General features: G+C 38.4%; 1 protein-coding gene across 8 annotated transcripts; it reads right to left on the bottom strand.

Moving 5' to 3' along the window:
• Positions 1–17,769: 17,769 nt before the first annotated feature.
• AKAP11 (A-kinase anchoring protein 11) lies at positions 17,770–70,378 on the bottom strand. 8 transcript variants are annotated; one of them, XM_071208266.1, is made up of 13 exons: positions 69,726–69,776; positions 69,556–69,611; positions 57,880–57,989; positions 51,237–51,353; positions 48,595–48,642; positions 47,018–47,152; positions 44,963–45,227; positions 39,821–44,369; positions 34,072–34,227; positions 29,469–29,552; positions 28,655–28,701; positions 25,553–25,713; positions 17,770–21,759 (listed from the first exon to the last, which is right to left on the bottom strand). In XM_071208266.1, the coding sequence occupies exons 3-13, from the start codon at positions 57,937–57,939 to the stop codon at positions 21,619–21,621; spliced, it is 5,763 nt and encodes a 1,920-aa protein (XP_071064367.1). In that variant the 5' UTR covers positions 57,940–57,989; positions 69,556–69,611; positions 69,726–69,776; the 3' UTR covers positions 17,770–21,618. The 8 variants fall into 8 exon arrangements, with proteins under 8 accessions (XP_071064367.1, XP_058132622.1, XP_058132621.1 ...); XM_058276639.1 differs by lacking the exons at positions 69,556–69,611; positions 69,726–69,776 and adding an exon at positions 70,017–70,378; XM_058276638.1 differs by lacking the exons at positions 69,556–69,611; positions 69,726–69,776 and adding an exon at positions 70,162–70,372.
• Positions 70,379–72,089: the final 1,711 nt, after the last annotated feature.

The following is a 72,089-nucleotide window of genomic DNA, read 5'->3' as shown; positions in this document are numbered from 1 at the left end:
GAACCAATGGAAAGAGCTCCCAATGGCCAAAGCTGGAACAACTTGAGCAATGGAATAGAGTAGTATTGGTTTATAAAACAAAGTATGAAATGAATACCCATGAGGCCATACAGATATAAACCAATGATTGAGTAAAGAAGTGAGAGAGAATAGACAAACCTCCCAGGAAGAAGAGTTCCCAACAACTTACGTAGGTACACACAAGGAGCAGAAGTCCTCACTGCCTAATTGTGCACTCCACATAGTGACTTCCTTCCAAAAAGTGCAGTGTGGGAAAAGGGGATAACAAGAGTAACTGAACTGTGGAGAAACCTGACCAACGCTAGCTTAGCCAGGTGTTCAAAGTTAGCATCAACAGCAATAGGTCATGTTGATAGCATGTCCTTTGATAGGATGTGGTGAAAAGGGCACTTTCCCTCTGTGGTCTTCGTCCCCAAAACCCATAACCCCAGTCTAACCATGAGAAAAAACATCAGACAAATCCCTCTGAAATGAGGGTCATGCTGCAAAATACCTTTCCGGTAACCCTCGAAACTGTCAAGGTCATTCAAAACAAGGAAGGTCCTGGAGGACCCCAAGGAGATGTGACAACTAAATGTAATGTGGCATCCTGAATGGGATCCTGGAGCAGAAAAAAAAACAGTAGGTAAAAACTAAGGATATCTGAATAAAGTATGGAGTTTAGTCAGTGCATCAATCTTGGCTCGAATTGTGACAAGCATATCACATTAATGTAAGATGTAATAAAGGAAACTGAGTGAGGGGTAAACATAGAGAGGCCTCTGTACTATACTACGGTCAATAGTGTGGATTCCAGCATGCCCCGCTCCCAGAGGCTGTGGCTCAGCAGGGCTGATGTGAGACCCATTCTTAGGACTTGAATTGCATCCCCCAAAAGACATGTCTGACCCTGGTCCTGTGAATATGAATTCATTTGTAAGTGGGATTTCTAAAGATGTCCATAGTTGAAAAGAAGCCACACTGGATTAGGGTGCTAATCCAATATGACTGGTGTTCTTATAAGTAGGTGAAATTTAGACAAAGTAAGACAGAGAGAGAGAGAGACGGCCATGTGATGGAGGCAGAGAGGCTAACAGACTGTCTCGTGGCCTCCAGCCCTGCAAGCTAGCAAAGTCAAGAAAAATAAAAGGAATAAAAGACACTGCTTCTGGCCTCCCTCAAACTAAAAGAATGTGAGTGAACAAAGGCTATCCACTCACCAGGAAGGGAGCAGTGTCAGGGATGTAACATATGCCTCCTTAAATCCTGATCCAGGGAACAGATGGACCTCAACTGGATGAGCACCTGCTTCCCATGTATAAGATCCCAGGTTCGTTCCTCGGTACCTCCTAAAAACAAAACAAAACAAACCAATAAAAAAAACAACTCTCATTGGGGAGCAGGTGCAGCTCAGTGGTTGAGTGCTTGCTTCCCATGTACAAGGTCCTGGGTTCAATCCACAGTACCTCCTTAAAAAAAAATCCTGTTCCAACTGCACTTAATTATACATGGTCTAATGATAATCCTTAAAACCCAGGATAGTTACCTATGTTTGGTCAAGTAAAATAAACCTGATTTTAGCTAATGAGATGGGCTTCAATATTAAATAGGAGCCTTGGGACTATTACAATAGTTAGGTTGAAGAGGATGAACGTAGAAGGCTATTATAAATCTTACCTATGTCATTAGAATAGGTTGCAATAGACTATCACATCTCTATGATTTTCTCCGTGGGTAGTTAATGCCTTGATCCCTTCATTTATGTCCTACTGTTTGGCGGGCATGCTATTTATTTCCTGAGAATATGACATTTTCATAGTGATGGGATGGTGAGTTATTCCCAGGCCATAACAATAGTCTTAACTTAGAAACTTTCTTGAAGCATCAGAAAAAAGCATTTCTCTGTGTGTGTGTGTGAGATTAACCAGCCATGGTGTCTGCTGAGGAGCCCTGGGAGCAGGGTGAGGAAGGGAACACACGGTGCTTCCAGGCACCAGGCCATCGGCGCTTTCTTGGTGCATCCATCCCGTGCCCCACATGGGGTCCAGCCTGTGCCTCGCTTTCCTTGGGCCGCTGTGGCAAAGGACCACAAACTGGGTTGCACGCGACCACAGAAATTGATGGCCTCATAGTCCTGGAGGTGAGAAGTTCAAAATCGAGGTGTCAGAAGGGCCCTGCTCCCTCTGAAGTCGCAGGGCAGCCAGGACCCAGGCCTCCTCCTGGCTTCTGAAGGTGCTGGCTGACCTTCGCGCCCATGGACCCATGGCGCGGCTCGAGCTCCACCGCCATCTCTTCTGCGTCTGTGTTTCCTCTTCATTTCTAAGGAGGATAACGTTCACCCTGGGTTTACAGCCCGACCTACTCCAGGGCGACCTCATTTTGCCTTGCCTCGTTTCATCTGTAATGACCTTGTTACCCAAAAAGTTCCTCTTGTGAGGGACAAGGACTTCAGCATATCTTTTGAGGGAACACAAGTCAACCCTTGAGACCTTGGGTACCAGGCAACGGTGTCCACTGGCAATGCTTTCATGATGAATTCTCTCTCTGGCTCCAGAGATAAATTTGTAACACTCTTTGTTTTTCACTTAAATGCAGTGAAGCCTCAGTCCCATCAACCCCACAGAGGCGCTCACTGTCATTGCAGACACGCTAGCCGTCCTTCAGAGCGCCCCTGAGCAGGTCTGACTTTGGGAAACAGCCTGGAGTTGAAGATATTTGGTCCAAAGCAGAGAGACATGAAAAGAAAAAAAAAAAAAAACCATTGAAAAAATTTAACCCAATCCATGTTGCCGACCTCAAATGATTAGTTTCCAAGTAGAAAACAAAAATAAAGGCAAGGACAAGATAAAGGCTTTTCCCCCAGACTGCTCTGCTACGTGAGTCATCCCCACCACGTAACCAGGAGATTTCCGCCCACAATACCTCAAAACAAACTCAAACGGCATTGAAATAAATTGTGTTTCCCCATTTTTAATGACACAAAGTTCATCTGAGTCAAGCCAATGACATCATACCGGGAAAAAAAAACAACAATATTTAGTTGCATATATCCATGGTGGGCATTCTCAGAATATGGGATTTGGGATTTACAGTAGTGGTTGAACCACAATGGACTTGGCTAATGGCAACGTCAGGGCTGTAGGGAAGGAACTGATTCAGAATCCCAAATCCTGTGACTGGATAATTTGTTACTGAGGCAAATTATTCCTGATATTTAACAGATATTTTTAAGTAGCCATTAATCCTCACAGCGCTCAGTGCAGATAAATAGTAATATAAATACATGCCTCTTTGTGCAGGCGTGATGAAGGGAACTACAAGGAAGCTAAATGGATCATGGAGCAAGTCAGAGGAGAAACAAAATGTCACATGAGAAGTGTCTTCTAATTCTGAACAAATTGCTACCGAGATAAGAAATGAGCCAAACAGAAATCACTACATGAAATGCTTCTTGTTATACGGGCTTAGACATCTGAGGCTGCCTTTTGGTTTCTAACTCTTTTTAACATCTTTCTTTCCTGGAAATGGTAAATGACCCTGTTTAGGAGGGGTGAGGTAGGGCAAGAAATATTGGTCAAAAGGAAAAGACCCATTTGTTGCATCCTGTTTTCTGTTAGACCACAGTTTCTAGTTCCTTTGGGGCAGTCGTTCAAGACAAATTTACCATCTCCTTGTGTCTTGTCAAAGCACCATCTAGGGTCGGCAACATCAAATGCATCTTTGGCTAACAATTACTGAGCACATGCCAGCCACTCTGCTGGGTCCTGAGGACATAAAAACGAATAAAACACCTTCCCATATAATCCAGGACAGGAAGATGCAAGAAAGCATCTGCGTGCCACTGAAATTGCCACCCCTTATCCTTCAGCAATGCTCTGGAACAATGCTGCCCAATACAAACTAATGTGAGCCACAAATGCCAGGCATGTGTGGAAGTTTAAATTTGCTAATAGCACATTTTTAAAAAGTAAAAAGAAACAGGTTAATAAAGCATATTATATTTAATAATATACTTTATTAACCCAATATAGCTAAAATACTATCATTTCAACATACGATTAATATGAATGAATGATTAATGCATTATTTTACATTTTTTTGTACTAAGTCTTTGAAATGCGGTGTGTACTATATACTTACAGCAGGTCTTGATTTGGACTAGCCACATTTTAAGTGCTCATGTGTGGCCAGACTAGCCCACTGGCCCGGCCTCTCTTCTTTTGCTCTGGGGAGCTCGAAACATTTGTGCAAACAGGAAGGTCTTGTTTCTCTTGCTGCCATAACTAACTACCATGCACTTTAGTGGCTTAAAACCATGCAAGTTTATTATCTTATAGTTCTGAAGGTCAGAAATCTGACATGGGCCTCACTGGGCTAAACTCAGGATGTTGGCCAGCTGCATGCTTCTAGAGGCTCTCGGGAGAACCCATCTCCTTACCTTTTCCAGCTTCTAGAGGCTGCCCTCCTTCCTTGGCTCGTGGGCACTGTCCTTCCATCTTCAAACCTAGCAACATTGCGTCGCCCTGACCCTTTCTCCATAACCACATCTCCTGACCATGGTTGAGAGAGGTTCTCTAATTTTAAGACGATTATGGGCCTATCTGAATAATCCAGTTTGATCGCCTCACTTTGAAGGCCTTAACTTAATCACCTCTGCAAAGTCCCCTTTGTCCTGTAAGGTCACATAGTCACCGACTCTGAGGAGTGGGACTTGGGCGCCTTTGGGAAGCCCTTAATCTGCCTACTACAGGACCAATTTTTTTTTTCACTACTGAGAAGCATAAATGTGTGAAATTGGGAGACTGGAGAATCCATCAAGTTATACTGGAAAGGACAAAATTTCCCTCCCTTGGATAAAAAGGGCAGAACCACTTTCACGAAGTTCTACCCATATCCAAGTATATGAATTTTTTCTCCCTCCTGCCCCTGACAAAGAATATTTCGATGTCTTCTAGATACCAGATATGGACTAGTCCTATAAAACAACCACAAACAAATAGGTAGAGGAAAATAATGGCAAAAGGTAATAGTTCTCTTTAAAAAGTAAATTTTTTAAGATTTTATTTCAAAATCTATTGACCCCATTGGAAGCATACTAAAAGGACACAGCATCCTTGTCAAAATAATGTTACGAATTTTTCAAAATGAAGAACCTGCAGGTGTGTGTCTGCTATATGATAGTCTCAAATTCTTTAAATAATTATAAAGTATTAATAATTATAAATAATAAATTATTAATATTTTAATTGCTAGTTATAAATTACCAACTAATTTATCATTGGAAATCATTGTAAATTATCTACGAATAGCCCAGATGAAGAATAACACATTCTTTTTAAAAACCCTTTATTTGTCAGAAGAATTTAAATCAGTAATACACGGAACCATAGGTCAAGATATAAATATAAGCAAAGACCAATACTTTGGAGATTTTCTTAGAAAAATAGTTTTTAAAGACTTAGCGATTATCAAGCAATGATGCATTTATCTACATAAATAAATGCATATTTTAATACTGATTATTTGCAACAGATTGCAGGTTGTCTGTCACCTAATGTGTGGCCTTGGTCCCCTTTGGTAGCATAATCATAAAACCAAGAAAGAGAAAAGAAAAGAAAGAAAACCCAGGCAGAAAGGAACTTCAGACCAGGCTGCGCAGTGCATTATTTCACAGGTTAAAACGGGCCATGCTGAGAGGTCAAGAGAAGGGCTAAAGTTCTACAAGTAGCAGGCGGCTCCCTGGCGCCAGTACCCAGGTCTCCAAACTCCCAGAGCACTGATTATTCCACCGGTAACACTCTCCCTACCACTCACTCATTCACTCATCCGTCCATCCATTCAGTCAACAAACATTTACTGAGTACCCACTATATTCCAGTCTGTCCACAGAGAACAAAATCAACAACATCCCAGCTCCTACCAAGCTCATGCTCTGGAGGTGACGAGAGAGATAATAAACAAATGAATGCAAATAAAAGAAACCTTTAAAAAAAATTTACCCATTAACCTAAAAAAAAAAAAAAATGAATGCATATGTCAGGTGGTGGAAGGGCATATAAGGAAAATAAAGCATCTGAAGGGGATAAAAAGTGATGGATGGTCATTGCTACTTCCACAGTTGGCCAGAGACAACCATTCCCATGAGGTGAGATTTTGAGCAGAGACCAGATTTGGAGTCAAATGTAGAGACACTTAGAATAAAAGCTACTTATGAGACACAACAAGCAGGGAGTGGATGTGGCTCAAGTGATTAGGTGCCTCCCTCTACATGGGAGGTCCAGTATTAGGTTCCAGTGCCTCTTAAAAAGAATACAAGCAGACACAGAGAACACACAACGAACAGACACAGAGAACACACAACAAACAGAGCAGACAGCGAGCGCAAACAGTGAGGGGTGGAGGAGAAATACATGAACGTCGTAGATATGATAAAATGTTAAAGGAAGGTTCAAAGAGCCTAGGGAGGAGTGACTATTCCACCCGTTTTCAGGGGAGGCAGCTGAAAAGGGGAGAAATAGGAAAGAAATAGGTGGCTTGAAAGCCGAGGGGGCTGCCGAGTGACCGTGCGCAGCCTGCTCCCCTGGGCTGGACGTGGCTGTCCACGGTGCGGTGCGTCCTCTGGGCCAGGTACCGTGCGCAGGAGGGCCTGGGTGTCCAGGACCCAGGACCACAGGCAGCGGTTCTGACCCGAGATGAGAAGTACACCTGAGCATCAGAGGGTTTTTCTTTTGAGTGACCAAAGAATTGAAAACACAGTGCAGTCCGGGCAGATGCAAGTGGAGGAGCGGGTGAGACGGGCCTCGCAGGCGGGGCCGGGGCGGCGCGCGCGCGGAGGGCCCGGGCTGCGCGCCGTGCGCTGTGCTGCTGTGCCACCTGCAGGCCCGGGGCCGCACTGCAGCCTGCGCCCGCCCCCACCGCGGCTGCGGCCTCCGGTGCCGCCCGCGCGCTCTCGCACCCGCCACCCTCGGGGAGGCTGCGGGGCTGCGGCGGGAGAGCGGCGCCTCGGGTCGGCGGCCAGCGGGCAGCGCAGCTCGCCGGCCGGCCCGGAGGGGCTGTGGGCAGCGCTCGGCCGGGGTGGCCTCCCGCTCCTCGGTTCCTGTTCCCGCACGTGGCATCAACCCCTGCTCAGGAAGCGGCACCTCCCCGCCCAGGCCCAGGGCGCACCGGCCCTTCCGCCGCCTCGCCCTTCTTTCTCCCCGAGCGTCCCTCTCTGGCATTTACTTCTCTAGAGGCCTTTGCTTAAGGCCTCCCCTCCTCCTCCCCTCCTCCTCCCCCCCATCCGCCCTCCTGCCCCTCAGCCGCCTCCCCACCCAGTCCCTTTGCAGGGCAGCAGTACTTCCTTGTGACAGCATCGGGGTGAGGGTGGCTCCGCGGGCTGGGATGGGGGGCCGGGTGCGGCAACTGCCCGGCTCCCTGCTGGCTGCCTCCCCCTCTCCCTACCCCAAGTCAGGAGGCTGACCAGCAGGGAGCAGGTCATGGGTACCCTGTTCAGGGGCGCAACTCGGGAAACAGCAGAGCTTTCTGGTGGTGATTATTATTAATGAACTAGCTTCAGCTGTAGTTAAACATTTCTCTTCAAAGTTTGGTGTTTTGGTGTGTTTTTGCCCAAATTTTGGACTTCACTTAATACACCCTACAACCCCCATGAATATATTTTGACATTAATACACATTGTGAAATGCAGCATATATTTAACATAGTATCAAAAGGATGTGTACATTTTGAACAAAAATAATAAATTGAACATATGAGACACACCCCAACTCCTAAATGGAACATTAGGGCACCTTAGAAACCTCTAGTGCATACTTCTCCTTTCTCCAACCTCCACAGGTAATTCATTATCCTATAATTTTATATGAATTATTTCCTAGGACTCACTGAATTATTTCCTAGGACTTAACTTCTTTCACTGTTATGCTTTTGCAATGCTGACGGCATGTTGCTCTAGTTCTTTTTCACTGTTGTATAAAATTCTACTGGAATACATCACAATTTATTTCTCCATTCCAATGGTAATACTTTGGGTGTTTCTAGTGTTTTGTTACTAAGGGCAATTCTATGGCATTCTTGCCCATCTATTGGTGCATACAGATAATATTTTCTCTAGAGTTTTTATCTGGTAAAATATATCATGGGGCATGCACAAGTTCAACTTAATTCGGTCAAGTCCAATCATTTTCCCAAGTAGTTGTACCAGTTTACATTCTTTCACAGGCCTGGCTGCCCGGCAATAGATTTGGATATTCGGGCACAGAGAAGTTTACTGGTTAGTGCGCCAAGGAGCACCTACTAGGAAGCAGGGAAGCAGGATTTATACTTACCACCTTATTTTGTGCTATTTTTTTGCAAGTTCTCCTTTTTTTATCCCAACTTTCTTTTCTTCTTTTGAACATATACAATTTACTGCTCTTCTTTTACTGACCACCCTAGAAATTCACTTTATCTTGCTTATTGAAATATTCAGAAAACCAGATGAATATGTGTATAGTTTTCCCTAGAAATTTTAACAACTATTTTTACTATTCATCTTACTTGAGAGTTGCTGAGTTTTCTAAATTTGTGGATAGTTCTTGTATTAGTCAGCCAAAGGGGTGCCAATGCAAAATACCAGAAGCCTGTTGGCTTTTATAAAGGGTATTTATCTGGGAGAGTAGCTTACAGACACCAGGCCATAAAGCATAAGTTACCTCCTTCACCAAAGTCTATTTTCACATGTTGGAGCAAGACGGCTTCCGGCTTCCTGCGTTCCTCCCTTCCTGGGACTTGCTTCTCTCTCCTGTGTGCTTACTTCCTGGGGCTCCAGCTGAAAGCTTCAGCAATAAACTCCAACATCAAAAACCCCGAACTCTGGCCTTTTATCTGTCCTTTGTCTGCCCCCACCAAGGGGCAGGGACTCAACACCCTAATAATGTGGCCCAAAACCCCAATCATAATTTAATCATGCCCAGGTAAAACCAGATTACAAACATAATCCAATATCTATTTTTGGAATTTATAACCATATCAACTGCTACAGTTCTCTTTCATCATTTCTGGAAAATTTTCAGCAACGATCTTTTCAAATATTAATTCTGCCTCCATTCCTCTTGTACAATTACTAAATATGTGTTAGACCTCCTTTTCCCCAATGTCTTCTTAAACTTTCTATCATTTATCCCATCTTTGTCTGTGCTGCCTTCTGGAAAATTTTTTCCCATTCACTAATTCTCTCTCAGCTATGTCAAAACTGCTGGTAAGTCCAACCACTGAGTTTTTCATTTCAATTATTTTAGGTTTCATTTTTATAAGTTTCTAGTTGGCTTTAAAGTATTTTCTTGTTCTCTGCTCATTGTAACAGATTTATTGATATATAATTTACATACAAAATTCACCTTTTTAAAGTGTACAATTTCGTAGTTTTTACATAACCATCACGACTAATTCCAGAACATTTTCATCACCCCAAAAGAAACCCGGTACCCATTAGCAGTCAGTCATTCCCCTGGCAACCACTAACTTACCTTCTTGTCTCTATGAAATTTGCTTATTCTGGCATTTCAAATGAATGGAATCATACAATGTGTCCTTTTGTCTGGCTTCTTTTGATTAGTGTTTCAAGCCCATCTATGGTGTAGCATGTATCAGTACTTCATTTTATGGCTTAATTATATCCCATTGTACATGTATATCACATTTTGTTTATTCATTCACCAGTTGACAGACCACGGTCGTTTCCACTGCATCTATTGGCTATTATAAATAACACTCTGAACACTTTAAGTACAAGTTTTTGTGGGGCGTCAGTTTTCATTTCTCTTGGGTATATTCCTAGGAGTGGAATTGCTGGGCCATATGGTAACTGTTTCAACTCTGTTTAAGTCAAACTGTTTTCCAAAGCAGCTGCACCGTTTTATATTCCCACAGCAATGAATGAGGGTTCCAATTTCTCCACATGCTTGCCAACACTTGTCTTCTTTATTATAGCTATCCTTTTTGGATGTGCAGTGGGTCTCTGCTCTCATTTCCACTCCCCCTTATGTCTTAAAATATCACCAATTACTTTATATTCTGTGTCTGATAATGCCAACATCTGAGGTCTAGGAGCTAGTTTCCACTATCTTTTCTTATGGTTCTTACTCATGGTTTTGGATCTTTTGTTTCTTTGGAACTTTACCTTTAGGCATAATTGAAGCCTAAAAAGAAGGTGGGATCTTGAAGAGGATTTGTTTGCCTCTGACAGATGTATGACAGCATGAAATACAAACATTAAACTAAATTCTTAGCTTGAGCATTCTGAGAATTTCTGGGCCACCCAGGTAGGGTGAATTTAGATGGCAAGCAGACATGATAGTGGGCTTGAGAATTCTCAGGGGGACATTTTTCCTCCTCAGTTCACCACCAAATTTTTGGACAGAAAATTTTTCTTCCCTCTGCAGGGTCACCTGGGTCAGAGGGATTTCCCCCCCTCCCAACTTCACCCCTCGACTTTAAGTGTAATCCTCAGAGGCCTGGAAGCCTGGCTTCCCTCTCCCCCATCAGCCAATCCAAACTGAAGCTCAAGTTCACTGGTTTCAGCAAATGCCCTCAAAGCTGAAGTGGGCTTAAGTGCCCACCTACAGCCCAACATCCCTACCTTCGTTAGGTCCTTGGCCTATGGATTCCATGGTTTCATAAGAGCCCATCAATTCACCTAGGAAGATTTTATTTACCCAGAATATTTGTTTTCAATGTGAGGGTTGGTCAGAATACCTCAACTCCCACACCAACAAAACTGGAAGTCAGGAAGCTGGCCAATTAATTTACTTTTACTTACTAGACTACTTAATAATGAAATGCGGTTCACCTCTTGGTTTCTTCTATCATCTATATATTACTGAGCCATCTTCCTTTGTCAGGCACAGCATATTTGTATTAAAGTAGTAGTAGTATAATATTATGATTATATCATACTATAATAATATATAATAGAATAATAATATGATGGTATGTTAATAACTACATATATCTGATTCAAAATCATTGAGGAGCAATGTAGATCTTCTCTGCTGGCTATGGAAACATTACAAACTTTGCTAAATATCTTTTAACATCTCGCTTTCTTTCCCCACTTCCCCTGGTAGCTGCCATCTCTCCTTCCTCTCCCTTATCTCCTCCTTCCCTTTCCCTCTTAGTGAGGAGTCAGAGTGGAGAGGAGAAAAAAGATAACTAAGAAATCACTCCAAGGTGTTAAAGCTGAACGGCTGAGATAAGGTATGGGAGAAGCCACAGCAGGACGAGCATGTATTTTAGGTGCAATGGGTGAGAAATGGTACAAGTGTGTGGGAACGGCCACCAGACAAGAGAATGGTCCTAGAGCTCGGAAAGAACGTTTTTTTTCTTTCTGTAACTCTTCCTTCTCACCATGTTCTGAGGAACATGTAAACTAAGCAGTTTGGAGCATCTAGGTCTGTCAGCTCTGACATGCAAAGAAGAATGGAGAAAGGGAAAAGAGGAAAATCACATAGTTAAGATGAGATAAAAGATTTGGGGGTGGTTTCCAGAAGCCAAATCAGAGATCCTTTTTACATACTGTTCTCAAATGATCTACTTTAAAATCTTACATTGTACAGATCGTCCGCTGAACCAACTTGAAGTTTAAAACATCACCACATAGAAATGCATGGGGAAAAAAACCAACAAAACAGAACTATGTGAATATCAGACCAGAGAGCTCTGAAGAGAATGGCAAGATTCATCAACCACCGAACCTAAAAACCCCACAGGTCAGGGTGAGGTTTTTAAAAATGTTTGTCAAATATTTATCACCTAAGGAAAATCCTACTTGTATAAAATATACTTATGGAGAAAAACACTGGAAGGAAATACACCAAATGTAAAGTTTGTGCCTCCATGTGTTGTTTTTCAATTTGGTGACACAGTGTAGCGCAGTGGGGAGAATTTGGAGCCTAACTTGGACCTGGGCACTACCACATTAGCTAAGAAACTTACCCTCTCAGAGCCGGAGTTTTTCCACATGTAAACTAGGAGGGATGATGACAAGATTGTTGTCTGGATTAAATGATAAGAAGGGCATGCCATACAACAGTACAGGAACTACCATTATGATGAACGTTTGTTCTGTTTCGGTCGTCTCTCCATCTTTCTCTTTCATTTTCAATTTTCTCTAATTTTTTAACCATTGCTTTTTACTATTTCCGTAGGAACTCAATTACCTTCTCATAAAAGTAGCATATTCTTCAATAGTTTTCTGCAGGTTTTTTTTACCTGTAAAAAATCTTTTTATTAGAAATCATCAATTTTACATTCACTCTTGAAAAATAGTTTAGCAAGATATGAAATTCTAGCTTTGACTTTTATTTTTAAGCAGTCCTTTTAAGATACGGTTCTATTATCTTTTGGCTTCAGTCATAACCATTAAGCAGACTGCTGGAAATCAAACCATTGTCTTGCTGGTAACCCATCTGTTCTCTGTGGTTGTTTTTAAGTTGATCAGTTTTGCAGTTGTTTTTTAAATATTGTGTATGTGCGTGTATGTATGCGTACATGTGCAATCATGCACATGTGTCATATAAAATGTATACACAGAATTGCACAAAACATATACACCACCACCAGGTCAAGAAACAGAAGATAGATCCCTCTCCACCATAGGTAACCACTAATCTGACTTTTATGCTAATCATTTCCTGTTTTTGACTTTCAAGTTTACATCCAAGTCTAGGTTACAGCTGCCAATCTAAGATTGGAAATGTGCTGTATCACAAAATTCCTGTGTAAGACATTGGTAAGAGCAGCTGTCGCTACATGAGGGCAGCTGATGGCTGGAGAGCAGTAAGAGGGACACTTGTCACTGTGCATTCTTATACCGTTTGTATTTAATACCATGTGTCTACACAACCCATTCAAAAAGATTTTAAAAATTTAAAGAAAATAAGGAGGATAACAAAAGTAAAATACATGAAGAAAAGCAAAATAATGAAAAGCAATTGTCTGGATGGGATATCAGAGAAAATATTAAAACATCTTCTTATAAGCACCAAATAAGATACTGAGGAATCACTGGATTGAAATCTAGTCAATGCCAAGATCTCCAAGAGGTAAACCTAGCACTCAAGATAACTTTTTGTTCTAAGACTGTTTTCCAAACCTGAAGAAAAAGCGGTAATGCCGAATAGTATTTTGGCAGCCTCAGAGGGCTAGAAAGGCAAAAGTCAAACTGCAAGGGATTCTAGCAAACCACCACATTTCGGTTGGAACCCTGAAGGGTTACGCTTCAGAGTGAACCAGAACACACAGGCCCTGGCTGTGCCGTGAGGGGCATGCAGCACAATTTCAAGCCACCTGTGTGGTCCAGAAAACCCAGGTCTGAATTTAAATGGAGATGCTCCAGGAGTAGCTGCTCCGCCAGGCACCTGTCAAAAGCAAATGAAAATCCCCTCTAGAGGAAGATACCTCCATCCTAGGCTACAAGTATTTTTTCCTATGCCATATGGTCAATTCATAATCAAAGATAATCAGGCACACAAAAAAACAATAGATCAGAGATATATACCAACTAAGACTTCAGATATTGCAATTACCAGGCACCAACACTAAAACAACTATACTGACTATATTCGAACAAAAAAGTCAATCTTGAATCATTTGCAGCTAATAGGAAACCACTGAAGGTGACAAAGAGCTCTGAAAAAAAAAGAACCCTGTAAAAAGTCTCAAAGTGGGGGGAAAAATCTAAACTAAAATTAAGGACTTAATGGACAGATTTAAGAGTAGGTTAAATACAACTGAAGAGAGAATTAGTGTACCACTGGACAGGTTAGAAAGAAATCCTTCAAAATGCAACATGGAAGTAAGAAAGCTAAAGTGGCAAGAGACATAGAAGAACACAATGAGAAGGTCTGATATATGTTTAATTGAAGTTCCAGGAGAAGAGAGAAAATATTTGAAAAGACAATGGCAAAGAATTTTATAGATTTAATAAAATACCTCATTTGGCAGATTCTAGAAGTCCACCGACTCCTAAGCAGAATAAACAGAATGAAATCCAGACCTGGACATACATCCTACTCAAAGAATCCAGTGTTAAAAACAACAACAACAACAAAAAATACCAGAGAAAAAGAAAACTCTTATAAAGCACCCAGGGATCTCATACACAGTGAAAACTATCTAAGATATCAAAGTGTTTTTCATACTTACCAAATCCAATGGATGTGTCATGATGATGGGAACGAGTGTTGTTGGGGGGGGAGAGGGGGGGTGGGGGGGTGGGGTTGAATGGGACCTCACATATATATATATATTTTAATGTAATATTATTACAAAGTCAATAAAATTAAAAAAAAAGTGTTTTTCAAAACATGTCACATCTCCTCATGCTCCAAACCAACAGGTCTTTGGTTCTTCAAGTAAGTCATACTCCTCGTCTATTCAGGGACTTTGTACATGCCATTTCCTCTACCAGAAAAGCTCGTCTTCCCCTCCTCCCCCACCTTCCTTGGCTGGATGGTTCCTTCTTACCTCAAACCTAAGTTTCAACTTAAACATAGCATCTTTAGGGAAGCCCTGGGTAGGCCAGGTTCCCCCATTTTAGTCTCCCATAGCCCTTAGACAATAGTTTGCCAATTATGTAATTATTCATTTAATAACTGTCTTCGTCACTAAACAACAAGCTCCATAAAGAGAGTAAGTAATGGTGGGTGCTAATAAATATTGCAGCTTTCAAATTTTCCTTATCTCCTAAGTCGCTGCACCACACATTCTATGCCTGTAGCCTCTTAAGACCCCAATAATAGCCTCGAGGGCTTCTCATTTCCCCCAGCCTGGACTTGTGCAGGATCTAATATTGGACATTACATCCAATATGGGACTGGACCACTTAACCATTTCTGCCTTTTGAGGCCTTTTCAGATCTGACATTCAACACATTGTATCTCACCAGCTGTGTATCAAGTGCACAATGTGCCACTCAGCCTTAAACCCAGAACCTATCCTTCTGGGAGCCACAAATCATTAGAGCTCAAGGGCAGTGAAGTAAGCCATGATTTCTTAGGGTTCGCACTGGCTCACACAGAGGCAAACACAAAAGCAATTTACCTAACCTCCCAGTGATGGCCAGTCTAAGGCTGACTCAAAGACATCGACTCTGGAAAGCGGACTTGGCCCAGTGGTTAGGGCGTCCGTCTACCACATGGGAGGTCGGCAGTTCAAACCCCGGGCCTCCTTGACCCGTGTGGCGCTGGCCCACGCGCAGTGCTGATGCACGCAAGCAGTGCCCTGCCATGCAGGGGTGCCCTTGCGTAGGGGAGTCCCACACGCAAGGAGTGCACCCCGTAATGAGAGCCGTCCAGTGCGAAAGAAAGTTCAGCCTGCCCAGGAATGGCGCCGCACACACAGAGAGCTGACACAGCAAGATGACGCAACAAAGAGAAACACAGATTCCCGTGCCACTGACAAAAGAAGCGGACAAAGAACACGCAGCAAATAGACACAGAGAACACACAACTGGGACGGGGTGCGGGGAAGGGGAGAGAAATAAAAAAAATCTTAAAAAAAAAAAAAAAGACATCGACTTAGATGATGGAAGGCCATTGTTAACACTGCAATCTCCCCGAATCCATGCCTGCCCGCCCCACCACAACCCACACCCCATTATAAACAGAAAAGAGACAAGAGGTTGCTTTCAGATACAGTTTTGGCACGTTCTCTCTTTTTCTGACAGCCTTGATCTAACTATTCAGCATCCAACAATATTTTAAGCCCTTATGCAGTTCCTAAACCTCAGTTCCCACATATTTAGAAGTCCTGGGTTCACAGAAGTTTAGAAGTAAGGGAATACCTAATTTTATATCAAGAAGGCATAACAATATAGTATTTGGAGGAAAGAATTCATGCCCACAGATGTAAAAGGGCAATACATAAACACAGAATCTTCTCCCCTTTGAAGGAAAATGTGAAAGGCATGGTTCTGTCACAAGGACAAGGGGAGGAAATAGACTCAAAAGTTCCTTGTCGGGGAGGAGATGTGGCTCAAGAGGCTGAGCGCCCGCCTCCCAGAGGGGAGGTCCCAGGTTTGGTTCCCTGTTCCTTCTGAAAAAACAAAAATAAACAACAAGCAAAACACATGAGAAAACCAACTCAGGGGAACTGATGTGGTTCAGTTGCTGAGCGCCAGCTTCCCACATACAAGGTCCTGGGTTCAATCCCCAGCCCCAGTACCTAAAAAAAAAAAAAAATTATCCCCTTTAGTTTATTTCAATTACACTTGAATATTATCTCTCGCTGTAGTTACTGTATAATGCACAGTAACGCTCTTGGACACCCTTGATCAAACAAATTCCATGAAAACCTTCATCACAGGCAGCACAAAAAGGCTCTCCATGAACTGGTCCATGGTCATCATGGCACCGGCCCTCCAGGTAGACGCTGACCTGTTAACCAAGTGTTTGGGAGCACACTCTCAGTGTTAGAACGCCAAAATTAGGCAGCCATTTTCTCCATGCAAAACACCTCATTAAAATCCAAATAATATGCCTCTGATATTCTAATATGCCAATAGAATAATGTAAAGGAGGAAATAAGGCTGACAGAATCTGCTCTTAGTAAACCTAAATTGGCACTCCCTCCTTTCTTCCCCATACTTAAAAACTGTACTTTTCACAATTACTATTTGTTTTCTGCTCAGAAGCAAACTCACAAATCTGTAATTGTTAGAATCTTCTTCCACTCTTTGAGCAATCCTAGAGAACTGCTAGAAGGCCAGAGCAAACATTGGTCAGATTTTCTCCGCACATTAATTCTCTCATCTGTTCTGTTAAGTCAGCAATTGCATCTCAAATGCCTTTCGGGCCTCAACCAACAACAGAAACATGCGTGGTGGAACAGGTAATGCCAGAGGCAATAGGAGAACAGCTGCCTGACTAAAGGGGCAATCATTATTCATCTCCTGCCAAACTGCTGCCACAGAGGAGTACCATCAGGGATCTAGAGCTGTTTTTCAAGAGAAGCTAGAAATACACAACATATTGACATGTGAAATCTCTGTATTTTTCAGTGTTGTAATTAAGTTTTTTAAAAAGAACCACATTGGGCTAAAACATATCAGTGGGCAATATTTAGCACACTGAAGTGTAAAATTGTTCAAATGTCATTTGTCACACTTTCCCATTCCTTTTGAGTCATTTTTCCTTTCTGGAGGTTTAGTGTATGGAATCCTGCTTCATTTTTCTCAGCAGTTTTTGAATTGTTTTCTTAGTGACTAGTATGTGCTTACACCCAGCCTTCCCATTTTGGGCATCACTATATCCTAGCATTTTTAAACATTCATGAAAAGTTAGAAAATCATCTCTTACTTTGTGGGCTTAAAATACTTAAGACAAAGTCAAATTCCACCAACAAATAAACAAGCAGCACCTAATAATGCATGACATAAGTATGGACTCTTATATACTATGAAAGGAATGCTAAATCCATGACAGTAGACTTTTACAACCAGGTTCACATTCAAAGCAATCATAATTATTCTACCTTACGTGAAAATCCAAAACAGATTGGGCAACCAGCCTTGTAAGTCACCTATGTCAGCATTTAGAGGCACCTTTAGGTAGATACCACCCAGTGTCTTAGTAATTAAAGACTCCTAAGTTCTCTTGTTCTTGAAAACTGTGATATGAGCACTTCGATCCTTTGCTGTGTCTTCTACCAGACCAGCCCCACCTGTATGCCTTGTTTTAGGGCAGTAGAGAGTAGTTAACAAGATATCATAAAATCGTAAAATAGAAACCAAAACCAGGCATCTCTTAAATTTATTGGAGAATTCATAATTGGGAGAGGAAAAGATCACAGGCTTAAACAATTGTAAGATAAAAGAACAGTTACTTGCAAATTATTACCAAAGTACTTTCTGAAATGTATGTTTTGAGCCACTGGTAAAATAAAGAAAATTTTAGTGCATCCCGAAAGTTCGCATTTTGGTAAGTGAACATATTAAATTACTAAAGAACAAAAATAAAAGTTACAGTTACATAGTACAAGATCTTAATGTAGTAATTCAGCACAAACAGCTACCATTACTCAAAGCTGCTTTTGATACACACCCAATATATTAAACAAGAATGTAGATTACTTTTAACACTGCACAAGTAACAAAAGGTAGCAAATCCAGCAATATTAAAGCCTGATATTAAATAGTATTCAAATAGTAAAACAGAAACAAAACAATTTCTAGACTTACAACTTTACAAAAGGAATGTACATGGATGGTTAAAAAAATAAATAAATAAGTAAAGTGACAAGACTGAGGAACACTGTACCTGCATCTTCAGAGCAGGAATACAGCAAATGAGTGAATGCTTATAGGAGTGTTTTGTGGGTTATTTTGCTAAAAGCAAGAAAAATGCTTTTCACTTTTAGTACATTCAAATTCTCCCTAGAAGCGCTAATTCTCTTGAGCTGGTAACAGGGTTTTAAATAGAAAGTATTTTTCCTACACACTGAGTATGAATACACTATTGAAAAAATATTCTGTGGAAAGTTTCATTTGAAAAGTGTAAAATTTAAAATGATATACCACGTGATGAGAAATTAACAGTATTAATTTTGGAAGAATATTGTTAACAAACATTTGAGTGTGGACTCTCCTGATGACACGCAATTAAACTTTACATTTGGGGAATGTGCACTGATAAGAACCAGGTGGGTGAACTACTGCTCACTTTATTACATGGTGCTCTAAATAAGCAATCCAATGAAGCTATCAGCAACATAAAACCCTTATTTAAGCAAAATTAAGTAAGCTGTAATTGGGAGCGGTTAGCTCACTGGTTGATCACCTGCCTCCCAAGTACGAGGTCCCGGGATCAATGCCCAGTAACATCTGAAAAAAAAAAATTGAAGTTTTTTGAATATTTGAGTATCTGAAGGGCAAGTGGAACATTTTTCAAAGTACAAAGAAGTTATCACATATTCAGTAACTGAATGCTCTCAAAGGTTTTATAAACTGCATTAAATTCTATCAAACCATCTAAGAGGTATGTCATTTTCTTCTGATGTATAAATCAATCATTCCTTTTTTGTATAAATCAGGAAATATTTTCAAAATCAACACAAATCATACCCCAAATATAAATGTAATTTAAGCTTGGTTTAGGAAAAGAATAGGAAGGAATTACCATATTTCAGTCTAAAAACACAGAACTATCTGAAAAACTACTATCAGAGGTCTCATTCATTTTCTTTCCATATGTCATTCAATGGTTCCTAAACTGATAGAGAATTCAGCTCAATGCACAATCACAACTTCAACAGTTCTGAATAAAACAGGATATTTCATAAAGACCCAAATGCACAGAATGGCAATGTTACAACGTTACAAGGTTACAATATTAAATATACTGAGCAGATTCGTAATAAAACAAGGCAATGAGAGCGGTCCTCAACAAACAGAGCTATTCTGAATATTGAGCAACCAAACATCTTTGGAAAATCACATATAAAAAGTGCCTTTAAAGAAAGTAAAGTTTAGACTGTACTTGGTTAAAAGATACTGCTCTAAACTCAAATGTTTTCTCTCTAGAAGAAAACTTAAGACACTCTTCTCATCTGCCAACACTTAATATTTTTTCTCTTCCATTGATTTGATACAAGTGTGGAGTTCCACTATTATTACTATTATTAATTACAATGCATGCTAATACTAATACCTGTTTAGTCATTATATAGTGGTTAAATAAGGGAACTCTGAACCCGGCATGGCTCCAGAAAAATGCAAAGTAAACAAAGATGTCAGGGAAATCCTACCTCAAAATTATTATTACCATAAGAGAAATAAACATAAACATTCCAAAGCAAAGAAAGTTTTCCAAAACTATGTCATTTTAGTTCAAAAGAAATTCAGAATTCAGTTTAACTGTTGGTCAAACCTATACATACACCCAAGTTACTTATACAGTTTCATATTTTATATAAAGATGTAATCTAAAATTATTAAACCACACCATAATTAACGAGAGCAAACATTCCTGTTTCTAAATGTCTAAAAACTCAGTCCAGTGCTGTTGCACCTCAAGCTCTGAAAAGCTAAAGACAAAAACAATTTTAGCTATATGTTTCCTCTATCCTTCCACCTTAAAAATACTTGAAGAAACTTTAGCAAATACTTATATTTAAGCCTTGCTCTATTTCTGTATGCTATTTAAGAAAACCTAAAGTTTACAAGGTAATCTCAAAAAATATTTAAATAACTTTTGGCATGTTCCTTAAAAAGCAAATTTGAGTATTTCACTATAACACACATCTCTTTAGTATAATTATTAATCCAACTTACATAAGTGTCCTTTTCCCCTGTCCCCTGGTAGATGCCAAGTCGTCTACACCTTGCATAGCTTGTGTAGCTTTCAGAACAGTCAGTGCTCAGGTAAAAAGAACATTTAATGGAGGAAAACCAAAGCCCCCACAAAAAGCAATTTACCCTATGATTACAAAATCCACCAGTGGAAGCAGCAAAAATTCATACATGCATATGCACACACACACAAAACCAAGACACACAACCTTGGTCCTCTAATCAAATCAACTTGGAGTTTCTAAGGAAAAGCCATAGGATCATGTCAAGAACTTTATAAAAGAGTGCAGATACTTTCATCTGGAAATTTTTCCAGAAAAAGGTTATCCTCATTAAAGGGGAGTTTTTCAAAATTCCAACATGAAGAAGGTTATTGGCCTTCTCTAAATGCACTAGCTTATTAACATTTATTTCTAAACTTTCAACTTTTGAATTTTAATTTTCATTTATGGGAAAAGCTGAGGACCCAAATGAGTCAAAAAAAGTCTTACTGTAAAATCTTTATAGACATTTTAAACCACCTTTTTTTCCCCAAACATTAACAGTGGGTTTCTAACCAAGGAAACGATAAAATGAAAAAGGGCACAAACCTTTTGGAAAGTCAGGGGACACCTTTACACACACGCACACTCTTGTGTCAGAATGACGGCAAGCATTGGCATATAAGGGCATTTGAGAAAGGCTGTGGAAACTATCACATATGGTGTCTATAGAAATCCAGAATACTAATGTTTCTGCTAAGAAATTTAATTAAACCAAAAGCTGGCCACTGCTGAACTTATGAAGATAAAAATGACTTATAAAAAACAGGGCATAAAGAAAAAAAAATTGTCTTCAATTTCATTTTTGATGTCAGATTAGGTATTAACTGGATACCATTTGTTTGCAAAGGCACATACCTGTTGCTACAACTGTAGCCGGCAAAACTCTATCCCAGGAACCTATTCACAGCTCTCTCAGTGCGGTGGTCTCCAGCAGCATTATTTGGAAGCACAAAGAATGCCATCAGATAATGCCCCTGAAAACCTCATGTTTGGATCTTCCTTCATATACATATTTGTAGCATCTGAACACAAAATACACGTGGATAGAAGAGCATATGGAGCTAATATTTTGACAGAGATTACAAAAGTATGAACTATTTACACTGTGTGAACAAAATACTTAAAACGCCATAATGTTTTCCTCCCAAAACATTTAAATATTAACATTCACTATTCAAATTTGACCCTATGCAACTTTATCTGTTTCTTCCCTCCCCAAACAAATAATAAAAATACTAGTTGGGGTCTGCCCTATGCATTTTCCAAAAGCCAATCAAACAACGACTGGCTTCCCTCCTCGCTGGGAGTCTTGTCCATCACTTCATAGTATTTAAGCACAGCCTGCAGGAGGTTTCCTACTTTCCATCCTTTTTCTTGTAATCGTTTTGAAAGCTAAGAGAAAAAAAAAAAGTTAATTATTAACCAAAAACTGTTTTATAAAAATAGTTTTCAATTTTATTTTGAACATCAAATAAAACTAAGAATCCTGGTGTTTATAATGAAATGTCATTTCCCGTTATAACAAAATCTTTCCTAAACCACCACCCCTTTAACCAAATTAAGCATGTTTCCTTCCTGGCCTCTATAGACAATATCTCCTCCACAGAATGACACTTTGGGATTGCTGAAGACATAACCCACAAACCTCACCCAGCTGGTACTCTGTGTGGGACTGCAGAGGTTACATTTCTACAGGAATTTCTTAACCTAACTACATACATCTGCCACACCCTCAATTAGAACATAAAATAATAAAGAAGACATCAAGCTTAATAAAAGAATTTGGATTTTCCTTCTACAACATATAATGTGGCTTTTTTTTCTGGAATACACATTATCCTCAACAAAAACACAACTTTCTAAATTAAGACATTTTTAAATGGTTTATATATATATATATATATATATATATATGGTTTTTAAAATACATATATATACAGAAGTTTAAGTAAACTCTAACCTCACCAATCAGAAAATGCCCTCATTCATTTTTCCTTTTAAGTTCTGTAAAACTACTTGAACTTTTGTAATATAAACACGCTTAACTATTTTTTAGTCAGTTGTATTGAAATATAATTCATATACCATACCATTAACCCATTTAAAGTGTTCGGTAGTTTTTAGCATATACACAGAGCTGTGCAACTATTACCACATCCATTTTAGAACATTATCATTCCCGGAATAAGATCCTCTCACACTCATTTAGATAATCTTTTTTTCTACTCCCAGCCTCGGTCAACCCCTAACTTTGTTTCTATACATTTGTCCCTTCTGGACATTTCTTATGAATGGAACCACATAATATGCGGTCTTTTCTAGCTGGCTCCTTTCACTTAACATAATGCTTCAAGATTCATCTATTAAACAGCTTGTACCAGTAGTTCATTCCTTTTTATGGCTCAATAATATTCCATGGTACAAGTACAGGACATTTTCTTCATTCATCAATCAATGGACATTTAGATTTAGATTGTTTCCATTTTTTGACTATTAAGAATAATGCTGCTCTAAACACTTGTTACAAGTTCTTATGGGGACATATGTTCTTGTTTCTCTTGGGTATATCCTTAGGCATGGAATACTGGGGTATACGGTAATTCTGTGTTTAACTTTTTTAAGGAACTGCCACATTGTTTTCCAAAGCAGCTACACTATTTTAGATTCTCACAAACAATGTATGGAAGATTACATTTCTCTACATCTTTGCCAAAAGTTCTTTTTTAAACAAATCAATTTTATTGATAAAACATACAATTCATCCGAAGTATACAATCAATGATATTTGGTATAATTAATTACATAGTTGTGTGTTTATCACTTCAATCATTATTCGAGCATTTTCATTATTTCAATAATAATAATAAACAAAAACCATACAAAACACAAAGAAAATTTCTCACCTCTCAATCTCTATTTCTGCTGTTGTACATAACTACTATTTTTGGCTATTCTTGCATAATTTTTTGTTTGTTTACTAAGCAGTTTTATTGAAATATATTCATATACCACATGATCTATCCAAAGTGTGTAATCGATGACTTTTAGTATAATCACAATGCTGTACATTCATCATTGCAAAAATTTTAAAACAATTTCATTATTCCAAAAAGAAAGACTCCATGCCTCTTGGCCTTCCTTCCTCAGCCCTACATAACCACTAATCTAATTTCATCTTTATAAATTGATTTGTATTTATATTTTCTACAAATGGAATCATAAAATATCTAGTACTCTGTGACTGGTCCCCTTTACTTCATATACTGGTTTTTTTGGTCTGACATTAACATTTTGTATTATTAACCTACATTTGTTCAACATTTTTTTGCTATCTATTTATTATAGCCACCCTAGTGAATGTGAAATGGTATTCCACTGGGGTTTTGATTTGCATTTCCCTAATGGCTAATGAGGCTGAGCATATTGCCATGAGCTTATTCGGCCATACGTAAAATCTCTTTGGACAAATAACTACTCAAGTCCTCTGGCCTTTTTTTAATTATCATCTTTTCATTATTAAGTTATGAGTTCTTTATATATTCTGTCTCTTACCAATAATATGATTTGCAAATATTTCCCCCTTCTATAGGGTATCTTTTTACTTTCTTGATGGTGACTTTTGAAGCACAAAAGTTTTTAATTTTGATAAAGTTTAATTTTTTTTTTCATTTTTCATGTGTGAATATGCTTAACTTAAATCCTTCCCTGTCCCTACACAATGCTCTCTCACCTGCTACTTAAGTTAATAATGTTGGTTCTGTTTAATAGTGAAGATGTCAGGATTAAGATTATTTTATCGAGAAAGACACTAATAAAATATTCTTAATAGCATCATTATCACCAAAGATATTCTGTACTTGCCTCTTAACTGCTTCCTAGCTTTCCAGCACCTAGCTAGCCGCTCCGTGGGGCTCTAGCTAGATATGGTGAATGAGGGTCATTATTTAAAATAGGCCACTGGTAGGCACCATCATCCACATTTAAGCAATCCTCACTTCACTCAATCATCAGGCAAAGGTACCCTGGGCAAGGTTACACGGTAAGGAAGGACTCTTTACCCAGTACCATCATTTTCAGCTCTACCAAAGGTCTTCCTTAGCTCTTAACTTACCTATGGCTCAAAGATGACTCTGGAGAATGTCTGCCTCCCTAATATCAGTTCTAATATGTCCCCTGTACCTTTGTTCATCTTGACAATTCATTTGCCAAGTGTCCCTTTCTGTCCTATTTTCTTCCTTTGTCCAAAAACAGAAGCCCAAACTGGAAAAATCAAAAAAGCCTAAGTGAAAATAATCTACATAACACATACTTCTTTCAACAATATCTTCGTAAATTTTGAACCAGAAATCAAGGAAATTCTTAAAAATGTTTCCTTTTATATTATCACTGATTAATCTTCATTGATTGTTCTATACTCCATAATAAGATTCAACCAAAGTTCTCTTGGGGAAAAAATTTTTTCCTTCTTCATTTTTTTTTTCAGATGTTACATTCAAAACATAAGAGGTCCCCATATATTCCCTACCCCGCTCATTTCATGGGGAAAATTTTGAGACAAAAAAGCTCAAGACTGTAAACTGAAGACCTAGACTAATGTAGGACTTGGCCCACAGTAACTACTCAACAAAAGTAGGTTATTTACTGCATCAAATCTTAATATTCTCCCTATTATATACTCAAATGTGGTCCATGTCACTTTATTACTTTTAAACTTTTATTGACTTTTGATTATGCCGGCTTCTCATACTAATGAAACTGCATTAACAGAGAAAGAGATAATACATTTACCAGGTTCAGTTATGAATCCATTAATACAGAAAATAACTATTTTTCCACATGACAAACACATAAAATGCTTATTAATGGCACCAATGTTTGAGACTTTAATATGTGCCAGGCACGAGACAAACCGTTTTTTTTTTTTTAACAGTATCATATTTAATCTTCACAGATGGTTGAAAGGTAGACTCTAGACTCATCTCCACTGTGCAGCTAAGGGAACTGATGTTTTGTCTGGTTAACCTGCCCAAGGTTACACCACTAGTCAATGGCAGGGCTGAGATCTGAACTTTAACTGTGGGGTTCCAGAGCCTAAGCATGTAACTACTCTGCTGAAAACAGGCATCCTCTTAGACCTTGACATACTGCTCCCTGTATCAAAACAACTGATGGGGCAGGTACTTACCAGTATAAATTCCTTCTTTGTTGTGTCATGAAAATAAAGTTCTGCAACTTCAGCCTCAGATGCAACAAGCCACTGGAGAATGATCCTCAGCTGGGGGTCTACTATGCATGGCTCCATGTCAATATTCATAATTAGCAGGGTCTTTCCATCTTGCCCCAAACCTAGTGTTTACATTTAAACAATATGAGGTGAAATTCATCAATTCAACTCAACACTCAGGTTTCTAAGGATGTATAAATGTTTTCCATTTCTTAGGATTCCAATGAATGTTGAGAAAAAAATCCATCTTTGTTATCTATACCATAACGTCAACTAAAACATTTCTTTGAAACGGTGAAATAATGCTAAATCAAAAGAATAATTTCAGTCATTTACTGATAGCAAAAATGTAAAACACTATTTTGAGGTACTGAATTCAAGTACTATCAAAGCCATAATCTATACCAAATATGGTTCACAGGTAAAAGGAGAGAAATTGTAAAATCATCACAATGAAAAAATGAAGGAAATATACAAGTAAAATCCTCCAATATATACATTAAGTGGACTTTAAGAAGGCTTGCTGAACTAAGCAAAGAGAAATAACAGAGCAGCAGCAAAACTTGCATAGCAGCACGAATTACATCCTAAGTGTATATACAAAAACTCCTTGAATCCTCACAACCACCCTGAGGTGGGACCTGCTAATTCCTCTGTTTTACAGGTGAGATCTGAGGCAGATAAGAGACCCAAGGTCTTAAGGCAGGGAAGTAGTTGAGCCAGGATATGAACACAAACATTCTGGCAACAAGCTCTTACCACACATTCTTCAGGCAAAATAGAAAGGGGAAAAAGAAAAGAGACAAAAAAAAAAGACATATGCAACAACCACTTAGCTCCCAGAAAACCAGACTAGGGAATTTCCTGGTATATCCCTACGATATATAAGATATTCCTTCTGAAGCTGGCTTCCTTTTTTAAGGAAATTATGTTGTCAACGTAAGGAAGGATGAATACCTGTAACTATAAAACTAATGATATATGGACCAACGTCGTGTGCTGAACACCCCTGCCTAACAACGGCTGAGCATTAGGCAGTGCTGACTCAGATCCTTCCACGCCAGGGGAGCACAGCACAAGCTGGCAGACATCTGGTCAGTCGGTGCCACTGATGGAAATATTATGGATGGATGTCCCTGATTGTTTTTTACAGTATACAAGGCATTCTAGACACACTAACATTTTTAGGACTTGTGTTGGATCCTAATTTTTAATTTTTAAAAATGTGGTCCACATTATTCTGTGAAAATAAATTTGTCCTTCCCCACCCCGACAATCAAAAATGCGTCCAGTGCACTACAATTAATTTTTTTTTATTACTTCTGCAGAGTTCATGGGGTTGGAAGCTAAGTCATCCCAACGCTTCTCTCCTGCCACTCCTGGTGTTTACTCAGTTCAGGGCTCCTGGTTGCCTGGCATGGCAGGAAAGAACCTTCAAACGGCTCTCTCCTTAAAGAGGTCACTAAACTCTAACGAAAGGGAAGGGACTGACGTCTTGCAACTATAAAAAAAAAAAAAAAAAAAAAGAAGAAACTGAGGTTAGCTGCTTTCCGATTTCCATAATTTTGAATCTTTCCTTAAATGCAAACTACCTATCTCCGAACTGATCAATTCTAATTTCACAAATTTGAAGTTTGGCTTCAACATTCTGTATAATGACAGCTGCTTATAATGACATATCTACATTGTAATTAATCTGCCTTATTTTTTCTGCTCACAAATGAAATCCTGATTTTTTTTTAATGAAATTCATATTTACATTAATTGTATCTTCTTTTCCCTTAGTCATTCCTCAATAATTTTCAAAAGTAGTTAATAATTCAAGGAAAAGAATCACCCACCACATGCATTTATACCATGGATATAGCCTTTGGAATAAGTAACTCACAGGTGTTACTTGGTAAAAGTATATAATTTTTCTAAACATAGTTGCTTTTTTGGTGAACAAAAGTAACATGAATATTACATAACCCTTCAATAACTTTAAAAATATTTCCCTACCCTAATTTTTACTGGATAAGCCCTATATGAAGAGTATCTAGTTAGGCAGAGGCATCAGAATTTTTTTAAAAAACCTTATCGTCTGAGGATTTTAGTTAAAAAAACTGGTACCCTGAGTAACACTGCATGACTTTCTTATTAAACAAGGACATAAAATTGGTGATGAAACTAATTAGAAACTCAAATGTCATAAAGTACCTTTTAAGGAATTTATTTTGGTAATTTCTCAGTTTTCCCATTTCTAAAAAATAATAACAGAAAAGAATCACTGGTTCAAAATCAAATATCTGAAGCAGTGTGAATATTTTTTGTATGTCCTCATCTATGGAAGACATTATGGGTAATTTCCTAATTAAGGACAAATAAGATTTTTGGGAAAAAATGCAACTATCTGAATTCAATGAAAACTTGTCTTCAGTGTGAAAAGTTTCTAGAGTCACTCCACTCAGACATTCTAATATATCTGAATTAAGCTGACAAACCATAGTCTAGAACTCTGTGACCAATGCTATCTGGCAATTACATATTTAAAATTATGTTCATTAAGTTAAGATTTGAATATCTTGTTCAAATGTGTGTATGTGTGCGTGTAGGGTTGGAGATGGAAGAATTGATTTAGGAATTTTTTTTGCTTTTACTTATTAACTCTTGTAAGTTTGAATTTCAAAACTAATTCTAGAAATTACAGGTTTAAATAGGAAAAAGTTACTAAGCTATTATGTAATAAATTATCTTACAATGTGTGTAAGGATTTTAAATTTTATACTTTGAATAATTATGTAGAGATGATTAAAATTCTCTCAAATAATTGAATAATTCCCTTAAAGTATTTAAGTGTTTACATCAATGAGTATTTCATTAGTTCAGCAATCAAATCATACAAACTGCCCAACAAGGGACCTGAAGCTGAATAAAGAAAACTAGTTCAAGAATATCCTGATTTATAATGTTTTACGCAGATAACGTATCTGTGAAAATAAATGAATAAACATCAAAGACTATTTTAGAGAACCTTACACAAAAAACATGCAAGCACCTTGAAAAGTATGAAATGCCAATTACCTTCTACATTGTCCTCATTCTCTTCCTCTTTATCATCTGGTCCATCACTTTCCGAATAAAATAGCAAAAGAAGTTAGAAAAAAAAAAGCTCTAATTAATAATGGTATTAAAACCAATTCTTAAAATGTGGTAAGGAATGAAAGTTACAATATGATGTGTGACATTTAGAAAGGGGAGAAATGACAATAAAAGAGGAAGCTTTGCTTCTCACACTATTTCATGTTAAAATCTGAATTGCAAATGTTGCCTAAGGATAAGCTGGTTCAAAACCAAGAACTCCTACCTTACTATGATGTATAGAGCTAAGTGATTTCATAAATTAAATTCATAGTCAAAATACTCTACCAATTTCAGATAATGCAAAATTTGAATGGCAGAATGTCATGAATAATTAGACATTTATTAATGCTTCTGAGGCTAACATCTACACATATATATTTTTTAACAGAGTAACTTTTCCCCTACACTTTTAATATATATGTGAAATAAGACTATATGTAAAACAAAAAAAGAAAAAAACTGAAATCCTGTAGGAAGCAAGCTCTTTTAATGAAATAATAATTGGTAGAAAGAAAAGTAGCAAGCAGAGCAACACATGCAAACAGTAACACATTTTGCAATTAGGTGTCAGTCATATCTTAGCATGGTTGAATTTTTTCATTAGATGTAAATTCATCAGGCAGAATCATGTGAAATATAGGAGAAAAACAAGTTGATACATATTGGCACTGTAACCCACATTCTTTTAAGAATATGACTTCATGCATTAGTTATGAAAGACTCATCAGTTTTTAAGTTTCTGGACTGGACCAACCTGTCTGATGTTGGATAGGATAAATTGTCCTCATACAAATCTCCTTCTAAACCAAGACTGCTCCAGCTACTGCTGTTACCATTACTGCCAGAGGAAGAAGAGAACAGAGCTGAACTAGAAAATGCATAGTGTAGGAGACCCTGGTTTTCCAGCCTCTGTCCTTGACAACTGCAGATGTTCTGAAGGTGCCCCACGGGAGTGGAGCATCCATGGAGGTAAAGGGAGACCGTCACTGTTAATCTAAATGGTCGTTGACGATCTGAAGTTTTGGGAGTTTTCTTCTTTGTCCTCTATAGACCATGAAAATTACTCTAAACTCTCTTTTACAAATAATACAACAGAATGCCTTTTAGGACAGCAAATGAATACATGAAGAAATAAATTTCACAATGAAAAAATGTCTTATGGCAAATCCTGGAATTGATTTTGTAAAATCCAATACTCCAGTATGAGTAAAGTTTAAAAAAGAAAAAAAATAAGTTAATATTCTCTCAGGTCTTTAGATGGTGCAAACCCAGTGATGGGTTTTTGGGAATATGGAATGGAAACTACCAAAGCATAGTACCAAACAGAACTTGAGAAAAGATATTTTCTACATTTTAAAACACCCTTTTGTGTCAATTACCTTCATCTCACACATGTATAATTCAGTAGGTAGCCAATGACATAGATTTTGTTCAGAACAAAGCTAAAATAACTAAGGCTTAATAAAGAATTTTACTTGTCTCGTTGGTCAGTTACTAATGCCATGCGAATTACTTCTTATGCTGCACCTAATCAAAAGAAGAAAAAAAGCAGAGGCTCTATCTCTAAAACATTAAAAAAAAAAAAGCAATCATATTCTAAAACTGTTATGCAAAGCAAACTAAAAAAAAAAAGCAACTATGTTCAGAAATAAAGTTAAAATTTTCAGACTAAAACCCTCAACATGCATTTTTTAAAGTTCTAGTCATTAAAATAATTAGTAGGCACATCATTAGTTTGCAGTGATAAGCAGCTATAGTTCCCAAAATGAGGCTGTATAAGACTAGGCAATAATAAAAATATTTACACAAATCAAAATTTTGGTTCTAAAAAAGGGAATTAACATAAAACCATTCAACGTGTTCATTTTTAAATGCTGGCAAGGTTACAAAACAACTGATGATTAAAATTCTAAATGACTCCCAAGTAATCTCAAATAAGTTATAAATCCATACTCACTTCAGTACAACGAAATTATCACAAAGAAAACCATAACATATTAAAAAGTAAAAAATTAAAACTGAGCAGTGTCATTTCAAAGTAAGTTCAAACAAATATAGTTTTATTATGAAACCTTGAAAATAACCTGAGTTTTGCCCATGTAGGCTGTTGACAGACAAATCAAAAATGTGAAAATATGGAAATACTGAATGGACAAACAGCTGTGGGCTAAAGATAAAAATTAATGATCTCAAACACTATACTACTCACTTCTATTACCAGGATGATTATTTAAGAAAAAAAAACTACAAAATTTACCCATATCCTAATTTACCCATATCTTAATAATAATAATGATTCCTCCATTTAATTAATAACAATCTACTACCTATTAGATGAGTATGAAAAGAAATTAAGCTAAAAATGTGAAGACTAAAAATTCAAACTCCTATCTAACCCCATTCACCCTTCTTCTTTGCAACTTAAAATGGGTCAAATTTGAAGTCAGTTATTTATTAAAAAGGCCAATTCTAACTAGGGTGATCATGTAATTTTTCAACAAGGATAAGGTTTGAAAATGAAAGAAGTCATTATTAATTATTATACCAGAGCAGCAAAGCCAGGATTATCCTGAACAAGCCAGAATGTGTCACCTTACTTTAACCCAACATTTAATTTCCTCACTTACTAATCTTTCTATTTCACTCTTTTTTTTTTTTTTTTTTAAAGATTTATTTATTTATTTAATTTCCCCCCCTCCCCTGGTTGTCTGTTCTTGGTGTCTATTTGTTGCGTCTTGTTTCTTTGTCTGCTTTTGTTTCTTTTGTCCGCTTCTGTTGTCGTCAGCGGCACAGGAAGTGTGGGCGGCGCCATTCCTGGGCAGGCTGCACTTTCTTTTCACGCTGGGCGGCTTTCCTCACGGGCACACTCCTTGCGCGTGGGGGCTCCCCCACGCGGGGGACACCCTTGCGTGGCAAGGCACTCCTTGCGCGCATCAGCACTGCGCCTGGCCAGCTCCACACGGGTCGAGGAGGCCCGGGGTTTGAACCGCGGACCTCCCATATGGTAGACAGACGCCCTAACCACTGGGCCAAAGTCCGTTTCCCTCTATTTCACTCTTGAACAATGCTCTACCTTCCACATTTTCCCATTTTCTTTCCTTTTTTTTTTTTTTGGTTTTTCCATTTTTCTTATCTCTACAACAGGCACACAGACCAGTGGGAGCCAGTGGTAGGCAGCTATACTAAAATTCTCTATGGGGCTTTCAGTCATATGAAGGCTACAATCGATTTTGACATATATCATAAAAATTCTCTCCAAAAGTCTGCAAGTCTGGCCCATCTCTACTAGACAACTTTAGGGGATTCACACATTGTCAGAAATATTTTAAGAGATTCACAAATTGCCAGAAATATTTTAAAAGATTCACATATACAGACTATTTCTCCTTCTAATCAAATAATACAGTCCTCCTAAACACTTTTGAAAAGATGAAATTGTGTGTCTTTAATTTTGCCCTCTACCAGACTTCCTACTCAAAGTAAAAGTGCACGGTGTATCCAAACCACTGACATCTTTATCTCTTACCTTGATCTCTGTACCAGAGAAGAACAGCACATACTGCAGATGTCATCAAAAGACACAGCATGTAAAAAGCAACACATCATAAAGTGTAGTCTGCAAACTACCTGCACTAAAATCACCAAATATGCATATTCTCAGGCCCCTCCATGGACCTAAGGAATCTTTGTCGCCAGGAAGGGAGGGCCCAGAAATTTCATGTTTAACAAGCATATCACCAACCCTGGATAGGCCCACTAACATTTTCTTTGCATCTGTACCTTAACACCACATAGCATTGTTAGAATAATACCACGTCTTTTTCTGCCAAAATACTATCAAGCCAGGTTTCCCCACACTAAATTTAAATAATTAATTTTCTGAAACTAAAGGCATTATCATGTTAAATGTAATTATTTCAACCAGGTCTGATTCAGTCTTTTGGGACCTTGGTTCTGTTGATGGGAATGCCTCTTCAATGTCTTTTGAGCCTTGTTCTGAGTCATCCACAAATAATGGGTATGCTGTATCACTAAATAAAATAAATGCTAAAGAGAAAGAACAAGATGGGGCATGGTAGATAATATTCTGCAGAGTTGCTCAATTGACTACAAGTCTTCTTAATGCCACTAGCTTCTACCCATAGTTCTTCCATTTTTAATACCAGGATTTCCTAATCAACAATGTCAACCCTTACTGAAATCCTAGAAGTTTCTCTGTGTTTCTCAAAGATGAGTAAATAAATTGTTAATATTCTAGTCTAAATAAAGTTAGGGATAAGGGTCAAATTAGGTATTTGCAATATTGCTCCACTTCCCTCTGCCAGTTTCAAAAATTGCATTTTTGGATGTGGATTTTAAGGAATATTGATGGTTTGCATAAGCATTATAAAAAAGTGACAAAATAGATACCTTATAAAAATATTAGGACTTACTGGTTAATTCAAGTATCAAACAAAACACTGTGAAATGGTAAGTTCTAAGAAGTGAAAAGCCATTTCCTTTCCTTATATGCTACCATTTCTCCTCCTCCACATTCTTACCTCCCCCTCCTGGTAAACCAATGCCAAGCTCCTTTCAACTGAAGCCTCCCAAGGTCCCTTCCACACCAGCCTGAGACTGGAAATGTGCTGAGAATCTTTTCCTCTCCCTAGGCTCAGCTATGGGTGGTATTTATTATTCCCAGTTATTAGTTAATGTGGATAAAGATTTTATGGAATTTTATAGGTCATTCAGCAATGCCTTTAGGGTAATGCTAAATACAAGAGACAATTTTTATCATAATTAATAACATATTCCAGACTGTCATTATGAATAAAGTTAAACAATGAAGATTTTCTGCTGTACATCATATTTGAATAATGGGTTTGATTTATCTATCTTCAATAATTCAAGCATGAGATGATGTAGGTCATAATGTTTCAGAACAGCAGGACAAGTAGAGAACACCCCACTTCCACCCTCAAAGACACTATGTTAACTAATATGAACAAAATTACAAGGCCATTTTGATGTCTCTTATAGATAACTGTCTGTTTTCCACCATCTAAAAGAAAAATAGGATCTCTCTGAAACGTGAAAGAAAATTTTTCCTAAAAAACTCATGAAGACTCTAGGAAAAATTTAAACATATTTCACAATAACTATTGGCACACACAATGAAAATTAGCTCAACTAATTACTGTATTTTAAAAATGTCAAAAACCACTAGAGGCATATTGTGAATAATAAAACACATTTGCCAAAAAATAGCAGATTTTCAAATTCAGACATTTTTAATAATACCCAATGCAAATTTACAGTTCACTTCTGAGGTCTGAGGCCCTAAACCACACAATTACATGCGAATTTTCAGTTACCTTTCACTTAGATGATGAAAACTGCTGCTTTCATCTTGGTGTTCATCCTCAAAACTCAAATTGGACCAGCTGCCAGTGCTGTCCTCACCAATACTGAGAGTCATCTGCTGGCTACCAAAAGATTCAGCTGACTGCAAGTCTTCCTTTTCTCTTGAACTAAAAAAAAATATTCAAACCAAAAGCAACATGGATTCTGAGTATCAATTTGATGAAAAGATGACAAAAACAAGAAATGATAGACCAATCACTAAATATCCCTTATTTGAGAATGCTAATAAAAAGACTTTGCAGGACAGCAAATTAATGTCAAAGTGACCTTATTAATCTATTATGGGTCCATTCCTGGCATAACATTTTCTAAAATCTCCTTAGGACTGTTGATATTTTCAGCTAGGACCACTGTGGAAGAATCCAAGTTCCTTAAGCTTATCACACGCTGTGTAATGCAGTATTTTCTTTCTGTTGTACTAAAAGGAACCACTTTATAGCTTTAAGAACAAAAAAATGATTCAAGGAATTCCAGTATTTGTCAGTCAGGTCAATAGTCAAATGAGCCAAGTCTCTTAAAGCTTTAGTTTGAATTTGGATCATGACTCTTCCTGGGTTTTTTTTTCTTGTTTTTTGGTAAAGAAATATTTGTTATTTTTACCCATCTTCACATGAAGGCCCATTTACTGCTCACTTATTGTAAATGCTCATCTATATTTTATTCCCAATGTGGTAGCATTTTTAAACATGAAGCCAGGCAGTGTCAGTCTTCTGCTCAATACTTTCCAATTGCTTTTAGCCAGTTAGTGAAGAGCCCACGCCCTTAAGACTAAATAAAAGATGATGCTCTGATCACGCTCATGATTTCCTCTTTGCCTCCTATTACTTCCCCTGGCTTACTCAGCTTCAGCCACAGGAGCCTCTCTGCTGTTACCCAAACACACAGTCCCGCCCCTTTGCCTGGAACACTGCTTCCCCACAACTTATTCTCTCTCCACCTCCGGCTCTTTTCCCAAATGTTACTTTGTCAGTGATGCTTCCCCTGCTACCTTATTCAGGACTGCAAACTTTCCCCAACAGTCACCACCCACAACCAGTACCAGCTCTCTACATCCTTTCCTTGCTTTATTTTTCCTCCAAAGCAGTTAGCATTCCATGACATACTATATATTTTACTTGTTTATTGTGTTTTCCTCCAATCCAATATAAGATCCAAGGAAGCACATATTTTTGCCCACTTCATATACTTCTGTATCCCCAGTGCCTAGAACAGCCCTTAAACTGCCCCTCTCTGTTGTACTATTCTCATCCTATATTTAAGATATGGAAACCAGAATTACAACGGGCATTCTCTGGAAAGGGACAGTAGTGAAATCATCCAATAACACTTAAAAAAAAAAAAAAGCCACTTGATTGGGAGTGGACTCAAACAGATACTTGTACACCAAGGTTCATAGCAGCATTATTCACAATTGCCAAAAGGCAGAAGCAACTCAAGCGTCCAATAGATGAATGAATAAACAAAATGAGTACTATATACCCAACAGAATATTATTCAGCACTAACAAGGAATGAAGTTCTGGCTCATGCTACAACATGGATGAACCTTGAAAACATTATGTTGAATGAAATAAGCCAGACTCAAAAGGACAAGTACTATATGATTCCACTTATATGGAATGTCTAAAATGAGCAAATTCAGAGACAGAAAGTAGATTAGAGGTTACCAGGGGCTTGGAGAGGGGAATGGGGATGGTAAATTATTGCTTAATAGGTACAGAGTTACTGCTGGGGTGAAAGAAAAGTTATGGTAATGAATGTATGTTGGTGAGGGTAGCACAATGTGAATGTAATTAATATGACACTTAAAAAATGGTGAAGGGAACAGATGTGGCTCAAGAAAGTTGAGTGCCTGCTTCCCACGTGGGAGATGCAAGGTTTGGTCCCTGGTGCCCCCTAAAACCAAAAAAACAGCAAGCAAACAAAAAAAAAAAAAAACAACTCAAGGGAGCCAATGTGGCTCAGTGATTGAGCTCCAGCTCCCCACACACAGGGCCCTGGGTTAAGTTCCCGGCCCCAGTATCTAAAACAAATAAATAAAGGTAAAAAGGGAAAATTTTATGTCATATATGTTATTAACAATGAAAATTTTAATAATAATCCCACTGAATGAAAGACAATTTTAACTTAAGAGAAAAAGCAAAACAGTACATTTTACACACTCGAGTCAACTTCCCCCGCCCCTTTTTGTGGCTTTTTTTGCAGTGTCTGCTTTCTGTGTTCATTTGCTGTGTGTTCTTCTGTGTATTTATTATTTTTACTTATTCCCCCTACTGCAGTTTGCTTGCTGTCTGCTCTCTGTGTTCATTCGTTGCACGCTCTTCTGTGTTTTCTGCTTGTCTCCCTTTTCGTTGCGTCACCTTGCTGAGTCGGCTCTCCGTGGCGCTTGCCGGCAGGCGGCACTCCGAGGTAACCAGGCTGACAGCTCTCTGCAGTGTGCAGGTGAGCCTGCCTTCACAAGGAGGCCCACGGACACACACCCGGGCCTCCCATATGGTAGACAGGAACCCGCTGATTGGGCCACAGCCGCTTCCTTCAAGTCAACTTTTAATAGTCGGCACTTACTAGCACAATTATTAAGAAAGAAAGAAAAAGAAGAAAGAACTACAAAGTAATATTTTACTAGCCTTGACCAACGATTGCAGGTGGACAGCAACGGCTTAAAGGAAGAACTCCAGGAGCTTATCCACTTACCCAACCCTAAGGAAGAACAGTGAGAATTCCAACACAGCTATAGCACAGGTATTTGCTAGGCTCTCAGGGTAAAAATGTCTTAGAGGAACTCTAGCCTAGAGGAGACTCTCTATTTTCTTCCCATGAAGCTGTTTTCCTCCCACTTCTGTTTGCGGAAAATCACTTCACTGTGGAAGGCCTAGCTAACTACCACTTAACCATGTGAATACTGATTAACCATTTATTATGTGTCTATCACTGTCCTGGGAGCTGGTATATAGTTATTACCAAAGAAAATATGGGTCTAGCATACAGGTCCACAGATTTTTTCTGTAATGGTCTAGACAGTAAAAAGGCTTGCGGGCCATATGGTCTCTGTTAAAACTACGCAATCCTGCTACTCCAGCTCAAAAGCAGCCATGCCAGCGTTCTTATTTGAAATGATGGTAGCACAACACTGTGAACATAATTAACTGTTCTGAAATACATATCTGAATATGATTAGAAGGGAAAATCTTAGATTCTATTTATGGTGAATAAAAATGAAAAAAAATCCATGAAACTACAATCCACAGTGATCCCTAAGTTGAACTATGGACTATAGCTAATAGTACAATTATAAAAATGTGCTATCATCAATTGTAACAAATGTTACATGCCAATGCAAGGTGTTGGTGAAGGGGTAGTGTATGGGAATCCTGTATTTTGTGCATGATTGTTCTGTAAACCCACAACTTCTCTAATAAGGAATTGTTAAAAAATAGCCATAGATAATACATGCATGGGACATGTTCCCACAAAACTTAATGCTGAAATTTGAAATTCGCATAATCCTCATTTCACAAAATATACTTCCTCTGATTTTTTTTTCAACCATTTAAAAAATGTAAAAACCATTTGCAGTTTGCTGACCATACAAAAGCAGGTTGTAGGCCAGATCTGGTCTTGTGGGCTCCAGTTTGTCTCCCAGTGGTCTGAGGAGGAGGCTGCCTTCTTAAAGCAGAAACCTTTCCTAGTTCACCAGAAACCTTTGGCATCTCTCTCTCACAACTTTTTCAACAGAATGCTATGGATCAACTGGATTCCAGGAGCCGGACTAAACTTCATCTCCCTTTTATATGAAAGATAAGAAAGGAGGCAATCATTTTGTCATTTTTAACAAGAGCTGCTCAAAATTCTGGGATATCATGTGACAATTAAGTTCCACCTCAACTTGAAAGATTTTCTCTTTTCAGTGAGACTGAAAAATATAATTCTGCAAACTAAAAACACAAACTGTGGTTCTGATGTTTTCTCAGGGGAGGAAGAAGGTCAAAAGAAAAAATACAATTAAGTTGCTAAATAACAGAGCATAATATACAGCTACTGAAGGACAGGATGCTATATAAGACCTTAAAAAAGAATTGCACCCTCAGACTGTGGGCCTATCAAAAGAGAGGCTGGGGGGAGGGAGAAATTTTTGCTTTCTTCCTCATAGCAGTCTGGTTAAATCATGTTCTTTATATGAAAACTTGACTTTGTGAAAAGAAAAAAGAAAGCACTGTATAAAAATTTAATCTTGGAGTAGTAAATTAATGTGGTAATATCGTGTATTTGCTGTATTACATTATCCAGGTATTTCTTTGATTCAAATTGATCTACTTAAAAGCAGTATGAACTAGGGTAAGTTGTTTATCATCTCTAAACCTCATGTTCCAGCTGCGTAAATGGATTATACCTTCTCTCAAAAGCTATTGTGGAGAGCAGGTGTGGCTCAACCAGTTGAGTGCCTGTCTCCCACATGGGAAGTCCCGGGTTCAATTCCCAGTGCCTCATAAAGAAAACAAACAATGAGCAAACAACAAGCAAACAGTGAGCAACCAGAGGTTGGTAACTCGCCTGTGGGCCCTATACTTTGGAGTTCGTGCTCCCAATTGTGACAGAGTTGGACTCAAATATGACTCCTCTACACATGCCTCTTCTGTCCCTTTTACTGAACCTATAGTTAGTGCTAGAATCAGTAGGTGTACGTCCAAGAGACTTGAATCTTTGTGCTCTCCATGTGCCAGATGGGTCCTGAGCCTCAGGAGATGTTCCAGCACCTATTCTCTAGTTCACTGGACTTACCCAGGACTACTAACAAGGAGGTGAGGATGGACAACCACCACACCAAGGAACGAAGAGAGTCTACAACTGCAAGCAAGAGAGTCCCATCCATCTATCATATGGGATCTAAGCCCCCTATAAATTAGAGGTGGAGTGGGCATCACCATCCCAGAATCCTCAGGATTGGGGAATAAAATATGGACTAGAGTGGACTTATTGGTATTCCACTATAGACTTACTGTGATTCCAGCAATGAAAGAAATGATATCAGTGATGTGAAGAAAGTGGTCACTGGAGGTGCTGAAGTAAGGGAGAGGGAAAAAGACATGTAACACAGTGGCGTTTTTAGGACTTGGAATTGTCCTGAGTGACACTGCAATTACAGATACAGGTCATTATATATATAGCCATAACCTACAGAATGGCGTGGAAAAGAGTATAAACTACAATGTAAACTATAATCCATGCTTAGTGCAATTGTAATGAATGTACCACACTAAAAATGAAAGAAGTTGCTAATGTGGGAAAGGGTGAGACATATGGGGAGTGGGGCATACGGGAATCCCTTACATATATATTTTTTATGTAACATTTAATGTAATCTAAGTATCTTTTAAAGATAAATAAAAAATATATTTTAAAAAAAAAAGCAAACTGATGAGGAAGCCAACTCGGGAGCCGATGTGAGTACCAGCCTCCCACATAAGAGACCCCAGGTTCAATCTCCAATCCCAGTACCTCTAAAAAAAAAAGAAAGGTTATTGAGGAATCAGTGAGATAAGGTAACAAAGTATAGGAAAGCCGTGTGGAAGATACAATATAATAGGGAAATTTGTCATTAATTCAGCTTAAAAATAACCATTCCTTTCTGAGCATTACCTATGACATACATGATTATGGTTTTTTAGTTCAGTTTAAAACCAAAAAGAAATCAGAAATTTACCTGTTAACAGCATGTCCAACATTCATCATGGCCGATGTCAATATTTCTGTGGTAAGGCTTTCAGCAAAACTAATGCCATCTTGCCCAATTCCACTATCACCTGCCAAACTGGTGTTGCTCAGCTCTCTCTCAGCTTTTCCAATAGCTTCAGCAACGATCTTCTCAGCAAGTACTGTCTTCTGATCAAGATTAACATGGATCTGGGGGACATCGAGATGGACAATTCTGGATTTCTGAAAGATGGAGCTAAACTTTGAATTAGAAACTGGCTTACTATTAGCAAGTGAATCTTGTCCAAAAAAATGCTGTGATGAATTTCCAGTGCAGTCATGAAGCTCTTTTAGGTTACAATATCTGCAAACTTGATTTACTAGAGGTGACAACTTTTCTGCATAAGTAATCCTATCTGCTGATTTTGTGGTTTCAGATACTCGGAAAACTGCAGATTCTAAACTCAGCTCTAAAGTGTCATCTGCTACTTTTTTAGCATACTGTTCTACAGCTTTAACAACATTCTCTCCATAACTACATTCACTTAAGCCACCTGTACTGTGGTAAAATCTGTGATTTTGCAAGGAAGCCTGGAGAGACTTGGGAAATTCTGATTCAATATGAGACTTGGTATCTTCATCACATTCAGACTTTTCATAAAGGCAAGAATCGGTTAAGGATTTTGGCAAGCCAACTGTTGATACTGTTAGCTCTTTTTTAACATCTCTTGTTATGCTGTGAGCCAGAGAGGCTGAAAAACTATACAATTCAGAGTACTCATTTCGATGCGTGTCCTGTGTCCTTTCACAACTTTGATTCTCACAAAGGTAATCTCCATTTCTAGTACTTGGTCTTTTTGTATCTTCTTCTTGGTGGTGGTCTTTATTTAAAAACATCAGTGGTTCATTCTTGGATTTAATCTGTGAACCTTGCACAGGGAGTACTTCTGAGTTGAACTTCATTTTGGTTGATTTAGCTGCTTCTTGTAATCCTGATTTAATAGATCTGTATGCAAGCCTACTGGCATACTGATCCATTATTAACTCACTATTACCACCTTCCTGTTTTAGTATTTGGATAATGTGACCTGAATATTCATCGGTCACACTTTCACAGCTGGGATACTTACATGTCAGACTTGACAAACAAGAACTTGGTGGCACTGAAAGAATAAATGGATCCACTTCTCTTGGATGTGCTACAGCCTCTATATCCAACTTGACTTTTGATCTATAATCTTGGTTGCCTCTTTTGAAATAGAAATCATCAACATAACAACTGTTCTTCTTTTTCCTAAAAAACATACAAGTTCTAAATTTTGTTATTTTCTCAGCTTCTGTAATCATCTCTGCTGCCATTTCACCTGCAAAATTCCATAATGTTTCTAACTTTTCATCTGAGCAATTTAAAAAAGGAGGAGATACACTTCTTTGACTATGCACATCTGAGTAAGAGCTTTGCACATCTAAATAAGAGCTTTGAACCTTGGGTTCTTGAATTATTTTCTTATCTAAATGGGAAGCTGCTGTTTCTGTTGCAAGAGAAATGATGTGTGTAGCTAATGCTTCTGCAAACTGAACTTTCTTTCCTGAGGGCTCTGACTTCATATCTACTTCAGGATGCTCTTCACCTTCACTACTTTCAACTTCTTCTGAAAGAGATCTCATGAGCTTCAACATAAACTCTTCTTTTTCTATAGTATTTTGTTCACTTTCAGACAAACTACCAATAGACGGGTTGTGAGGTGTGGAAGGTGGTGTAGCAGGGGCAAATTCTTTTGCTAATTCTCCCTTGAGCTTTTTGGTTAACTTCTTGATATCCCATTCAGAACTAGCCTGGGATGGTACCAGAGGAGTTGAAGGAGGAGTATCAGGTATAACATTTCCATCTCTGATTTTCTGTTTATCTTCCACCTGCAAGCTTTCTCCACAGGTAAGCACTGTAGATGAGAATGTATGTGAATGAGGAAAGGGGTTTTCTGGACCAAAAGACAAAGACTCAAGTGCTGTATTATTCAAGTTATGCTTCTTCACTGGTTGATCCTTACCAAGTTCCTTCAAATCATGCTTCTGAGCTGCCACAGTCGAGCAAGGTGGTGGTGTCTCTAAAGAAAATTCATTTGCCATGGGACCTTTACCTTCTGGAATGCAATCCTTACCTCCTGAAAGTGAATAATAAGTTAAGTGATCTTGAGCATCAAGAAATCTGGGGAACTTTTCCAAGGTCAGCTGTGACTCTTCTCCAGGAACTAGCAATTTTCCTTGATCTACCACATTTTTAGCTATATCTGGGATCACAGATTTGCTTTCATCTATGGAATGTTTAACAATATATTTAGATAATTGGTCAGCAAACATGTCCTTAGAGCAGGCTTTACCCTGTTGTGCTGCTTGATCAAAACGGGAAAGAGGGGTTTCTTCCTCTCCTGTTTTAATTAAATAATCTGTGTGCTCATCGACTCTTTTTGTAGCTCTGAATGATGTCATTGACCCTAAAGTTTCATTTACTATTGTGTACACCATTGCTGCAGAAAAGTTGCTAATAATTACAGGACCACTTGTTAATTTTGAAGAGCTTTGCGTTTCAGTATTATCATCAGTTGGTTTAGGATCATTCTGGTTAACTGGATTGGGTTCTGAAGGTAAACAAATATTTCTGAAACAAGCTACTTCCTTTCCTTTGTGTTTTGTGGTACAGTTAGCTTGGGTAGAATCACCATTTGCATTACTATCATCAGATGACAGATGAGACTTTGCCTGACAGCTATTGGGTGAAATATGATATGGAAGAAGGACACTTCCTGCCAAGGGCACTGGTATAGAAGTAACAATCCCAGAAGTACAAAGCAAGGCCTGCTGTATTGTATATTCTTTTTTATGTTCTTGTACTGGTTTTGTCACTGTAACTGCTCGATTGTTACAAATCGGTGAAAAGGTGAGGGTCTGTGTTGCTGGCACCAAATTTTCTGCACTCCCGTACATTTTGTTATCTGTAGAAACACTAACTGCTGCCTTCGTTGTGAAGGTCACATCGACCTGTGATAGTTCAATGAATGCCTCCTGTATTACAGATTCAGACAAATCTTTTGCATACGACTTCACTACTTTGTCTTCATAGCCAAACGACCAACACTGCACAGATGCAGGTGTTGGGGGATATGAAAACTGGCACACTTCCATGATGCCTTCGAAAACAAGCTCTTCCGCAAGATCTGCAGCAAACCTAGCAACTGTGTTTGTGAATATCTGCTTCTTTACATACTGCAAATCACTCAAAGCATTTGATAAGGCCTCACTCACCAAGAAATTAGCCAGGCCACTAATGGCATGCTCTTTCAGTGAAAATGCATGCTGCCTTCTCAGTTCATTAAATGCCATCTGAAGAACAGATGACGTTAATCTGAGGGCTAGGTGGCACAATGCACTGGTGCATGAAGACACTCCTTTCTGTAAGTCTTTAAATGCACTGCCAAAACTTTTTTCCACAAGATCTGCTGCAAATTTCTGAATGCTATCTTTAATCATTAAGGATTTAGATTTACTTTCTTGATCAAAGTTTCCATGCTTTAGAGCTACAGTTTTATTTTCATCCGTTTTAATACGATTAACATTTGATATTTCATCAGTGTGTTGGTTACGAAGAACTGAGCCTATTACTTCACATGAAACATTATTTGCATAATCCTCATAAGCATAATAAATGGAATCATGATTTTCATGAATCCTATTTCCACCAATATCTGTTGGGCAAAAACATTCAGCAGATGTACAGCTTCCAAGAGGACTAAAAGCAGAGGATCGAATAGGGCTAAACAAACCACTATCTTCCCCTGATGCCTTCACTGGACGAGGAGAATCTGGAGCCTCACACAGGTTACTACTATATGGGGACTCTGGTTTACGAGGAGTTGGTTTTTTAACATTAGCTGGGAGAGCTGGACGATCGAACTTGAATTTCTGAGGATTCATAGCAGTGGTTACAGAATACGATTTTTCATGTTTGTGCCCTTTCTTTTGCGATGACTTCCCTATGGCAGGATCTTTTAAGAATAGACAAGAAGTCTCTAACGTTTGTTCTAGTTCATCAAACTGATCGAAACTATCAAAAAATTCACTTATTTCTGAGTCTGAATCCTCTATATCATCTTTCATCACAGGAATTTTAGGCAGCTCGAGTTTTGCTTTTAAACTTTTCTGATACCCCTCTTCGTCTAAAAAAATAACAGGACTTGGACTTGAGCATTCTGATTCGGATGAGTACGCTGGAGAAGAAGAAAACACTGCTTTCCGTATATCACCACTACCTTTATCTGAAGCATTAGACGACCTATAGAAACTCCTTTGGATCCAAGGCTCAGAAATTGATGTTGTGACTGAAGTTTTCACAGAAGGTAGTTCTTTATGCCCCAGAATATTGATTAAGGAAGCTGAGGGTTTAGCCAATGACTTCTGCTGTCCAGAGCTAACCAGAATCCTTAAATCATGGGTTTCTAAACGGTGACCACAAATAGTCTGGGAAGCAGCATCACACTGGCTCCTTAGTGCAGTAATGTTTATTCCTGTAGGAAGAGAATAAAAGGGTTAAAATTTATTCTTGAACAGAACTTTTGAAAAATTAACTTAAGTCAAGGGGAATAAGTTGACTTTAAAAGCATAAAATATTTATGTGTAACGTAAGTGCTTTCTAAACTATGTTGCTTAACAAAAAGATTCCTCCCAAGTCTCAACTTTCAATAAATGCACCTTTCACTAAAATAATTTCATTTTCCCTTATGACTGGGGATGCCTAGTCTTCGAAACGCTTAGTATACTATCCCATATGTTAGAAACACTAATCTGATGACCCTCACTGCTAACTCTTCTGAAATCTGAGCCGAGGCATATTTGAGACACTAAGGATAATGGGATAAACAAATTAAAGAGCACTACCTAAGAAAAAACAGAAATTCCAGAACTAAAAAAAAGAGACAACTATGAGCTTAAAAATCACAAGAAAGTTAATTCTTTAGGCAATCAAGAAAACAGATTAAATGTCTAAATGAGATCAAATTTCAAAATAACTTTCAATAGAACAAGTCTGCCCGAAAACCTTTAAAACTGAACTTCAAACTTGAATCCCCTATTTCAAGAAAAAGTCTAGTAGAAAACAAACCATCAGCATATGGCTTTGAAGTCTCTTCTTCCTCTAAGTGCTCAAAAGCAGTGACAAAGTCATCCTCAATGGAAGACACGGATTGGTTAGTATCATCATCATCTTCACCGGTGGGTTCAAGTTGGTGCTTCTGACGCAAGTAAGTTTCCAGGGTATATCTTATACCGGTAGCATATTTACTTAGAAGACTAAATATAAAATCAATTCTGAGTCTTGGTAATGTAGGCGATACTCTCATGACACAAAGCATTCCAGAATGAAGACTCTTGGGAAAGATGACAGATGATAAAAGTGGATTTAATTTCAAATGCAAAACATAATGTATAGAAGAAGCCTAAAAATAAGACAATCTTAGGAAAAAAACAAGTATGTATCCCAAAGGCTCCCTGGCTTTATAATATTTCCTTCCTTTCTTTGTCCTCTCTCTACATCTCTCACCTCCCAATCTCATTCTCTCCCATCTTTCTCTCACCCAGGTATTGAAATTCTACCCATCCAATCTCCATAAATCTTATTCCTTTGGTAATTATGTCTTCCTGTATTACAGATCGGCATTTTCCTTATTCACGTTCACCTATTTCTCCAACTAGGCTGCAAATTGCTTCAGAGCAAGAACTAGGTTGTACTTTACTTCCGTTTCCCACTTTCCTATAGCTTCCAGCAAAATGCTACCTTCTCGCCTATCACAATAAAGTAACTGTCCCTCCTTTTACCTAAATTTCCTTAGTATTATACCTTATAATAATGTTCACAGCTTTCACAGCTTTGATTAGAAAACAAGCCACTAGATTTTTTTCCATATTTATTATCTAAAAAACGCAAATGTGGACAAATGGTTTAATTTAAAAATTAGGAACCACATATAAAAGCTAATTATGTCTTAAATCCTATGAAATAAAATCAAGTAAATATGAATGAAGAACACAATTAAAGAAATGAGGCAAACAGTTCTACTTTTATCTGCAGCCTTCATAATGAATGCAGCATTATTTTCTACCTAGAATAGTAATACAAATTTTGAACCTACTGGTTCAATTGTGAATGGTTTACCTCCTAAAATGCAAAGCATTTTTCATTTATGTGTTATCAACAAGATCAAACTTAGTAAGCAAGTAAAAGCTGAATGCTTTAAAACTAACCACCTGTCTGAAACAATAACATTTTTGCTTAGAAAGAAAAAACATATTCCAAGATGTCTACTTTACTGGATTTTTTTAACAAAAAAAATCAGCTGAAGTACGTTCTCTAAAACATAGTGCATTATATTTATGTAGATGTGAAAGTGGCCAAAAAGGGGAAAAAATCCCTAAAATTTATAAAAAGGTAAAAATTCAAGAAATTCAGAAATAATGAAATTTCAAAAAATATATTAAAATTTATTTAAAAACCCTTTACAGAACTTCACATATGGAAAATCTAATTTATAATGACCAAAATTATTCTATTCTTCAATAATTTCAATATCCATGAGTAAGATTTCTTATGAATATTTTCCTAAGATAGAATTTAAAATAAGAAACTTCATCCACCCATTTAAAGGTTTAACACTTGAGTTCAGGAAGCAGATTTGGCCCAACGGACAAGGCTTCTGCCTACCACATGGGAGGTTCCAAGGTTCAAAGCAAGGGCCTCCTGGCCCGTGTGATGAGCTGGCCCACATGCAGTGCTGATGAGAGCAAGGAGTGCCATGCCACGCAGGGGTGTGCCCCACGTAGGGGAGCCCCACGCGCAAGGATTGTGCCCCGTAAGAAGAGCTGCCCAGCATGAAAAAAGTGCAGCCTGCCCAGGAGTGGCACCGCACACACAAAAAGCTGACACAGCAAGATGACGCAACAAAATGAGAGAGATTCCCAGTGTCGCTGACAAGAATACAAGTGGACACAAGAACACACGAATGGACAGAGAGCAGACAACTGGAGGTGGGGCAGGGAAGGGGAGAGAAATAAAATTAAAAATTAAAAAAAAAAAGAAACACTTCAGTTGCACTAAATGTCAATATAAAATCTGCTATGAAAAAAACTCATTAAAAAATTAGAAATGAGCTATAAAAGTTACCTGATTTAGAGGACCACTATTTACTTCTGATGATTTATTTATATCCTTCATACAAATAATTTCATTTTCATTTAGACTGCAGAAATGGAGCGAATTCAGAAGATCTGGAAGTTCCAAGGAAACTGCAGCTAAATCCTAATTTAAAGTAATAACAATAAATAACTCTACAGAATAACACTTAAGGTTCTTATAATGTGGACCCTATATGAAAATCAGAAGGTCTACTGTAAAACACATTTTCTGGTTCATAATAGTTAAACACATACAGTTTAATATATTTTTATAAAGAACTCAATCATAAAATATACTAAAAATCATTCATTTAAAACTGGCTTTTTCTATATAGCCTTTTAAATATATAGCTATCAAGTTAAAAAAAAAAACTCTACATGATGCCTCAAGCATCCATAACAATTCAACATTTAATAAATGTTTTTAGCAAATGTCAATCTGCATTCCTTAGGTTTAATGGAATTTTTCATATAGGAATCTTGGCTATAAAATGTACTTCTTCGGAGCTTAAGTTTTAACTTTGTAAAAAAGAAGTCCATTTTTCTGCCTTTCCTCTCCAAGGTAACATATTAGACTTTAACTGAAAGTTTTGTGAAAATCTATAGAAAAGAAAAATAGCTTTTATTTTTTTATACTGACTTGTCCTTTTTATGTAAATATTTTAGCACACTTAAAGAATTATCAAAGTCTTTGACCACTTATAGCGTGCTTTCCTTTATAAACATGGTTTTACCACTAACTCTTAAAGAGGAAGCAGAGTAGTAGAAAAATATTTTGGAGCATACTTCTCTTATTTTGGAACACTTCTCATTCAAGCCTTATGTTCTCAGGAGTATGCTTTCTCTTTTCCCTTCTGTCCCAACTATTACAAGGGCACAATCAGGACATGCAGCAGAGTTTTCACTCATAATCACCTGATTATGTATATGTTATTCAGAAGGAAGTAAATAATGTTCTTTCTTCCTCTATGAGAAGCTTTACTACCACAAAAGGAAGCACAAAGCACAGAAAGTATGCCTATCACATGTACACATGCTTCAAACACTATGTAACTGCAAAGTTTTTCTTTGCTGATCCTAATCTCAAATATCAGTTTCCTCTGTAAATACCAGCCTATATCAAACAGGCTAAATTTTTTTCATTAGCTACTTATTGTTTATATAGATTTTATCTTTGAAATTCTCTCAAGTCTCAATTAAAATGTAAGAGTTTTTACTGTTGAGTTCAGATAATAAAAAACATGCAAATAAAAAACAAGTCTTACATTCTTTATTATGCACAGAATAGACAGAAAGTCAGCCTGCGGTTTGCAACCTTCTCAGATAACTGACTTTTGTGGCCTTCTAACCTAAAGCTACTTTCCAAAAAAAGATTACTCAAATGAATATGCTGAAAATGAGAAAGTACAGAAGCACACTCAAAAGTTGACCTCAAAATGCCAAAACAGGAATAATATCAGTAGAATTTAGGGACAATTTAGAGCTACTAAGGTAAATGTTTCATGTTCTCAAAATCTGTTCCAAATAACCTTCCATGGTCCTTTCTGGTTAATCAATTATCCATACCTGTATATGAGCAGCATCTGTTTCTTCATTAAAACCTAAGAATGTGACCTGAATAAAAAAGCAATAAAATCCCATTAATGTGAGTTTTTAATTCTTGCCTCCATTCAATTTTTGACAGAGCTGAGAAACATAAAAATCACATGAAGCATAAAAACACTAACTGCCTTGGATAGGATGGTAATTTTTTCAAAGTGATCAAAAGATGACCAAAGATTTGGCTCCATAATGCAGTTCTTAAACTTCCCCCATCATCCACCTCGTGACCAAGTTCAATCAATTCTACTCTAAAACATATTTCAGGTGCACCACCTCTCTCTCCATTCCCACTGCCTTCACTTCTTACCTGCACTACTGAAATCCTCCCCTACCTGCTGGCTAGGAATTAGCTCTGTCACTTCCCTGTCAAAACCCTTCCCTGCTTCCCAACAGCTCCGAAGCGCTGGGTTAACTGGTGCCTTTTAACATTGCCTCATTTTCATGCCAAGAGGTACACAGGGGACTCCTTTCTGGTCTGGTACTTCCTTGCCTCGAGCTTTCACAGTAGTGCTCCGGTGCTGGGATTGCTCTTCCTTCGATATTTATATCCTGGCACCTCCTCATCCTTCAAGTTTCAACTCAATGTCACCTCCTCAGGGAGACTTTTCCTGGAGACACCCCCAAGGCTACCTCCTCAATGACATCATCATCTATTTCCCTGAAGGCCTTTATATAGAGATTACTCTGCAGGAATTTAAATAAACTTTTAAAGAATATGTAATTACATGAAGACACGTCACATTATTAAGAAGGCCATGTTATGGAAAAAATACAGAGTATATACACAATTTCAACTTCATTTAGAAGTATATACACACAGAATACTGGAAGGCAAAACACCATACTATATGCAGTGACTAACTGGATGATGGAGTATCAGTGATCTTATTTTTTCCTACCCTTCTCTCCATCTGTGGTTGTTTTTTCCTAATTCATAAAATTAATAATAGGGTTTTTTTTTTTACCTACATTCAGTATTTGTATTTTTCTACAAGGAATATACACTACTTCTATAGTCTTAAAAACCAGTATTATTTTTAAAAATTACATTCTTTTTATGTCTTTGGCAACATATATATAGTTAGAAATCTTTTCCATTGAAGATAGAATAGTAATCTAAACTGTCTACTAAGCAATAAGTACTGTGGCTAAAAGATACAACACTTAAGTGACCGAAATACTTATCACCAATTCTCAAAAAATTAGGGGGAAACAGCATAGCTAAAATATAAAGCAACACTGAATATCCTTTTTGATCTCTTTGTGATGATCCAGACATAAGTCACAATCTTAAATTTTCTTAGACTCTTTGTTCTAATCAATCACTGTTATACTGTAAGGAAGTGTTAATTTCCAGCTGTCTGGGTGAACTGCTTGGACTCTAAGAGCCTGTCTCCTCCTCTATATAAAAGTTAAGGCAATATGGCTTCCCTCCCACAGTTGTGAGAGTTAACTAGGTACTGCAGAGTAAAGTAATAGGCACTCAACATTTGTTAATTTCCTTCCTTCTTCAAAAAAGATACTTTGAGATGTATACACCCTAAAGTGGGACAGAAATACCTTCTATTCTTCTGAGTTTCCTTTTACTGAATACAAAAAAAGAACAGTAAAGAAAAGAAGCTGACATGGGGTTTTTAAAATGCCAGTAGAGCTTTATTTTTTCCATTTAGTGAGGAAGGTCTGGCCAAGGAATGTGGGAGCTGAAAGTTACAATGTAAGCAGCCGGAGATACCGGCTGGGAAACTGGTTGAAGGAAGAAGGACACAGGAGGCTGTCACACATGGGAACAAGTGAGTAGATTAAGAGTGGCTTTTGCTTTACTAAAATAAAGTGCAAATGGATAACAAGAGAAGATAATGCTAAAGAGCCACAGAAATTGAGCTAACATAAAAGGAAGAGGCTCAGGTCACAGAACACTACAGACCTAAGGAGTATGCTCATTTTCCTCTGGGGCTATGTCAACCATAGCTTCCTAAGGTGACAAAGGAAATAACTCAGAAATAGGAATAATTGAGATTTTTCATTAGAACCCCCATTTCCAAAAAAATGTTTTTAACAACTTATTCAGGAGCTTTGAAAATCTTCCTCCTTTTTATAGTGTTAAGTACAAATAAAAAAATGGAAAATACTGCAGGTGGCAGAGAAATAGGTGAGCAAGTTGTACATCATATTTATAACTCGGTAACAGTGTCAAGTAATGGAATAAATATCTTAATTTCCAAGATATTTTTTAAACTTTGAATCACAGCATTGAATTTAAACAAGCAAGAAAACAATAACCCAAAAAACTGAATAATCATATTTTATGTTTCAGAATAGAAAAATATTAAATTACGAGTTACTGAATAGAGTAGATATCTTCTAATATAGTGTTATATGTCCAATGCATGGTCAATAATCCCTATGCACTGAATTAAATATAAATATGTTCATGATAATAAATTAAGACAATTATGTTATCTGGTATTCATAACAGGGGCTTCTAATATATTAATTAATCAGTAAAGATTTTAAGATTTTAAAAATAGATCATTCAGTCCTTTAAAGATGCATGAAAGTACACTGCACTTTATTAGGAAAGACTTTAGAAAATAATAATGTCAAACCTCAGTTACACTGGCATGTTCATCCTGCTTTAGACAGTCCTCTGCTGATATCCTGCATAATTCCTTCTCACTCTGTAATAAAGACTTTACAGACTGGAACACACCTTCACTGAAGCTCTGAAAGAAAAGACAATCTCTATTTAAAACAAGATAAAAGATCCTGGAGATAATCTAGTTTTAAATGAAGAGTCACTGATTTTCCAATTAATTTTAACTTGGTACCTCTTGATATCATATGCAGAACTCAAAACAGCCAAGAAGACGGGGGAAAAAAGGCATATATATGATTGCCGCATGCCCAAACACCCACCAAAGCCTAGGCACTCGACTCCCTGGAGGAGCATGGAGGCCCTCACTCCAGGCTCACTTATGCTCACTTTACGCTAAAAGCTAACAGACTGGGCATCTAATTTCTAAGTCATTGGCAGAAAGGAAGCAACAGTTTATATGAGGGGTGAGAAGATCTGGAAGCTATAGATCAGCATGCCAACAATAGCAACAAAGCTGGAGAAGGGAAAAAGAGAATAACCCAAAATAAGGTTTTTCAAGGGTCTTAGGGAAGCTATATAAGATGAAAATGAGGCAGGGTATTTGATACGGGGGTGGGAAGGACACAAGTATGAACAAACAGAAGGGAGAAAAGTTACCTAAAGAAATGATGAGTAGTACAGTTAGACATAAATAGAAAACTGATTTTTTCTATCATATTCTACTTTCACTGATTTATTGATCTGTTTTTCTATCAGAAATGTTCTTGTTCCTGAATCTTCCCCTGTGGAACTCCTAGCCATCCTAAGACTTGTGAAAATTTTTCCCATCCTTAGTCATAACAAACCTCTCTCAAGGTTCCTACTGCACTGTTTGTACATTAAGATCATTTAATCTATGTTATTTGTCTTACCCACCTATTAGACTAAATTACTCAGTTCAAACACTGTATTTTACTCATTTTGTCACCCTAGATTTCAATATCTTACTTACATCAGGGACTGACTCAACAAATGTTTCCTATTAATAAACTAAAATTTAATGAAAATTTTCAGGCTAAAAGAAAATATGATACAAATATGAAATCAAATAAATAAAGAAAAAATTTTGATTTTGAACTATCAGTATGAACTCAACATTCTTTAAATGTATGTCCTACCTTTTTCCAATGAAAGGTCCTAGAAACAATGACCTTCAATTGCAATGAACATACCTAGTACCCAAACTTGGTTTCTAAATGCCATTCTCAACTAAAAAAGACCTAGAGCTCCTTAGAGAGATGGCTGCTTCCAGGTCTGTGGCAGAGAACATATGAAGAGCCTGTAACATTTCATCATGCCAGAATGCAAATAAATGTTTAAAGATTAATTTTCAAAACAACATAGGAGCCAACTTGAAGAGTTTCCCACTGGCCAAATTTGGGACAATTTGACATCAAAGACAATAAAAAATGGTAATAAATTATAATTTCTGAATTTTTATAAAAATCAATGAGTCCATTAAACCAGAGGATAAAAAGGTGAAGGGGAAGAGAAAAGCTCTTACTTACACAAGAAAACCCACTGAAAAATACAGACTAAATGACAATATCAAGAAATCCCATTGGTAATCCCCAATATAATAACTGCTTTAGGAAAGGATCATCAATGTATCCTAAAACAACTGGGTATCCTGGGGTTCTTTAGGAACAGGACACTCACACAGTTTCAAAGCGTCACCCTACAGCTTACTTACTATTCATATAAATTACAAAAAGATTATGTGCTTTATCAATATGTACCTCCTGATCTGATATAGTAGAATGAACACATCAACACCTTTGACGTGTTCCTGCTAAACCCAGGGAAAAATACATGAATCAAGAATATGGGGTGTTCTACAGGGTAAATAGCCTGGACTCATCCAAAGTCTCAACATCGCGGGAAAACTGTCAGGCAGTGGGAATGGTTTGGTTTGGGGGAGACCATAGAGGCACAAGAGCCAAACGCAGCGCCATGTACCTTGACTGGATTCTAGAGCAGCGCAAGAAAAACTGACAGAGCCATGTGAGACAGGGAAATCTGCATGTGGACTGTATGTTAGATGATGTTACTGAATTAATGATCGTAGGGGTGGTAATGGTGCTGGGGTTCTTGAAAGATACATGCTAACATGTTCAAATACGAAGTCTAAAAATGTCTGCAGCTGACTTTCATACAGTTTGCCAGAGATGGAGTGGGTATAAAAAGATGTTAACAGAAAGTGAATCTAAAGGAAAAGTATATGGGGTGCTCATTGTATTGTCCGTCCCCCCACAACTTTTCTGTGGGCTTGGAAGTATAGAAAATCTAAAAAAAAAGTTTTTTTCATTAATATTAATGGAAAATGTATGTTTCAGTCTAACATACAAATATGAAAGCAGGGAAACGGACTTTGGCCCAGTGGTTAGGGCGTCCGTCTACCATATGGGAGGTCCGCGGTTCAAACCCCGGGCCTCCTTGACCCGTGTGGAGCTGGCCATGCGCAGCGCTGATGCGCGCAAGGAGTGCCGTGCCACGCAAGGGTGTCCCCCGCGTGGGGGAGCCCCCACGCGCAAGGAGTGCGCCCGTGAGGAAAGCCGCCCAGCGTGAAAAGAAAGTGCAGCCTGCCCAGGAATGGCGCCGCCCACACTTCCTGTGCCGCTGACGACAACAGAAGCGGACAAAGAAACAAAAGCAGACAAAGAAACAAGACGCAACAAATAGACACCAAGAACAGACAACCCCAAGAACAGACAACCAGGGGAGGGGGGGAAATTAAATAAAATAAATAAATCTTTAAAAAAAAAAAAAAAAAAACAAATATGAAAGCACATGATACGTGAAATCTAAACCTGAAGCTAATGACACTGTTAGAGCTCAGCGTACTCCTAACAAATAAAAACAAATGAATAAAAGAGGGGATATAAACTCATTTGCTACCATTGAAGGTGACTATTACACCAATGCATTAATATGAAAATTGGTAATTAAAGGGCATTTACCCTGCCTTTATAGAAGATACTACAGGTTGACAAAGGTTGATAAGTAAAGCTTTTCTTGAAGAAGAAAATAAGCTAATAAATGCAAAAGGAGTGACAAAGGTAGGAAAATCCCCATTTTGCAATTCCCATGCAATAAGGACTCAGGCAAGGGTCATTAAGGGATGCCAAAAACATTAAGTGAAAGGTTGCTGGAAACACAGATTATCTGCTATGGCCAAAGTATCATCCCACAAATCATGTGCTAACCAAAAAAGGGGGAAATACACTTTCACAAAGGAGAACTCAGGCATGGTCACTTAATCAACTGATCCATTTTACCACCCTACCTGAAATTCTGTCCTCACACCACCCTACAAAGTATTCTTGCCAAAAATATTTAACTTGAATCTAATCAAGTCTTTGATTCTGTAAAAAAGTAAATACACATAGATGTACATACAAAACAATTACAACAAAATATTAATTGTTGAATACAGGAGGTAGGTATCTGGGTTTTTACATATTTACTATGCTTTTAAACTTTGCTATATGCTTGAAAATGTTTATAGTAAAATGTTTTTAAAATTTTAATGGGGTAATACTATAGCTACTTTTTATTTTCATAATATTTAACTCCCTATAAAATTTCAATCTCTTTCTTTCACACAAAATAAAGTAAAATCTAGAGAATTCAAGTATACTTTTCAAATTTCTACATTAACCAATAGTGAAGTTTTTGTCATTCAGCAATGCCAAGTAAAGGTACTGAAGATGATATGTGTGTACCTATAAACATACCTATAAACAATATATAGTATTTGGATTCACTTACCTTTGCCTAAAAGGATTTCCAAGGGTTCAAGTAAATTTGAATCAAATCTTTATTGGGTACCTAAAATGAATAATGTGCTGCATAACAAAAGACACTGACATGACGGTGAAAGTAAGAAATTAGGTGGTAGCTTAAATTTCATAATTTCAGGCAAAAAGTACAATAAAAGCTATTTTCTCTGTTTTTCCAAAAAATAGAAACACAGAGAAAATAGTTTTTATTGTAACCTTTTTAGATTAAAAAGTGGGTCTATTAAATTTATAGGTACTTCAAAAACATATTGTGCATATAAAAATGTAATTAACATACTGTTAAATTTGGGAGCCATTCTTTTAAAGTTAGTGGTCAAACACATAACACTTTTTTTTTTTAATGACAATTGTTACAGCTATATTTCCAAAGCCCTCCCTGGGCTTATGATGGGAAGGAGGCCTTTGGCCCAAAACCCATATTTTTTTAGCTCTCTGAGGAAATAACTTACTTATTAGATAAAAAGCAGGTCTTGATGCTTATGGGAACACTCAAAATTAGAAGTTGAAAAGAAGATCAGTAAAGGAGACAAGAGTTACCACAAAGAGAAAGAGAAAACATGAAGTAAAAGAAATCAAAGACCATTTTAACATGTAAGGACTGGTCACACAATGCCAAAGATGAAGCTAGAGAAAGATGCCCAGCCATCGCCGTTACCTCCTCCCCCATTCTTCCTTTAAGAAATGCCCCCGAAGTTGCAGCTTGGGCATTTAGTTGACCAGTTTAAGACTACATTTTCCAGCTTCTTTGCAGCAAGACTTAGCTACATGCCTAAGTGCAGGCTGATGAGATGTGAGAAGTCACATGTGCAATCTGTCTTCTCCTTCAATACAACGTTACAGGTCCTGCAAGTCCTCTCTTTCCTGTTCACACAGGCTGGAATTCAGACAGAGGTGACCCAAGTTGCAACCAGACAGTTTCTCCAGGAATAGCAACTCTAGGAAATATTTTAGAGAGCTGGGCCTTCCAAATACTTTGTGGAACATAGCGGCCCCACCAGGATGGACCACTCTCCTCTAGACCAGGACATGAGAGATAAATAAATGTCTATCTTGTTTAAGCCTCTGCATTTCTGGGGTCTCTATTATAGCAGCCTCACGTGTGTGCTAACAAATACAAGCCTTTGGGTAGAACTTTAAATAAAACATTACTATGGCGGTGAGACCACAAAAGAGTTAGGAAGGAAAATGGAGAAATGGAAACAGCAGGTACCGGCATACATATCAGACACTTGGCAATCAAAGAAAGGACAAAAAAATAGCTCACAGTGAAAAGAAAGTCACACAAAAGGTGCCCTGAATTTGTTTTAAGTTACTTTTTGTTGTTGTTTTAGGTTAAAAAAGAAATGTGAGTATGTTTGAAGGTAAATGGAGAAAGCCTGGAAAAAGTAGATGGCAAAGATGATAGATACCGGTGAGGAGAAAGCCATGGAAGGCAAATACTGCAGAATGAAGAATAATCATTCAGTGCATAGTACCAAATAACATGCCAGATGCTGGAGATACAAAAGTTAACAATTTGGTCCCTTCTCCCACAGAACTAACATTCTACTAGAGGAACCAGATACAGATAATACAACAGTGTGACAACTGCTATAACATCAAATGTATGACAGTGGCACAAAGGAAAGACTAAGTGAGTACTGGTTGAGATTCTTGAGCTGATTAATAAGGTAGGAATAGGAGCTCACAAGATGAAATTCTAGATTAAAAAAAATAATGTGGAGGAGTGAGTGTAGCTCAGTAGTCTGAGGGTCTTCTTCTCATGTACGAGGTCCCAGGTTCAATTCCCAGTACCTCCTAAAACAATAATAACAGGGAAGCAGACTTAGTCCAATGGATAGAGCGTCGGTCTACCACACAGGAGATCCAAGGTTCAAACCCCGGGCTCCTTGACCCGTGTGGAGCAGGCCCATGCGCAGTGCTGATGTGCGCAAGGAGTTCCCTGCCACACAGGGGTGTCCCCGCATAAGGGAGCCCCACACGCAAGGAGTGCACCCCGTAAGGACAGCCACCCAGCGCGAAAGGAAGTGCAGCCTGCCCAAGAATGGTGCCGCACACACGGAGAGCTGACACAAGATGATGCAACAAAAAGAAACACAGATTCCTGGTGCCGCTGATAAGGATAGAAACGGTCACAGAACACACAGCGAATGGACACAGAGAGCAGACAATGGGTGGACGGGGAAGGGGAGAGAAATAAAAAAATAAATAAATCTTAAAAAAACACACACAAAATCCTTGGGGAGCAGATGTAGTTTAATGGTTGAGTGCTGCCTCTTACAAGAGGTCCTGGGTTCAACCCTGGTACCTCCTTTAAAAAAAAAAAAAGGAATAATGTGCACAAAGATAAAAATGTCAAAAAATAGAAGGGTAACCAAACTGTCTTAAGAGAGGAAGAGGAAGGATTTTTTCAGACTAGAAAGGATCAGGAATCATGTAATTTGTTCACTACTGATTACCTATACTTAGCAAAGTCCCTGGCCTATAATAAGCACTCAGTTCATATTTGCTGAATGAATGAAGGGTATAAAGTTGAAGGCATATAAAAAAGTTCATACCTAATGGCCTACTTTGCTAAAAAGCAGATGGCAAGACAATCTGTTTTTGAGAAGGTACAGGGAGGTACCATGATCTTCAGGAAATAAGGTTGTCCTATATTTACACATGCCAACTTCACAGTACTTTAATAATGTTACTAATTTAAATAGACTGATTTGAAATTAAGATTATAACTATCTAATAAGACTTAAAAAGGAAAACGTAATTTTTATTAGAACTATCACTAAAAGTAAGCTAATATGATGAACTTACCTTTCTGACAGATGATCTGGTCTTCACATGACTGTTTCTGAAAGTCTGGAAAGTCGCCATAACTATAACACTGTTGCACGTAGTCAAGGAAGAGTTAATTCACAAAACATCTAAAGAAAACACATTAAGAGAACTTACTGATCTCAGTGACTTGGTAAGCATTTTGTACTAAAATAATTTCTTTAAATTCATTTTAAAAATAAAAACAAATACTGGGCCCAAAAAACTCATTTAGCAATTTAACATGAATATTTGAAAAATATGTGAATATTTGTACCTTAATGAAATACAAAAACATTAAAAATTTTTATTTTTAGGTTTTTCTTTTCTCTCCCCTCCCCGGCCCCCTAGTTGTCTGCTCTCTGTGTCCATTCACTATGTGTTCTTCTGTGTCTGCTTGTATTCTTGTCAGTGGCACTGGGAAAGTGTCTTTTTTGTTGCATCTTCTTGCTGCATCAGCTCTCCAGGTATGCAGAGCCACTTTTTTCACGCAGATAGGCTCTCCTTATGGGGCATACTCCTTGCGCACGGGGCTCCCCTACGTGGATGTCACCCCTACGTGGCGTAACGCTCCTTGCGCACAGAAGCACTGTGCGTGGGCCAGCTCACCACACGGGTCAGGAGGCCCCAGGTTTGAACCCTGGACCTCCCATGTGGTAGACTGATGCTCTATCAGTTGAGCCAAATCTGCTTCCCTATTTTTAGGTTTAGAATGATAAAATAGCTACCCTTATCTAGTCATTCTCACCGCTCTTTTTTATTGCAAAGCTTCAATAAGAAATTTTTGAAAAAAACAACCTTCTAAAATCTTAAATAGAAAATATCAGAAAAAGAATCCCAGGCTTCCTGCTTCCGGAAAACAACAGTACCTACAGTACCTACAGTAACAACAAACGCTCTAGATATTATTTCTTGGGCAAAAAGGTTTGGTGATATACAGGTAGGAATATGAACCCTGTATTTACCAAATTAGAACAGATGAACAAAAACAAATTCCTTAAATAGGAAGTTTAACAGTATATCAATGACAAGAGTTCAAAAAACATTCAAATTAAATGATTAATAGTACAACTTAAAACGCACACCCACACACACATATCTTGGGAGAAATTCTAAAACTTAGTGTTAACTTTTTAACAATGCTTTAATAATTAAACACCTTTGAGAGCTAAATCAACTCAGGGCATTTACCACTAAAATTCCCCATTTTACCACAGTAACTTCATCCATTCGTTCTATATCTGCTTGTGCCACACACGGTATGGAAAAGGGGAGAAGGCCCTTAGGTTCAGATCCTTGTGTGGAAAATGTTTCATTATAGTAGAGAGGTAGAGATGACCCTAAAATGCAACATGCCCCAAGGCAGAAGAAACAGTTAAAGGAAAGCCTCTGAAACAACATCCAGATATGACACCGCTAGCAACCCCAGTTCATTTTCCCCAGTTCATATTCCTGAATAGCAGACTCAGATGGGACACCCTTATTCAAGGTTGAGTAAAAAAGCAAAAGAATTTAATATGGGACTTATGAAAGAACATAAAAAACGCCTAAGAAATATACTAATGAGAGAAAAAATTCCAGACAAATATAATCATGCCCCCCCCAAACTCACATTATCTTCAAAATAGTTTATCAGAATCTATATCATTTTTTGAAATGAAAAGAAAATAAATTTAATACCATTTGTATGCTCTGATAATGGATGTGGTGAGGGTAGGACACCACTGCGAATGTGGCAAGCCCACTGAATGGTGTGCTTAGGGGCGGTTGAGATGGGGAAAGTTTATGTGTATGTCTCCAAAGTTTGTTTTGTTTTTTAAAAAAAGAGCAACTAAAGAGACAACAATTGAAGACAATATATGAGCCTGCCCGAAAGGACATTACTGGGACATATGAAATAATTGGAATATAGAATGAAAACTTTTATCAATGTTAAAGTCACTGAACTTGCTAACTGTACTCTAAGTAAATATGCCTGTTAAGAAATGCACATGGAAGTATTATGTGTTTAAGGAGCATGATGTAAACAACCTGCTCTCAAATGTTTAAAACACTAATAGATAGACAGACAGATAGATGGACTAATGGATGATGGGTAGATAGAATGACATGACAAATATGGCAAAATGCCAAAAACTGGTGGATCTGGGTATGGTGAAGGGGGGTGTTGGAAGTTCTCTGTAAAGGTTTTGTTTTATTTTTTCAATTATCCTGTAAGTTTGAAATTATTTCAAAATTAAAAATTTAAGAAAAAAAGTAAACCTAGACCACTTGAAAATAGTCAGATCAGACATAAGAACATAAAGCAAAGACAAAGCAAAGAACTAAAAAGTGAACTGGTAGAGCCGATAAATTTTTAAAAAAGGAAGTATCATTTAATAAATGAAATCTCTCTGAAGCAGCAAGAAAGCAAAAAAAAAAGCAAAATATTGCTAAGAACACTGGAACAAGGGAAATTTTAAGAAAAATCACAGACTGCACAAGAAAACAAATATAAAGCAATAAGAGAAACAATTATAAAAAGTACAGAAAACAGAGATACAATACACAAAAAACAGACATCCCTGAGGAAAAGAATAAAAGAGAAAAATTATCCAACCATAAAAAGAAGAAAACTTTGCAGAAATACAGGAATATCAGAATCTATATAATAAAAGGCATACTAAGTTCCAGGGGAAAATTAGAGATAATAATCAACATTAAGGGAGCAGATGTGGCTCAAGCAGTTGAGCACCTGCTCTCCACATGGGAGGTCCCGGGATGGGTCCTAAAAACAAACAAACAACAACAAACAAACAAACAAAAAACCAACTCAGGGGAGCTGATGTGGCTCAATAGTTAAGCGCCTGCTTCCTGCATATGAGGTCCCAAGTTCAATCACCGACCCCAGTACCTCAACAACAAAAAAAGGCCCCTAAACTTAAGGGATAATCAACACAACATCTAAATAGAAAACAGAAAGATATCAGTAGTCAACCAAAGAGGGTAAAATCAGCCTTGCCCCAGACTTCTCCACAGTAAAATTTACTACCCATGGACAGTAGAGCAGTATTGCCTGCTATTGGGAAGATAGGCATGATTCAAGAATTGTTTTTAATACTCAGCCAAGTTAACATTCATTCGTGGAGGTACCATGTAAATATCTTCAAATTTGCAAGGCCTCAGACAAGAATCCTTAATAAGAGGGTACTTGATTAAAAAAAAAACAAAACTCAGTTCTTTGAAAAAACAATCTCGGAAATAAAGAAGTTGTGGTAAGCAGAGATCAATGGTGACAACCACATGTATTTAAATATAGAACCAAAGCTTCACTGGATGAATTATGGCTATAGAATTTTTTGAAATGCTATAAACCTTGACGTAACATAATTTGGTAGAAAGAGAAGGTGGAAGAGGTTAGAGTCCTCTAAATTACCTCTTCACTCACGGTAGGGAGTCAAAAGGTTAATACATTTTTACAATAAAATATTTGAATTTACAAAGTGTTCTGAATGCGATTCTAGACTGTAACTTGCCATTTGTGTTGTATAGCTCACCAATACTCTCAGAGAAAATCGCAAAGGGCTACTGGAATAAATGCAAAGGACGATTCAAGTAGAGAACATGGAGAGTCTAGCAGTTTCTACCGCAGAGATGGAGACTGGCACTCAGGGAGGCCAATGTAGACAGAACTTGCAGGGCAGAGTACTGGAGGGAGAGATCAGCAAAAGACAGCGAGCTAGAGACCTGCAGAAATGTTTCCCTAGAGTCTTTAGATAAGAAACAATCTCTGCCACCCACCTGAGGATGGAAAAATAACCTCTAGAGAGCAGTAAGCCTAACAATACCAGGAACCAGACAGGGTTTGGATTAGTCTGCACTCCCACCAACCTGAAAAACCTTGTTAACAGATATTGGCTAGACTCTTCAGAAGGAAATCACTTTAGTGGGGGTTCTCAATAAGAACTACACTAAAGGCTTTCTCTGGACCCTAACAAATACTTAAAATTAAAAGCAAGCCTTGAAAGAATCCAACAGATTATAATAACCTAGTTGAGCACCACAACTAAGTCTGACACTCTTAAAAAATACAACAAAATCAAACAAGCAACAGCATAAAACTGACTGACATACAATTCAAAATTACCAGGGATGCAAAGGAGAAAAACATGACTCCTATCAGGGGGAAAAAAGTTGATGAATGGAGAACCAGAAATGATAGATATGATGGCATTACAGAAAAGGACATTAAAACAATATTACAGGGGAGCAAATATGGCTCAAGTGGTTGAGCACCCGCCTCCCACATCGGTTCAGTTCCTGGTGCCTCCTGAAAAAAACAAAACAAAAATAAACAAGCAAAACAAAAAAAAGTAAAAAACCAACTCAGGGAAACTGATCTGGCTCAGTGGTTGAGTGCCAGTTTCCTACATATGAGGTCCCAGGTTTCCCCAGCCCCCAGTACCTCAAAAACAAAAAAACAAGAAAACAATATGACAAATATGTTCTATATGCACAAAAAGAGAAAGACATGATACAGATGAGGAGAGAAAGAGAAGGTATGAGAGACCCAAATTGAACTTTCAGAAATGAAAATAAAATACATCTAAAATTAAAACTATGCTGAATGCAATTAATAGCACATTAGACATTGCAGAAGAAAGTTCAGGGAACTGGAAGACACAGCAACAGCAACTATCCAAAATGAAGCACAGAAAGAAGAAACTTTAAAAACAAACTAACAAAACAAACAGAGCATCAGCGACTTAACTAAACACTGTAAAAGTGGAGTAATTGGAATCCCAAAAAGCAAACGGGACAGGGGCACTAAAAAAAATATTTGAAGGGAAAAAATGGCCAAGAATTCCCTAAATTTGATGAAAACCATGAACTGACAGACCTAAGGACACTCAACAAATTCCAAGAAGAATGAACATACCAAAAAAAAAAAAAAGACAAGGCATTTTATAATCAAATTGCTGCAAACCAGTAATAAAAGAGAAAACCTTGAAAGTAACCAGAGAAAAAAGTAAAGTACACATTACATACAAAGGAATAAAGAATGGCAGCAGATTTTTGGGACTTTGAGTTGTCCTAAATGATATTGCAGGGTCAGATGCTGGATTTTATATATCCTGCCATAACCCACTGAATGTACTGGGGGAGAGCGTGAACTACAGGGTAAACTATTATCCTTGGGGTGCAGCAGTGCTCGAAAATGTGTTCACCATGTGCAACGAGTGTGGCACAATAACGGGGGAGGTTGTTGGTGTGGGAGGAATGAAGTAGGAAGGTGGGGGTATAGGGGAACCTCATGTTTTTTAATGTAACATTTTTTGAGATGTATATATCTCCAAAAAAATACAATTTACAAAAGTGATGGGAGTGAGGGAATGGGGAGTGGGTTATATGGGAACCTCTTAAGTTTTTTAATGTAATGTTCTTTATGATCTATTAACTTTAATTGAAAAACAATTTTTTTAAATGGCAACAGACTTATCGAAAACAAGAGAAAAGGGAAAAAAAATCAACACAGAAATTCCTACTTAATGAAAATATCCTTCAAAAATTAAGGCAAAATACAAATGTACACTATGGACAATAGTGGTGGTAATAGTCCGATGATATCATCCCATAATCTGTAATGAATATTCACAACTGTTTCGTAAGTTCACAACCTCTATAATAGGGTGGGTTGGGGGAAAAACACACCAAATGTAAGATACGGACTATAGTTAGTTGTAATATTTTGATGATGCTTTTGCATAGTTTATAACACAAGTTTCACAACAATGCAAGTGTTGGTAGAGGGGTGATGTACAGGACCCCTGTATGACATAATGCATGTTTATTTTGTAAGTTCACTCGTTCACTTTGTAAGCTCATATACATATATATTTGTTTATGTATGCTCATGTATGAATGATATACTTCAATAAAAATATCTATTAAAAAATTAAGGCAAAATATATTTAGTCAAACTAAAAAAAGCTGAGAGAATTCAACACTAGCAGAGTATTACTAGAAAAATTGCTTAAAAGAAATTCTTCAGGCAGAAGGAAAACAATACCAGATGGAAATTTGTACTCACACAAAAGGTAGAGTATGAAATGTATGTGTGCCAGTAATAAAAAAGACATTTTCTCCTTTTTAACCCTTTTAAAAAACTGTGTAAACTAGAAATAATGACAATGTATTCTTGGGTTTACAATATATGTAGAAGTAAAATGTATGACCAAACAGCACAAAGGATGTGGTGGGTGAGGGATAAAAAAAATACTGTTCCAAGGTTCCTAGTCTCTACATGAAGTCATATCTTTTGAAGAAAGGCTATGATAAGTTAAAGTTGTGTGTTGTAAACCAGAAAGCAAACCACTAAAAAAATTTTAAAAAATAAATAAATAAGAAGTTAACAGTAGAGTGAAGGCACTTGTTATCCTACTTGTGCTAACGAGAGACAGAAGATTTACCTTCAGGATTGCAGTAAAATACAATTAAATAAGCATGTAAAAACAGTGCCTCAGACAGTAGGAACCCAAATGTTAACTTCTTCCTTGGGTAAAGACTTGCTGTTTGACTTAAAAAAAAAAAAAACTAAAAATGTCACAGCTTTCAGTTTACCAGTTTCTATATTGTTTTGGCTTTCATATTTTAAAAAATTTGAGGATGACCTAATTGAACATCTATTAAGATACTTGCTTCCTTGTAGTTTCTGCCCTTTTATCGTTTAATCCTGCATCAACCTCGCTCCTACACTGACAATATACATTTTGTTCTTACCTCTATGTCGTTTCTTAACCTTGCCGTTTCTCAATCTCGGCATTACTGGCATTTGGGGTCAGCTAAGCCTTTGTCATGAGGGCACTGTCCAGAGCACTGCAGGGTGTCTAGCAGTTTTGTTGGCCTCCACCCACTCAGTAGTACCAACCAAGTGTGATAACCAACACTGTCTTCTGACATTACCAAATGTCCCAAGGGATGCGGTAGGGACAAAATTGCCTTTATTTTAGAACCACTCTATTTTAGCACTCAAGACTATACTGCCTTAGGTAACAGATGACTGTATAAAAATCCATGCCCCGCACTAGGCTGGAGTACTAACTATTAAACTCACCTAACTCATCAAGTGTCTAAGTAGCAGTAACTGCCCTACTCACATGACCCTTACATTCTAGGGCCATGCCTTACTCATCTCTGCATCCCCCAAGTGCCTTACACATACGCAATGTTATATTTATTCAACAGAGCAAGATGGAAGGTGGAGAGTAATTTCAAGACGGACATGAATTTCAAAGGGGCATGAGTGACATCTTTAAATAGAAAACAGTTGGGGCCACCTACCAAATGAGCCTTTGAAAAATTAACCCAGGGATATTTGTTCGGTTGTCTTTTTTTTTCCTCAAATATTCACAGAAAAGTTATTGGTCTTTCTACCACATTCCAGGTTAGAATCTACTTCTTCTAAAAGTCTTGAGTCCTACCCAACACTGGTATTTAAAATAGAACATGGGCCTAGATGATAAAAAACTAAAATATGAACTGCTCTTGACTCGAGAATACCCTGTACAGCAACAATAAACACAATTTAAAAATAAATAAAATCTTGACACCGTGTTTTCAACATGAATTTGGTGACTGACCAGAAGTTGAAGTAATGTTCTTAATCTTACACATCTAGCCTCCATCTACAAGACTATTTCTAACAAAAAAAATATGTTCATACTTTTAACCCTGAAGTATATTTCTATCACTGGCATCTGGGACTCCAAGACTCCAAGAGGCATTTAAGCAGTTCTTGAAAGTCTTCACCCTAAGCTGCCAGTAGCAGGAAGAGACCAGAAGGGAGCAGTGCTTTGCAGATGGCACTGTGCTTGGCACAAAGGAGGCATTCTATAGGCCTGTGAGAACCTATTCACTGAAATATATACTAAGCATAAAAAAAGAAGAGTGAGAAAAATAATTTCAAAGTTTCAAGCCTGGGGAGTGGAAGAAAGGCGGTGCCTTAGGCAGTTATACGGTAATTGGAAGATAATGTCTCATGTCAATATGAAAAATATTCAAAGGGCAACTACAGATTTAGTTGGGGTGATCAGAAATGGAGATGTTAATCTAAGAATCATACAGAACTTGGAAGCTGATCCCAGAAAACAGGAAAAAACAGAAGGTCAAGAGAGAATCTAAGGGAACACCCAGGATACAGGAGTCCTGGGCAGGTGAACCAGGAGACACAAATAAAACAGCCATCTGAAAGGTAGGAAGGCATATTTTAGGAGATCAGGAGAGCAGTGTCACTTAAGAAATGGTTTTAAATATAGAGTGGTCAGCACTAGACTTCTAAGCTCCTTGAAGTCTAGATGATATCTTTCATCTCTGAATACTGGAGGAAGCCATCTCAGTACCCACCACACAGTACTCACTCAATAAATAATAATACCACAACCTGTCATTTTGTCTGCTATGTGCCAGCCAAGCACTGTTTAACTGTTCTACACACATGAATTCATAATTTCCCCAACAGAAGTAATACTATTATACCCGTTTTATATATAAGGAAACTGAGGCACAAAAAGGTTAAGGAATTAACCCTAACTCACACATCTAGGAATATCTGTACTGAAAAAGAGACCATTGATTTGGCCAGATCATTACCAAGCTGAGAGCAAGTACAATGTAGTATTAGGAAAAGAACTCAAACTGCAGGATGTTAAAGTATACCAGAGATACCCTCCGTTTCCTCTCCATCCTCACTCTCTTTCTTCAAGAACTTGGTGTGCCCAGGCTGGAGAGTGTGGCCCTACATAAGTCTTCTTCTCCCATCTACTTTCCCATTCCCACCTTCCCTCACCCCCAGCCAAGTGGACTAGAAGTAGACACCTGTGCAATATCCAGCCAATCAAATTCTCTCTTCAGGAATTTGAAATTGAGATATGGAGATATGTGTGGAGGACCAGATTGCAAAGTCAAAATGAATTTGGTGTTGTCATCATGGCAAATCAAAGTTTCATACAACCGAAGTTTGGGTAAGCAGACCCCAGAAGCTTTAAAGAGAAGGCCAGTCCACAAAGAAATTGTCAGGTTCCTACTCACAGACTTAAGAGCATGTGTTCACAGAGAAAAACCGGAACTGATGTCCATGGCACCGAGATGCAAGCATGCAATGCGGAATGTGGCGGTACACCAAGCACATAAAAAATGCATATCTTTTAGGTTGGGCTAATTCAAATGGGTTTTTGTTACTAGCAGCCAAATAATCCTCAAGCCATTAAGGGAATTCAATGAAAAAACACTAAGTAGCTACTATGTGCTCCTAGGTTCTTCAAAATAACTTTTTGAGGTGGGTTTTAGATCTCTTATATTCTGGGATGAAGAAAATGCGGCACCGGTATGGTCATTCACTGATGTCCAACTCCAAAACTTTCTACACAATAATTCATTTTCACTCAAGTAATAATCTCTGTTCTAGGCCACTACACCATTTATCTTATTTTTCTCATGAGTCAATCCCTAACTAATAAAAAAACCATTAACTTTTCTCCTTTCTTTACACACTTGAAATGACTTCACTCCAGTAAATACTTAAAAATAAAAGAACTTTTATATATAAGGATGAATGGAAGAACAAAGAACTTTGATTCTGTGGAGTCTATTTTTAAATTGATAAAGTATTTTCCTTTCCTTTCCCACATTATCAGCTTACACACCCTTAACTAAAAGCTCAGGCTAATCCTAGATCTTTTCCTGACATGTCCCCACCCTTCAATCCCTCCCAGTGGTTTATTTATTGCCAAAATGCAGGCTACTAGAGAGTGAAAATTAAATCAGGTTACCAATTACCAAGTAATTACTGTACCCAAATTACTTTCCAAAGAAAAACAGCAAATATCCATATCCTAAAAGTTTGAAACCCTTACCAAAAGGTTATAAAGACCAACAAAACTATTATTTTTCTAACCCTGATATCAGTTTACAAAAACGGAATGGGAGGGAACTTTTCTAATCTAGAATGTGTTTTTACCTATTGGGAAAAACACATTTCCTAGTTTTTCACATTTTCTCTAAGTTTGGACAGAACTCTTTTGCCTACTTGTATCTGGAAATTTCCCTTAGAATTATCTATAATGTATCATTTGAATTGGTCTGATTCCCTTTTGTAAATAGTAAATTCCTGAAATTAAAAAGAAATAAATAAAAAGTGTCATGCTTCTTCCAGCCTCTAAAGGCAAGGGAGTGGGGCATATGGGAATCTCCCTTATTTTTTATGTAACATTTACATAATCTAAAGCTTCTTTAAAAATTAAAATTAAAAAAATAAAAGATAAGGGAATTGCTTCAGTTTCTAGACTTCCCTTGTGAGTTCAGCGGCTAGAGAACTTCTCACTGTGGTTTGGGCAACCCCTATATCCTGAACAACTGGGAAATATCACTGTTATAGAGCATATTTGCTAGGCAAGTGCTTCTCAACAGTGTATATGGTTACCAATTCAACTTGAGACTCAACTTCTTTCCTAATTCCCTTCCTCCTTGCATCTCTCAAAAATTAGACAATTACAATTCCAACTATCATGAAATTCAATGTCATCCCGAGTCACAACTTTGCCTCCAGAATAACCAATACCTACTTGAAAGAGCAAGACGTGTGAAATAAGAAAGATTCTTTAAACTGCACTATTTTAACTGACGCCAATCACGCTGGGCACAGATGTAGCCATTTACTCTAAAATCATAAACACAATCATCTCTGCATTACTGAGTATCCAATATAACCTGAATATTTTCAGACAATCAAAATCAGTAGCAATCAATATAAAGGTGGATAAGAAGCTAAAGAAAACGCTTGGCAAGGTGCTGACTGAATAATTACAAAGCTGAAAAGAGAACCACAAAGCTTAAAGTCCAGTTTGCACTAAGGCAATCAGATACGCTGTCAGCAATATTTCTCATCTTGAAATCTCATAGTATCTCAAGCTAAACCACCTCCAGTCTAGTAAGGAATAGAGGGGAGAAAAAAAGAATTGCTAACAAATTATATCACTGTGGATTTTACTGTCATTGTCATTTTGCCAAAAGTTTAGGGTTTTTTAAGTCCTTTGGTTACATCGACCTATACGTCTATTTTATAAAGCAGTTTAGTTGCCTGCAATAACAGAAGAATGTACAATTCATTCACAATGCGGAGGGGCCTGCATTTACGCCATTAGCGACCTAGGAGAGAATTTACAGCAAATCCAAAGGTCAATACTCTGAGGAGCTGCTCGACGCCTTCCGTTTCTGTCACAAGATGTGGGCTGTGCCCGCTTCCAAAGCTCGGGGTTTCTGAGTGAAGGATGCGCTGTGCGCGGAGGAAGTGCCAGGTCCTTCTCCTGCACACGCTCCTGTGCGCGCACCACGACACTCACTAAACTCACGCACCAGCACTCGGCGAGGGGCGCCGGCTCCCCTGGGGGGTACACTGCGCCTGTCATTCAAAGGGACCGCAGCCCCGCCACAGGCGGGACCCCAAGAGCCCTCACGGCCCGGGGCCTCAGGCTTCCTCCCTCCGCCTCGCTCCTCCCACCACCCGGCGAGGGCGCAGCTCTCGGGGGGCGCCGAGCCGCCGCGGGCGGGCGACGAGGCTCCATCCGTCCCGACCCCACAGACGGCCGCCAACCCCCCGTCATCCGGCCGCCTGCGCCCCGGGAGGGCCCGCTCCCGGCTCACCTGGGGGCCGCAGCCTCCGCAGCTCACAGGCATGTCACCGGCCCGCAACGACTGGCCTCGCGAGCCGAGCTAGCAGGCGGGCGCCCCCTCCCGCCGCGGCCCCCAGCCCTCCCCCCTCCCCACCCCGCCGCCCGCCCCGCCCCGGCCCGGCCTGGCCCAGCCCTCCCCGCCCCCTGGGCTTCCGCAGCAGCCGCTCCGGCCCGCAGCTCCGGCTAAGGCCCACGCCTCCCACTCACTCTCGCGAGAGAAGGGCACCCCTCTCGCGAGAAGAACTCCGTGGCCGAGCCCGCGCAAAAATGGGTGGGCTTTCGAAAAAGGAAAGAAGCAACAAGGAAAACCCTTCCCACGTGCTCGGGGGAACGCAGCCCAGCGGCCCTGCCAGTCACGTGACGCCAGACGGCCCCTCCATTGGCCGGAACCGCTCGGCGTGGGCGCTCGGAACTCGAGGCCGACCTACGAACCTGCGGCGGACGTCTTGCGTGCTTCCTGGTCCGTTGCCTTGGAAACGATTTAACCCTTTTCTCTGGCAAAATACCCAGACTTCGGCTTTGCTCCGCAGGTTTGGCCTCAGGCCCTGCGTCCTTTCCTTCTACCCCTTAGTCTTACCCACGATGCCAGCTGGGCTGCTGCTCCGCCTCAAGGCCAGCTTTGCTTCCTTGTGAAGCCCCGGGACCTTGCAAAAGCGACAGCCCCTCCAGATCTGAGGGCCCGAGGAAGGCCCATCCTTTCGGGGTGGCTCCGCCCCTTCTCCCCAGAATCTCTAGGGAGGACCACTCAGGACGCTCCGGGCCCGCGCACTATCCCGACTGCAGCAATTAGCATCAAGGAGCCTCCGGGCCCTAGTGCTCACCTCTCCATCTGTGCGAGATAAGGAAAGTAGAACGTAAAGCTTTGTCCACGGAGATGCCAAGCCCAAAATCAAAGCTAACATGCTTTTAAAAAAAAACAGGAATGCTTAAAATCGGAAAGGCCAGTTCAGTCAGGTTGTCTGGGGCACCTGTTCTTCAAGGGTGGAAATACCCGATTGATAAGAAAGATACTTAAGTGTATCCTCATTAGGAGTTAAGTTTTGCCCTTATGTGTAGCTCCTGTCTATATTGGGCAGACTCTAGGCTGTCCATTGAGCAATGATGACAACATACTTCACTAGGTTCTAGGAAGTCCATTCTGAGGGGGAATGGGGAAGAAAGAGAAAATATCTGTGTTAAGTGCTATGAGAAGAAATTGTCATAGGTGACAGTGATTGGATGACTACATCAAGGATGACATTTCTGAGGAGACATTTCAGCAGCAAATCGAATAACGGCCGTGCAAAAATCAGAGGGAAGAATATTTCACTCGAAACCCTTAATTAAGACGCGTTCTACTGCGTTTCAGGGGGGAAATTTTTAAGAGGAAATGAGTATGGAGGGCTAAACAAACTTAGGCGAGATCCTGTAGGACTTTGTAGGTTAAGAAGGGATGGGAAGTTTTTCCTAAGTGCGATGGGAAGCATTCGAGTTTTAAATAGGGGAAAGAAACCTATGGTTTTTCTTTTTAAAAAAGAAAGCTCTTCCTAGCAGAGAATGGATCTAAAGGCGGCCCAGAGCAGAAAGCAGGGAAATCAGCTGGGAGACTTGTAGTCTGGGTGAGAGCCAGTTCTGAGTCTTAATTTCCATCGACCTTGACATTCCTCTCCTAAAATCCTTCAGGTCAAAGCCCTGGAGCTATTTCCTGCCTTTTGTTAAAAGCACATTTGATAAAGCTTGACTTATTGCTATTTAATTAAAAGGGGAAATAGGGTTGTTGTTTTTTAATTACTTGACACAGGTAACAACCCCAAAAAGGCCACTATTTTTTGCTCTGATTTTCTTCCCTCCCTTTACAACACAAATAACCACTTCTCTTATCTTAAAATCAGTTCTAAGATAAGGAACATAAAATGATGTTCAATGTAGATACTTGTTTCTAAGTCTTAGATTTTAAAAGATAGAGGTTGAAGGCTGGAAAACCAAGAGAGTTTGTCTCTAAACAGAATGGAGCTCCAACTCCACGCCTTGTCATTAACTAGTGACACCACTAAATCTGGGTACCTTATCTCCTCTGAGTCTCAGCTTGCCTCATACATAAAACAAGGAGCTTTAACTGGCCTGAGGGCTGAAACCTGAGTTACGCTTTGGCATGCACACACCAGTACAACGGAAGCTGGAAAGGAAAGTGCAATTAATTTTTATAAAAACCTAACAGAGCCAACAGCACAAGCCAAATAAAACTGGACACACACACACCAGCTGAGGAACCATGAACTGATTAATCCAGATCCCCGGAATGCTTCCCTAAGAAGCCTTGGCCTTCTCAGAGTGTGAAAACGGAAACATTGCCACCTGCTCAACCTCATTCCCTTTCTCTGAAGCTATTTTTAAGCTATGTATTATTTCATGAATTATTATTCACATGTTCCTAGTCAGAGTTTAAAGAAATAAATGTCAAAAAGGTCTGAGGCACTATCTTAAAGTAGCTGTATTTTAATGAAGGCATGATCTCAAGAAACAATA

Source organism: Dasypus novemcinctus, chromosome 15 (genome assembly GCF_030445035.2).
Source record: "Dasypus novemcinctus isolate mDasNov1 chromosome 15, mDasNov1.1.hap2, whole genome shotgun sequence".
Classification (NCBI taxonomy): Eukaryota; Metazoa; Chordata; class Mammalia; order Cingulata; family Dasypodidae; genus Dasypus; species Dasypus novemcinctus.
The sequence above is the reverse complement of the archived record's forward strand: the minus strand, read 5'-3'. Positions and strand labels throughout refer to the sequence as shown.

Coding starts and splice junctions, on each gene's coding strand:
- AKAP11 (XM_058276639.1), bottom strand. CDS start 57,939: ATGGCGACTTTCCAGACTTTCAGAAACAGTCATGTGAAGACCAGATCA. Junction 48,643..51,236: donor AACATGCCAGTGTAACTGAG/GTTTGACATTAT, acceptor TTTTTTATTCAG/GTCACATTCTTAGGTTTTAA. Junction 34,228..39,820: donor GTTGGACATGCTGTTAACAG/GTAAATTTCTGA, acceptor ATTTTTTTTTAG/TTCAAGAGAAAAGGAAGACT.